The 72,089-nt window shown below is 41.3% G+C and overlaps 2 protein-coding genes and 1 long non-coding RNA gene across 3 annotated transcripts in view; 1 reads left to right on the forward strand and 2 right to left on the reverse strand.

Moving 5' to 3' along the window:
- The window catches only part of DHX36 (DEAH-box helicase 36), a 26,042-nt gene extending 19,911 nt beyond the window's left edge, over positions 1–6,131 (reverse strand). The window contains exons 1-6 of the mRNA XM_044432725.1: positions 5,854–6,131; positions 4,079–4,197; positions 2,482–2,701; positions 1,593–1,631; positions 498–668; positions 322–401 (exon numbers count right to left, since the gene is read on the reverse strand). Coding sequence (XP_044288660.1) covers positions 322–401; positions 498–668; positions 1,593–1,631; positions 2,482–2,701; positions 4,079–4,197; positions 5,854–6,066 — 842 coding nt within the window. The 5' untranslated portion in view covers positions 6,067–6,131. The remainder of the gene's footprint in view (positions 1–321; positions 402–497; positions 669–1,592; positions 1,632–2,481; positions 2,702–4,078; positions 4,198–5,853) is intronic.
- Positions 6,132–6,227: 96 nt separating this feature from the next.
- Positions 6,228–16,029, forward strand: LOC123024862. Its single transcript, XR_006414999.1, has 3 exons — positions 6,228–6,561; positions 12,429–12,608; positions 13,892–16,029. It is a non-coding gene; the product is annotated as an uncharacterized LOC123024862 (long non-coding RNA).
- Positions 16,030–19,371: 3,342 nt separating this feature from the next.
- GPR149 (G protein-coupled receptor 149) lies at positions 19,372–53,870 on the reverse strand. The gene is made up of 4 exons (XM_044432981.1): positions 52,908–53,870; positions 49,283–49,475; positions 43,427–43,881; positions 19,372–19,944 (listed from the first exon to the last, which is right to left on the reverse strand). The coding sequence occupies exons 1-4, from the start codon at positions 53,868–53,870 to the stop codon at positions 19,372–19,374; spliced, it is 2,184 nt and encodes a 727-aa protein (XP_044288916.1).
- Positions 53,871–72,089: the final 18,219 nt, after the last annotated feature.

Genomic DNA, 72,089 nt, shown 5'->3' on the forward strand with positions numbered 1-72,089 from the left:
ACAATTACCAGCAAATGGGGTAAAATAGTGTACTCCATTACAAAGTATCAGTGGAGCCACTGAAAACTTTTAAGCTACTTGTTCTTGGGCAACTCTGCCCTACTTTTCCCAAGTTAGCATAAGCTGTAGCATAAGTCACTGCCAAGTACAAGGGCAAACAAGATTCAATCTAGCCTCCCAAACATACATTTTAAAACATTAACATTTTTATGCCACTTTCCAGGCTTTTCTCAAAACAAGCATTTCCACTCTTGACTAGGAAATGTTTCAGACATGTTCTGCAATCTTTGAAAGTTTCCTTGATTATAAAGTTACTAATACCTTTCAAGACGAATTTGATATCCAGTGCTCTTTCCATTACCACAAACTTCAGCCCTTTCTGCTGCAACTCTCTCTGCTACCTTAACATTGAAGAAATTAGTACCTTGTTAAAATCTTTATATTTGTTTTTGAGCACAGCTACTAATTCACTTTAAATTGATTTAAGTGACACTTACAGATATAGCACTGATCCTCCTAGGCTGAGTACATACAATTCTGCAGGAAGAACCCTTCCCTCTTTCAATATAGTCATCCAAAATAAACTGAGTAACTTGGGTTGTTTTTCCGCAACCAGTCTCACCACTTATAACAGTTACACGACTTCTGTTTATGAGATTTACAAGCTCCTATTTCAAAAAGAAAAACATACACAATAACAGCTTTGGTGTGCAGCTATACTTTCATGCACACATTCCTCTATGAATGTTCAAAGTGCATTTAAAAACAAATTTAAATTAAGAAAGCAGTCTAATATTTCAAATATTGTTTATAATTTATCATGTTACCCAATGTTGTCAGCTATATAGAAGCAAACAGATATTTGCACATTTTGACTCCCACTGGAGTTCTATGCCTAGGAATGTCCATGTATATCTAGATTCCTCCTTCCATCACCAGGAAACACACACACTGGTTCTTAAGTCCTCTCATCCCCTCTATAGGTCCATAACAAAGGAGTACAGTCCTGCCTATTTTCCCTCCCACTGGAAACATTAGAAAGGGAGGAAATAAAAAGAACAAAAGGTAAGAAAACAGAAAATGTGAAGGAAAGGAACAATGTCCTCCATCTTTAGACCTGACTGTTATGGGCCCATCAGATTCTGCTGCAGATTCTCCCCATCCAACCTTATACCACTGCTTTGTATATTCAGGCTAGCATCAAGACACACATAGCCACTTTCACATCCATTACCAACACCTATCTAACTTGTTCATTAGGAGAGAATTGCAATCTTCTTGCTAAGGTAAAATTGCCATCTAAAGAAAATAATACTTTAAATGTAGGTTTAGGACCAGCTGAGGAGGAAGACCAGGGGACAACTCTTATATGAAGAACTGAACCACTTTAATCCAATGTCATACCACCAAGCTCTCATTCCTACATAGAAATTATCCTCTATCATATAACTTAATGCTTTATTTCTTACAGTTCCCATCCTGATCACCCCAAATCTTAGTGTCCATCTAGGTTAGAAGTTCTTATTAAGCCTACAAATTCCAATTGTCTTCAATAACAAAAGAAAGTACATCATTTCCAGCAGCCTATTTACCTTCCTCATTCCGTAAGAAGGCAGTTTCTCACGAAATCTCTGCAAAAGACAAACAGGTGTGAAGCTACAGTATTTTGTAAAATGTATAATTTAATTTATTAATTAATTTATATATTTAAAACTTTTGTACCCCGTTCTATCAGGAGAAGTTCAACAGCAAAGGTACAGAATAATATCTGATAAAGACCCAAGTAAAATAAAATTAAGTCTTAAAATAACGGGAAAATAAAAAGGGCTTGGCTTGGGGACAAAAAGAATGAAGTATTGGTGCCAGGCACTAGGCACAGGTGCATTAGTACGTTTAATGCAATTGTAACATATAGTTTACTGGGAAAGGATCTAGCACTGAATAAGCCTTTGGCTATTTTTCTCTCCAAGCAAACACTATACACAGAGGCAAGCTTTTAATATGTTGCTGTGCCTCTCATTGTACTGCACTAAGGGAAAAAAGGCAGGCAAAGAATATTTCTTTCCCACACTATAAGTGTGTGGCAACCACATAGTTCTTACCAGTGAGCAGAGAAGACTGGGCTGTCTGCCATAATACTTAGCTTAATGTAAGTCACAATTTATTGCATTGTATTCAGTTATTTTACCAGTATGTAACACTGGTATATAAATGTGGAATAAAACTCAGTTCTGATTTGTTTTTTAAAATATAAGTCTAACCAAACACACATCTTTTAAGAGGTATATACAATGAACATCCATGAAAAATGTGAACAGTTAAATTCTCTTACAGCGCAATCTTATACATGTATATTCAGAAGTCCCACTAGCACAAAAGCAGCCTCAAATATAACTGCCTTAAGAAACAGGTCTTTAATTCAAAGGATGGATTTGGGTGCCTTATAAAAGCTGCATTCTTCACTTCAGAAGCTCTCAGTACCTGCATATCAATGTATCTGGAATCAGATTTTTTCCTTTTCAATTCTTCTTTAAGCTGTTCATCTAAATCAGTATCTGGCTTACTTTCTTGTAAGAGATACTCTAAATCTTTATCTTGGAATGTTTTTTCCAGGATTGGTTTAGTTCTTTCTGGAGTCTTTTCCATAACAGGCTTCTCCACAACAACAGGCTTTGATTTTGCAGGAGCCTCTTTTGTATACCTGGGACAGATACAGTCATAAGTTTTCCAATGAAAAAAACCCCACTATTAACTACATTTGATATTTATAGATCTGATGCACAATGCCAGGTCTATCTATGACTAAGAAGCTACTAAAGTCAGTGGGTTCTGAAAGCAACTAAGATGACAATTGCTGTTTCTTCCCTCCTATACCATGCCATAGCAGCCTAGGAACAATGTTTTATCCTGTTACGGTTCTAAGTAAAAGTGAACAGAACATCACGACTGATAAATTCTCAGTTCTGCAGATCTCTTTTTTTCAATGGACTCTTGTCTCTGGTAAATTTAAAAAGAGAAATACAAGCACTAATTCAGTCACCAGAGAATTCTTAAATACTGTAATAACAGCACAAGCAGAAAGGCAGGGCAGGTTCAGTTTGGTGCTAAGCTGCTCACCTGGGGAAAACTGTTACTAATTCAGGATGAACTATCAATAATACATCTGGATTTCAGCTTGCACAGGTGCATACATGGCTAGCCATTACTTTTAGCCATTAACATCCTATTTCAAACAGCTTTATGATATAAGCTTTGGAAAAATACTATCAAAGCTGCCACCACATTCACTCACTCTTGTTCCTGAAATAATCAGCCTCAATAAATTTGACTAATCAGTTAAGCCAATATGATTTCCAGTGGCAAATATTTCCAACTTAGGTTGTGCTACTCTATAAGATTAGCAAACAGCGAATGGTACAGTGTGCAAATTACTGTCTAAAGTGAGAAAACAAAACAAATTGCACAGCATAATTACATAAAGCAAATTAAACTTCCCTTTATTTAGTTTATTATGAAACCCGTATTTGTTAGAGAGCAATCCAGAATGGGTACCTCTCTGAACTGAGGAGGACTGCAAGCATGCTAGGCAGAGTGGGAGATATACAGAAGCTATATTTCCCTGTACTTCTACTACTTCTGCAAAGCAGTTAGAAGGATTTATTTTGCCCATCTCATGGCAGTACTTTGGAGGGTGAAGGAAGCAGACTGAGGTGCCATCAGTCATATTCTGGCAGCACTGGTCTTCTCCCAGAATCACCCCAAATTCCTTCTCTGAGGTCACTTTTCTGACCATGAAGCAGCAGTTGAGAAAGCTTTTTCTGCACCAGCTACAAACAGTGAAGGGAAATCCATGGATGTCCAGGTTCATGGTCAGATCTCATTTTCCAACCTCAAAACTGGAGAGTCAAGAAAATCCTGTTTCCCCCTCAATGCTGTCTTCAGGCCATAAGATTGCTATATTACTATACTAAGAATAAGTTGAACTGAGATAATAATGTTGTAAGCCGCCCCGAGGCTTCAGCGAACGGGCGGCATGAAATGTTTTAATAAATAAATAAGGTTCTAATAGTCTTATTACCCTTCTTCATCAGACCACCAAGACATGGCTTCTTGTTCTTTCTCATTTTTGTTCTGGACAGTGTTCAGCAACTGTACAATCTGTTCTTCCCTGCGCTCATCCATGCGCACTACAGCTCTCTATGTGCAAAAAGAAAAAGAAGAAAATTACATTTGAACTCCACATTTAGAAGTGAAAGATACATCTTAATCCCAAGCAGCAAGTGTTTTCATGACAAAACTGTGAAAAAGGCTTCAATTAAAGTTTGAAGTTGTGAAACTGAATTCCTTTAATGTAATTGACTGAAGTCTTCTCATATTCCATCCAAACAATAACAGAACATATACAGATAGAGATTGTAAGAGTGGGCCCTTCAGAACACTGCAGATTCGGCAGAAGGCTATATTTGTGAGTGGGATGCCAAGCCATGCTATCCTTCGCCAACATGACAACCGCCAGAAATTTTGGAATTCAGTTCCCATCAGCTCCAGTTAACATGGCTAATGGTAAAGTATTATGGGAGGTACAGTCCCAAACAACTGGAGGGTACAAGGTCAGGGAAGGTTGTCCTATACATTCAATTAAAATGCTGATGAATATAGTGGCTGCAGGATTAGAAAAAGACTAAAACTGCAGAATCATAGAATGGCAGAGCTGGAAGGGGCCAGAGGGCCATCAGGACTCAAAGTTAAACCATGCCTCTTAGATGGCTGTCCAAGCCATCTTGAATACCTTTAGTGGACTTTAGAGACCCCACAACCTTCCTAGATAATTGGTTCTATTGTCATACTGCTCTAACAGTCAGGAAGTACTTCCTGATATTCAGACAGAACATGGCTTCCTGTAAATTGACCTTATTATTCCATATCCTGCCCTCTAAGATGATCAAGAAGAGACCCTAGCTTCCTCCTTTGTGACAACCTTTCAAGTACTTGAAAAGTGCTAGCATATATCCCCACAGTCTCTTCTCAAGGCTAACCTTGCCAATATTTTGAACTGTTTTTGTTTTCTTACTTTATTCCCTGGATTATCTTAGCCCCTGCATCATGATAGTATTTTATGAGTGGAGCCAGCTGGAGCCAAGTGTCAGACTAGATGGCCAGGAGGTCCCTTCTGACTCGCTATGTTTCTATATTGTCTTTGCAGGTTTATCAGTTTTATACTATTGATTTTATTGTGATTTTACTTGTATTTTTATCATTATTATTGCAAAATGCCTTTTTGAATTGATTTTATGAGAACTGCAATAACAAACAGTTTTTATAGGCATCAGTGGTAATGTAACTATCATAAAATGTAAAGAGTTGTTCTGAAGATAAAATGAGAGGGGGGAAGAATTAACTAGACAATGTACATGTCAAATAAACACAGCAGAGATGCAGTGTTATTAGTTATATTTAGATCCCGCCCTTTTCCTACAAGGAATCCAAGGCAGCTTACATAGTCTTCATCCTCTCCATTTTATCATTACAACAATCCTATGAGATAAGTTTGACTGTGAGTCCGTTTCTGGCCCAAAGTCACCCAGTGAGCGTCACAGTCAAGTGGGGACGGGAACCCAGGTTTCCTAAGTCTCAGACCAAAACTCTTTTAACTACACAAGAATACCGGCCGAAGGTACATTCATCAGAGAGCCAGGAGCAGCTGCGGGTGCTTGTCAAGTGTCGGAGACAAGCCACAGGATGCTCGGCAAGGCTCATTTGTGCACGGTTGGGGTGGGGGGAGGACCAAGGATGGTGGTCTGAGAACCCAGTTAAGGGGCAGGGAATGAGAGGCGATGCTCTCCCCTCACCCACCTGCTGCCTCTCGGTCTCTTTGCTCTTTTCGCCTTGCCTCCGCGCGTACCACAGTCCAATTTCACGGCCCTTCAGGTGAGGGGGCGGTCGGCCGCGACCGCCGCCTCTGCCACCTCCACGACAGGACGAGGCGGAGGAGGAGGACGACGACGACGACTGGGAAGTCCGGGACCCAGCCCCACGACTCCAGTCCCGGCGGTGCTCGTAGCTCATCCTAGCGCTGTCTCCAAAAGCTGAGAGATGGAGAAACTCCCGTGCCGGCGGAATCGAAGAGCGCCGGAAGCGGAACCAACAACCAACTCAACTTCCGCCCTGAAACGCAAGAAACTGGCGCGCAGGCGCGAACGTCAACCGTGAGGCTGCTTTTCTCCCCCCTTCCCCTTCCCCTTGCCCATGAGGGGGAGGGGGAGGCTACCGATGTGGCCCCTTATGGAGAAGGGAGGGCGTGAGGTGGCTGCCGTTCAGGGTAGCTCGCCAGCGTTCTAGGGACACTTCTGCCTGCGTGGGCTGGCAATTAGCGGGTCAGCCTTCCGAGGGCAAGCGGTGCGGGTTCGAGTCCTGCCGGCGGGGGATGCCCTGTGGCTTTTCCACGGGGACCGACCCCAGCGATGTTCTTTCTTGCGGCAGCATCAGAACGAATGCGCACGTCAGAGAAAAATAAAAACCTCTCGATAAGGAAAGGATAACCGTAGCCTCAGTGACGCATAGGTAGGGCGAGAGTGGGAGTTCTATAGAGCTACGAAAAGCGCGGCGCCTCACGGTGTTCCTTGCCGAAACCTGGGCGTGCGGTCGTGTGCTGCCCAGATATGGCTGAGCTGCGATTCCCATCATCCTTCACCTTTGCCGATGCTGGCAAGGGCAGATCGGAGTTGTCGCCCCAGCAACAGCTGAGGAGCCACAACCCTGCTCTGTAGCCAGCTGCTTGTTAATAACACGACATTCTTCGGATGAGGTCTATGAAAGCTCTGGCTGTGAGAAACCTGTTAGCCTTTGAAGGGCCCGGCAACTAATTAGCATGTTTTTAGAACGTATCTTTGCCTTACACTCTAGACTAAAATGTGCGTTCCAATTCCCACTCTGCCATAGAGCCAACTGGGTCACTTTGAGTCAGTCACAGACTCTCAGCCCAACCCCGTAAGGTTGTTGTGGGGATAAGACTGAAAGCAGCAGGAGGAGAACTATGTAAGCCTCTTTGAGTTTGCTATAAGAAAAAAGCAGGATATAAATCTAATAAGTCTAATAATAAATAAAAACTCTTCTGATGCACTTAGTGGTGCTGGAATAGGGCTGATGTTTATTAGGATTCTAGAAGAGGGAGTTTACCTCCATGCCATACTCCAAAAAGAAGTTGCTTGTATTGGAAAACTGCTGATTGTATTGGGAAGAAAGCTCTTTTAACATCATTAGGAACTTCTCCCAAGATAATGGAAATTTTGAAGCAGTTATTTCTGTCAGGATCTCAGCAAGAGTTTCCCACCTGTTGTGATGCAAATAGTTACATTCCATCTTCTATTTGCTGTTTCTATTTACGTATTTTTAAACGGTATGTTAAGTGGAAATACACTAAATATGTGCATCTCAGGTAGTTTTACCCTTTCACATTTGCAGGATTTGAATGTTAATGAGACTTGTTCCAAGAAGGAACATAGAATTATGTTCTATGTGTGTGTGTGGGTGTGGGGGGGTTATAGCTATTTCTTATTATTATTGATCTCCTTCAAGGATGGTTCCCGGAGCAGGGCCTCCGCCTCAGATATGAAGGGGCAGGAGGGCACATAGGGAAGAAGGCACTCCTTCAGGTACCTTGAACCCAAGCAGTTTAGGGCTTTGTAGGTCACCACCAGCACCTTAATGAATACAATTATTCATTGTGTTATGTATTATATTGTATTATGTATTGCATTATGTATTATTGTATTAAGGTTTGTTTTGATTTTGTATCACAGTTAAATATTGTATTGCTCTATTGTATTATTGTATTTTTATTGTGTGTGTATGTGTATTTGTTCTATTGTTAGCTGCCCAGAGAGCCCTATGGGCTATGGGGCAGTGTACAAATGTAATAAATGAAGTGAAATGAAATTCAGTTTATGTGTTTTTGAAAAATAGTTCTGTGTTCAGCACAGTTCTAACCAAGTTTGCTGTTATTGTTATGTTCTGTTCAGTTATCTCTGGCTTATGGTGACCCTATGAATGGAAGCCCTCCAAAGTGTTTATTTCTGCACGGTCCAAGAGCTGAACTTTTCTGGGCAGTTTGCAATGGTCCATGAAACAGATATTAAAATAAAATATAAAATGAGAAATACATTAAAAGTTTAAAACTGAACAATAACAGAGAGACTCAGTAAAACACTCGGGATGAGCAATCCCCTCAAGACCCTGGGTACCCAGACATGTCTATGAGGGCTGTCTTAACCTGGCTCCAGTCAAGTTCCCATCATCAAATAAGTGAAGTCAAAATGGTGAAGAATCTTGTGAGGCCTTGAAGATAAGCACATGGATTGTGGTAGAAAGTTTTCTGGATTGGAGCCCACTTGAAATGTTTTGTCTCAATGTGCATTACTTTATATTTGGTTGCACTCAACCTTATTTTCTATTGGTGAAAATCCAAGCAATCTGAACTAGTATCATATCCCTCTGAACTAGTTAAATAGGCAAAAAAGAAACGGTCTGCCCATGTCATAGCATTCCAAGATAAAATCAGTCCAAGTGGGCTCTCTGATCCCAACCCAGCTTTTCTTATGATATGTTCCACCTACAGTTTGAACAGATAGGGTGATAAAATACTCCCTTTTCAACTATTGCAAGCAAGAATAAATCAACATAACGACAGTTATTTTGGCTAAAATTATTTCTTTCCATGTAATGAATTTTCTCTTAAGCCTAAGAATCTGAATCTGTTTATAAACAGTGGATTGAATCTAATTACCAGTTTATTGTTGAATTGCAAATACTTTTAAACTTCTTGGTTAGCGGTAAAGTTCTTCCTTTTTTGTGCATGTCTTTTAAATTTGCATCGGTATTACTAAAACATGAATTCTGAAAGCGCTGTGTGAGATGCTGTTGCATATAGAGGCAGCTTTATTCATCCAGCTCTCTATGTATTAGTCTTGTTTGTTTTCTAAAATGGTTAGTGGAAATGGAAGGCTTCAATGGCTGTTAATGCTTCTTTTTTTCCCTTGGCTTTATGGTGTTCATAAGCGACTCTTGAGTCATATTTGCTACACAAGGTCCGTTGTTTTCTGTTCCACACTATTTATCTGCTCCAAATTTAATGAAATACATTTTCCTAATGTCTCACTACCTTGCCTCTATACCACTGACAGTTTTGATCTGCCCAAAAGAAATTGATGGTGGACAGGGGCATTAGAAAGAAAAGGACAGTCTCTGCTAATATCCTGTTGTCTGCAATCCTGCCTCCTTTATCTTCGTCAACTGAAACTGCCAGTATAAGTACCTTTATATTATTTTTAGAACCACAAAATCCCTTTTGCTGCTGCAGTTGCAAAAGAAACAGTAGGACTGCAGCACCAGTTTAGGACACCTTCTGAGAAAGACACACAGCTCTTTCTCCCAGAGTTCAAGCAAAAGCCACAACTGGCCGTTGTGTGAATACAGTCTGGTCCTTATGGGTGGAGCATCATTAAACAGTTTAGACACTAACAGTGCAATCCTATGCATGTTTAGACTGAGAACATCCACCATGCCACAGCCAGCGAAAGTGCCAGTAAAAAGTGTTCTGGGAATGGAATGCCGCCTTTGGAGACAGGTAGGGTGGTATAAGATAGACGGCAAAAGAAGGGGGCGGTATAAAGCTGCCATAATGTTCAGTCTGACTTTTACTGAAATATACCAGGTAGACTGGCTTTTGGAAGTAGGGTCCCGAATTTGTTATGCTGAAAGTAACTGCACCCAGTCAATTACCCCCTTCTTGGTTTCCTCCAAGTCTATTCTCCATGTACATTTAGTTGCTGAAGATCTTTGAGTTGCTCTTTTGCTGCTCAGGTAACCACCACATCCAGTGTAAGAGTTCTCATGGCATCCCTTCTGCTTCTGTAAATTGACATTCTCTGGACATGTTCATATAAGTTCTATGCCATCAGGGCATCTACAACTAATGGTGACCCTATGAATGAAAGCCTTCCAAATTGTCCTGTCCATGACAACCCTGCACAGCTCCTCTAAGGGCAGGGCTGTGGTGTCCATGCCTACAAATAGCTGTCAAAATTACAGGGTCTGTTTCTGTCGACAATTTTCATAAAGCCATTCCCTCTTTTCTTTCCAATCTATCACCAAAGGTTGGCATTAGGTTTAAATGTTGGATTTGGTTCATGATCATAGTGTGTGGTTTTAGGAACATAATTACATTTCCATGGTAATGTTGCTATTTCTTAATCTCTTAAATTGATTAACATTTGATGTGGCCTCTGATTATTCAGAAGAGGCAGTTAGTGAAAGTATTGCACTTAACAAATCTCCTTTTGAAAGTACAAGGACCCATTCACGTAATTAAACATCTAGTAGGATTGGCTGTCAAGTATTAAATGCACAAACCATGAAATTTAGTGACTGAATCTGAAATGTAATTGAATCTTAAACATTTTGTGAGCAAGTATGTATTATATGTGTCACTTGTATTCAGTACATCTGTCAAAAGCCCTGAAACTTTGGAGAGTGAAATGAGAATTATTACTTTGAGTAATAAGAAATTAACATGCATTCCATTTACCTCCACTTGGCTTATGGTTTTGGGAGTAAGTAATAGCGCAGTCCTATAGAGATGAGTTTAAGTCTCCAAACTGAGAGGCTCATATTCATCCATTTTTGTCCCCCCACCCATTCTTTCTATTCTGCATTTTTGTTAGATAGTTATGCAGACATCTAGCAACCGCATTTTGAGGAGTAAGAAAGGAAATGGGAGCAGCCTCAGGATCTCTTGTATCCCAGTTGCTCCTTGTATTGCCTCTCTCACTACCTCCAAAAATGCCACCCCCCCACAACCCTCTGCAAACTTGTTTCCCAACCTCAGACTGGAACCAGTGCGGTTTGCCATCTATGAAGAGGCAGGGTAGCTGTTGCTGATTGGAGCTGTTATTCCCAGCTGTGGGGGAGGAGCTTACTCCTCACCTCACAACTGACATTCCCGTTGATTCCTCTAACCCTCTGGCTGGTACATAGCACCACAAGTTCTGCAAGCTCTGGTACTCATATGTTGTTCCAGACGGTTACTTTCTGAAATAACAAAAATTGCCATTGGATTGAAGTCCATTCATTTTATTTTTTCTTAGAGACTAAGCATTTGTCCTATGCGGAAAGGAAATAGCTGGCAAATTATGGCACATATTGTATTGGAAGATAAGCAGGTGTATATGAATTCCTGGTGTTGTAGAGAATGTTAATAGGTCTTGTAACAGGGTTGCCAGAATAGGCATGGGGACAGCATTGGCATTTGTGTCTGCACAAGACCTGGTTCCCAAAGAACTCTGTGGTAAGAGTTCTTTCATTTCAGGTGAGCAGCAATGCTAGGCTAGGGAATCTGTCTGTAAGCAGGTACAGGTCTACCCATAAGGCCTGTGAGAAGGAAGTGGACTCTTGATACTCCAAAGTGTTTTAGCTGAGGACTGTAGGTGGCATTCCCTTTTGGGTTTGTGTTGCAGTAGATTATTCTTCTATTCAACCTGGTCCTGTTAAGCTGTTTCTTTCACTTGTAAAAATGAATTCTCTTCCAAGCTTCAATGGTTAAGTCTGGAAGACAGGAGACAAGGAGTAGTCATTTTTTCTTTGAAAAGAAAAACAAAATATGTTTTAAATGCCACATTATTACAAGGTTTGCACTGGGAATATATGTGCTGTATATGCTTATCCCTTGGATTTATTGGCCTGCTTTTGATGTGTAAACATTTTTAGAGCAAAGTCAACATTTTGAAGAGAACAGCAAAGTAATTTAAAGTTTTTGACTGATACTGGCTAAAGCTATTCAATTGACTGAACACAATCAGTTAAAAGGCCTGGAAAACATTTTGATCTGGAAAACTTGTGTGGCTTAGTAGTTAGAGCATTGGACTAGTGAAATCTGGATTCTAGATCCCTCTTGACCATGAAGTTCTGTGGGTGACTATGGGCCAATCACACTCTAAGCCTAACCCACCTCATAGTTTCATGTCAAGATAAAATGGAAAGAAAGGGGATCATGAATGCACCCTTGCATGTCTTTGCAAGTGGAGAAAAGGTGGTACATAAAATGAAAGATAGAACATGGTGTTAGCACCTTTCAGAAGCGCTCCCTTCTGAAAAAACAGTTCCTGTTGCTGTCTCTTGAACTGTGGTTTTTAGAAGAGAGCATTCAATATTAACAAATGCCTGATGAACATCCCTGGAAATAAGTATGTTCAGCTTCTCCTTTGCCTGGTCTGGCAACTGAATTCATATTACCCTCACTGGAGTTTGTTGCTTGCTGTGCTCTTCACCCCAGAGCTCAATTCCAAAAGGACAGAAAACTTCTGTGAATGCGCTGCCTCTCTGCTCCACCCCACCACCCAGTAACCTTCATCTCAGCCATTCTTTGCTGCCTTCAGGTATTTCTTCATGTGCAGCTCCACAGCAGCTACGGAAGAGATCGACCTGCAGTTTCCGGAGTGAAAGAGCATCTTGCGTCCATTGCAGGAGGAGCAAACATCACACTGCAGACCCAAATGAATGAGTGGTCAGGGGTGGACCAGTCACAGTGATATTCCGTCTGAATGCATCCTCATGGGGTAAGTGCTGGTGCTGGGCATTCAGAGCATATTGCCGTGTTCAGCATCTTTCAGTGAGCTGATAGTGCTCAGGCATGGTTCAGGTGCAAATGTGCAGTGCTTGATTACTTTTCCCATGATCACTAGCTGCATATGTATATCTGACATGAATAAACTTCTGTCTTTGATGGCTTATTAACATGTTGAGATGGCCACTTGAAGATTTTATGTCCCAGTGAACTGTTCTACTGTCATAAATCAGGCTGAGCATAAGAATATGCATTGTTATCTGTCTTGCAAAGCAGACATTGCATAATTACGACATTGTTTATGCGCTTTGGGAATTAATTGGTGGATCATTGCTTATGGGTTTGGGAAAAAGAATGAAAGATATGATTTATCCATTTATTCTTTGGCCCATGAGTGTTATCTTTGCAGCATGTAAGAAAGCAGAAAGCTCACAACCACTTATCACTCAACACAATCTTTTATTCATTATTCTGCTAAATGCTGGAACCCTACAAGGTGTTTATGGAAATCATCCATTAGCACAGCAAAACCTATTAGACAATTCTTGGGGATAAAGTTACCATTATGAATTAATGTCTGCTCTGGAAGACTGATGACAATATCGCTTCTTGAAAGTTTTTCAAAATGAACAATGCATGTCCCATAATGATGAGCCACAAACTACAGTTCAGCAGCCAGTTGGCATAGTTACTAATTGGTCCTGAACATCTTTACATGGAAGTAATTTTCCCAAGTTGATAACTATTGATGCCATCCATACTTCCTTGATTTGGAAAACGGCTGTAGCACACTGGTGGAGCACCTGCTTTGCAGATAGAAGGCTCTAGATTCAGTGCCCAGCATCTCCAAATAGGACTGGAAATACTTTTGTCTGAAACCTTGGAGAACTAATGCCTGTCATTACTGAATATCTGGGACAAAAGGGTTTGACTCTGAGGATGATGATGGCACTTCGATCCCACCTTTCTTTCCCTTGCAAGGAACCCAAAGTGGCTTACAAGGTTCTTCTCCTCTCCATTTTATCTTCACAACAACAACCCTGTGTGGTAGGTAAAGCTGAAAGGTAGGGAAAGACACTCAGTGGAATTTATGGCTGAGTGTAGACTAGAACTCGGAGCTCTCAGATTCCCACTCCAACACTCTAACCACTAGGATAAGTACGTGTTCCTCATTGTCTGGGCTAAAGAATTATGGAATGATTTTAACACAGTACTGACTTCCATAATACTGTTTATATTTGTAAGTTAACCTCTGGAACCTTTGTGATTGAACAGGTTGCAAAACAACTCATGAATAACAGCCTCCCCAGCCTCTGCAAGCAACCAAGTTGAGCTTTACCAAGGACGAGAGCACTCCAAATGCTCCAGGCAGCCTAAGCCCAGTGCTCGGCTAGGCTCTGCGGTCCAGCTCAACAGGAATTAGACTCAGGGTAGAGAAGAATCTAACGGAGAATGTCTGAATATTAAGCCTCCCCGTTTTTGGTGTGATATGAAATGCATTATTCAGTACTCAAAAGTAGGACTACTCCAGTAAGTGCAGGAGCCAGATGGGTCTCTGTCTGTTTTCTCAAGACTTTGCTTCCTGCACAAGGTTGGCTAGAACTCATCTCTTTGAAGTCACCTCCAGAAAGGTCATTTTAGCAACCATCCTTTTGCTCACAAATGTCAAGTCTGTGTTCCAACACAACACTAAAGGTCACAAATGGGGAGGGGGAATCAAAAGGGGAAAAGACAATCATTTCTCATTAGATATTTAAAAGATGTTTTAAAAATTTAAATCTGTCTGGGTTTCTAAAAACGATAAGCAATGTTCCAGTTTCAGCGTTCACTGATGCATGAACTGAGGGGGAAGGAAGAATCTCCTTTGAGCGAAGCACAAGCAGCTCTTGATTGACAAATAAGACTCTGTCAATCACACTCTGAATTTTTTACCAAGCATTTGGAAATGAAACACAAACCAGTTTAGACACTGAACAGAAGGCAGTTTATGGAATTGGCATAAAAGGAAATTTATCCACTTTCAGTAATGGAACAGTTGTACAGTACTTGACAATTAGGCTGAGATGAAGACCAATTTAATGTTATATTGTAATCTATCATCTAAAATCTAACCCAAGATAAACACAGCTACAGTATTAAAATATTATCTGTAAAATCATTTCCTACACAAAATGCTGGACTTTCTAAAAAACAAAACAGTTTGAACAGGACTTTAAAAGCAGAGATGGTTGAAATATTTCTGATGCCTTTGGACCAAAATACTCTTTCAGAGAATCATTGCCACTTCAAGAATAATGTTGCCCAAATGGCTACAGGGGGTTTAATTACATCGTGACACTGCTTCTATTGGCAAACCATGTGCACTTGAGAGGCTGCTGAAATTTTTCTGATGTGTCATTTTGAGGTTAATTTGAAAGTTTCTGTTTGAGAGAAACTTCTGAGGAATATTGAGCTAAATTTCTTGGTGATGTGGAGTTTCATTTCCCTCATTTCCACCAATTCTTACCTATACTTGTATTGCAACCTGAGTTTGGAAGGGGTTGTTCAAAATAAAGTTCTCAAGATAATTCAGTGGAGAAAAGCCCCACTTTTGATAAGACTGTAGATTCCCCTCACATGGAGCTGCATCATGGGATGTATGGGAATATCACAGGAATGGATTCCCAATTGTGCAATAGGATGTCCTATTCTTTGCACCCTTGTGCCTCCCAGATCAGTTCTGCAGGTACTTCCACCCTCTGGAGCATATCTGGAGTGTGTGTAGGAGCTGTATGGAGAGGAAGAATCCATGCTATCCGCGGATTCTGTTTGTTGGTAGGCAGACTTCATTAGATTCAGTCCTCTTAATTTGCAACCAGGTTTAACCTAAACCAACATTTTATAGAAAATGTGGACAAACATGGGGTAGGGAAGAATTCTAGTAGGTCTAGCAAAATTGCCTGGTGGAGTTCTATACTCCACCGTGAATCATATTCTGCACCCTATCGATTCAAGCTCACAAAATGTTATTCTTCATTTCTTTCCACTTCCATGGACTCATTCCTATGTTACATCATTTATCTCTTCTGGTGCATTAGTACCACTTGTAGTGGCCACAGCTATCCCATCTGTAAATTATCCACACATTTGTTCCTTGCAGAAGCTGCTATAAGCCACTTCTACAAACCAATATTGGGTCTGCACAGCTGTCCAGCTTTCAGATGCTGGAGTTAAGATAGGAACTGGATTTTTAGTAAGCATTTTGGAAGTCTTTTAAGGACCTCTACTAAAAGCAGGAAGGGAAAAAATAAGTGGGACGGTTAGGCCAGACTCAGTTATATCCATAGAAAAAGAAGGTTATGGTTCTGCTGGGATGACCACACTTGATCACTGATTCTACCCCATTAAGAAATTAATAGGGCACAAGCCCAGCACTGGAGCATAAATGGCAGCCCTAGTTGTAGGGAGAAGTTTGGAGGCCTGTAAGCACACGAGGATCCAGCACTTTAAAAAGCCCTGTCCTCACACCCAGCCCAAATGCTCTCTGTACTCACGGGTTTCAACATGCAGCAGTAACTGCAAAACTGAACAGGAGGCGTTCTGAATCAATAATCTAAAGGTTTAAGAAATGTCCTAAAGGAAAATCTTCTTTTATGTTAATGAAAATTGGGGAGAATGAAAGGTGAATTAATTGCCATGATTAACAGACCAGTCACTTCAACACAGATTGAAAATTGAGCACTAGTGATTCACAGCCAGCCACCCGCACCTTGTTCTTCTGCCGTCATAAGTGCATGACCAGATTAAGGAATAGCTGATTCAGGCAACTGGTATTTCCCAGTTGGTGATCACTTCTGCAGTCACTGCACTGTGGCATCTCTGTGGAAACAGCTTGCTTCAAGCAGTCTCAGCTTTCCGTAAGTTATTAAAAATACAAGCACCACTGGATCTGGTGAATTTCTAAACTTGCTATAGAAGCTATTCTCAAAGTGTAAATCTGAACCTAATATAAGGTTGTAGAAAGATTGTGCATGTGAATTCATGTTCCTCTCGGTTTGGGACTAAGGAAAGATCTTCCAGTGTAGCATTTTCCAAATGTGTTGGGACTACAGTTCTAAACTTCCCAGACAAGTGGTCATGTTGCCTAGGAATTATGGAAGCTGTAGTTCCAATACATTAAGGGGGCACTGGGTTTGGGAAGGCCGAACTGGACTGCCATGCAGTCTGAAAAAAACTGGACCACATTTCTGGAAATAATCCATTGCTGTCTCTGTCAATTCTGTCAGGCATAAATTCCGGTATCTCTTGTGGGTTTGAAGCTTCTCATGAAAACTCCTCTGCACACAGTTCATTCATTATTTTCAATGAAAAGTATAACCTGTACACTTGGTGCTACCCACTTCACTGATGTGAAGAGCTAGTCCATTCATACATACAGGAGCACAATATGACACATTGGATATGTAAGTACATTGAATTAGTTTTAATTCACACCATAAAGATCCTTCAATTAGCAACTTCAGCATTCAAGTGTCTGGTCCTTTGTTGATCATGAAGCAAGTTCTGTTGTTGCTATACTGACATTGTGTTGAATTTGTGATACATAAAAATATTATTACTTTCATATGCAGAGAGGCCAAACTGTCACTCAGGTAAATCACAGTATTTAGATCAGATAGTCTGTGCTAAAAGTTCTAACACAAGGCTTAAACTTTATTATACTTTATTAATGCAATACAAAGCTGTTACATCAAAATGCAAGTGGCCATATTTACAAGATGATGATGAATTAAATTTTGATTTTACCCAGACTTAATGAAAGTATGATGTCAGTTGTATCTGAGTGGCATTCATTAAAACGAGAAAATCAACATACTTGTTCTATTGTCTTAGAACTCTTTAAATAGAACATGTAATTTGCTTTCCTTGCATGCTGTGTAATGAATAAACTGGGTTTTGCAGAAGTACAGCAGAAGACCTAGCACAGAATACTTAGGATAGTATCAGTAATCCATCAGATTCTGATAAAGGTATTTTAATTCTGCTTATGTGGAATGTTATCTGAACTCATATTTTTTCTGAATGGAGGATTGATACGTATATTTATCTGCATTTCGATACACAATCTAGTGTGCATCCAATTTATTTCCTTGGTAGGGATGGTGGATATGTCAGTTTTGGTTTCTTGCAACTTCTTACGTTTTCACTTTTCAGTTACTTTTTCACTCTCTTCTTTCTGCCTCACTTTGCATTTTTAGAAGCAATCCTATGGCTAATGCTTGTGGGCAGGGGAGCAGGGTTCATAGCATCATCCAGATTTCCCCTTCCAAGATCAGACACAGCACTCTAACCTCAAAGCTGGGGAATGCAGCTCCAGCCCTTCCCCTGCCCCCTCACAATTGGTGCAGACAGAACTCTGCCAGCTGTCATCCAAGGCTGGCTATTCAGCCAGCAAATATGAGAGCACGATAGAATGTGAGGAAGAAAGGGGAGTGTCCAGGATTCAAGGGTTCCTCATGGCACTCCAGCCTCCTTCCCTCCTGCTCCAAATCACCCCAGTTAAATAGATGAAAACAGATATCTTGTGAAAATGTAGAGTGAGAGGAGTGAGGCAGTAAAGATTGCATCCACCATGTTTTCTTCACTGACAAGGCTGCTTACAACACACTATGTTCAGAAGCATATGGCCACCTCAGTTGGATTGCATCCTTAGAGAAGTTTGCTCACAAATAAGCATGAATTTTCATTCAGATTATTCCCAATTATGTATTTTATGCACATTTTGCATTGTATGTATTTTTTCAGCATATTTCCCTCATAGAATGGGATTTTGTACATTTTTCTTTACTAAAGTATGTCCTTTTGTACACATTTTTGAATCAGAGGATTGCATCACAAAATTCAGAGGAATGAACATCAAGGAATAATTGTTTTAGTCCATGTACTGGTTCAGGAAGTGAACACAACATTCTCCCCTATCCTTAATATTTAGTTCCCGAAAACAAGGATATCTGGGAGCTCAGGCTGTATCTGTAGATATCCGAAGTGCTAGAGCAGCAAAGCAGAAAATGTGTACTGAAGTAAAGGGTCAGGGTTTGTGTATCTCTAGAATAATTTTTAAAATTTTATTCTTAAAGATGCTAATAATGAAAAATTAGGAATATGAAACACTGGAATGGGGATTTGTTGGGCCACCTGCACTTGCATGTTTCTATAGGTAGCTACTCCATCATATGTGGGCCCTGCAGACTGACAGCAGCCAAAGTGAGACATAATGTGGGATAATTTAATTGTTGTTTCTTTTACTCCTTCTCCCCCAGCAAGGAAATGTGCTATGCCCTGGCTGGCAGAACGTGGGGCCTGTTTCTGAGACATGTCAGGGAAAAGACAGAGCTTAGAGTCTGTGACCTCCTCCAGCACAGCCCTAAAATGCCCCATTCCTGTCCCCACCACTGACAGTATGGCAATGGCAGTGGAGCTTTCTGCCAGCACATCTGGGAGATTTCCAGTAGCGGATCTCCCTCCTCAAAGGTGGAGAGTGGAGATTTGGAGCCCCCTGTGACCCTTCAGCTGTCCTTCAAGAAACATACGATTGTTCCTTTAAGCACCTGCTGAACAATGTGCAGAATTGTGAGCTTTCTCACTTCGTATCTTAAACTGTACTGTAAAGGTTTTCCCCCCTTGAGTCCATATACTTAATACTGATCTAATGTCCATGCAAAACTGGATGTCCAAATACCTTCATTCTCAGTTACATTGCTTTTGCTTTGTCTTTTCTAATTGTTGACACCATCTTCTTCTCTCTTTCTGTATGCTTTGTTTAGCATCTGAATCTCTTCTTGATACCCTTCTTTCTCCATATGTTGCTTTTTGCTATTCTGCCTGTGAGCTTCCACAGTATCAGGGATGGATATGTTAATATCACTGTCAGGATTGTTTGATGGAATGAAGAGTGAATACGAAGCTGTTTCCCCTAAATCACATGAGACAAATCTGTTTTCTTTCCGAGAATAACGCAGGGATGGAGACCGGACTTGGGTAGATGACTGGCTGATGTTACTAATGATGGACACAGTGTCCATGGCTTCTTCATTGTCGCAAATTTCAAGCACCTCTAAATGAATCTTCACACTGGTGTCGGCAAATGTAGTTGGAGAATCCTCTGGGTTTGGCTCGTGACCCACACTCTTGGAGCGATACACTTCAATTTTCTTCGAAGTGGGAGTAATTTTCTGTCCTTCCGTGCTTACCTCATATGTAGATAAAGAGAGAGTTTTTCCTGTGGGCGCATGGAGAGACACAGTCCCTTGAAATGCACACAAAGGAATAGCTAAGGCTCCACCTGAACGCTGGAAAGAAAGAAAATTGCTGTTATTTCATGTTGTTTCCTCAAGTCAAGAATCCGTTGTCAAGAAACCCAATTATGCCGCATTATTTTCATTGCTGTACACTAAGTACGCTCTCCACTCCTTTAGATGTCTCCAATTTAACCAACAGTATGAAAATACTTTTTTATTTCTGAATTATTGCAGTAACACATAGATGCAAGCATGTACACACTAGAGTAACTTTTATGGAAGACCTTGTAGAATGCATTTAGCCTGTCCCTTTCCTAACGCACCCTCTTATAAGACCTCTTAGCACCTCAGCTCCTGGATGCAGAAACTATGCATGACACAATAAATAAAGGCGAGGAAAGCAAAAGTGTTGAAGCGAATAAGAAAAGGAAAAGGGAAACCTTGTGCTCCACCAAACCTTGTGCTTTGTTTCATATAAGCAAAGTTTCAATGTAGCAGTTCATTGCCATTATTTAGAAATAATGTGAAACTGATACAGTATTAGTTGAATTAACCTTGCTGTCATCAGTCTCACACATGTCTTTCCTGTTTGATGCAGTCATGGAGAGAAAAGCTTCTGCTTCCATTTTAAATAAACAGTGGTTGTTTTCAGGTTCCAAGCACTGGGCAGCGGTCTCTCTCTCTCTCTATCTCAGAGCGAGTGTGTGTGTGTATGTGCGAGTGCATGTGTGGCGAGAGTGAAGGAGGGAGGGAACAAGCAAAGGAAGATAGATAATCATATTCCACAGATGAAGGGGAAAGCATAGGGATAGGAGAAGCAGCAATTCTTAAACTCATTAAGGTTCTCCAGTCTCCACCTCCACATTTGTTTTGCTCTACTCTCATCCTCAGATGTGTACCTTGAGTTTTGTTTCTGACTTGGGAAAAGGGTACACTTTTAATTGCAATAAAATAAAATAATTTAAAACATCACATTTTAAAAGTACTGAAATGTACAATTTGAAGAGTGAAAATGTGTCTTTTTAAAATCAACAATGTAGAGAATTCATTTGAACACAATCAAAAGCTCAAGAATGTGCAATATTTGCCCAATAAGTGTGTTTGTGGTTGGATTCAAGGTTGTTAAGAGGGCACATTCTGCTCTTCTTCATGCTGAAACATTTTCTTGCCAAGGGGCAAGCCCTGTTGCGAAGAGGGAGAAAAAGGGAACAATATCTGCTTGCAGATAGTTATAGCAAGTTATTTATCTGAGTCTGTCCAGACTTCCTAAGATGTTTTGGTCCAGATCGGAAAAAATGTTAGAGTGAAACAAGTAACAGTTTCCCTAGCAAATTGCTGTTTAGAGTTTGTATTTGCACTATTAAAACAATGATATGTGGTATACAAAACAAAAGCCTCAAATGGACATTTAATACTAATATACCATCAAGAATAAATTGTATAATTCATATAGCAGTCTAAAAGGCAATCAAATATAGAAGGGTGAAACACCTAGTGAAAATGACTGGGCAAACAAAGTCTTTAATCAGGTGCTTAAAAAAATGACAAAACTGACAGCCAATCAAATTTTTTAGGGAAAGACTCAAGTCACCACAAGGAGGTCACAACAAAGGATGATAACATGTGGAAGGTCCTTTGAGGAAAGCCTTCTCAGCAGATCTTAAGTCATAATCTGGCTTGTATAGGGAGAGGTGTTCCTTCAGGTAATTGGGTCCTATTGATTTGGGCCTCATACCAAAGAAGCGATCAGTGTTGCTCCTTCAGATGCACTGCAGTGAGCTTCTACCTGCCTGCATCTGTTCACAGCCTAGAAGACATATTGTACATTAGCTGAAACTGCCAGACTGTCTTCCAGAACAGCCCCACATATAACATATTAGAAGAATCGAATGCAGAGGTTACCAAAGCATGGACCACCACAGCCAGGCTAGTTTTGTAGTTGGTGGATACAGCTGGTGACTTGCTGAATCTGGCAAAAGGCCTCAAAGCCATATCTTTCTGGAAGGGTGGGCAATTCAAGTAAGAACAGGCTGTACACCCAGTTCCTAGATATGGCAACCAGCTAGTCACAGGACCTCCATCTTTTGGGATTCATCCAAATCCTATTTCTAATTCCGGAGAAAGGATCAGCACCTGAACAGCCTCATCTGAGTCAGATGACAAGGAGCAATAGACTTGCGTATTGTCAGCATGCTGGTGATACTGGCTCCAAATTCCCTGATGATTTCACCCAGTGCCTCACAGAAATGATACACAGCACAGCTAAGGTTCTATGCCTTGCTTTGCTCCTGCCCTCTCTTGCATTATTTATTTTATTTTATTTATTTATTAAAACATTTCTATGCCACCCCTTGCCGAAGCCTCGGGGCGGCTCACAACATACAATAAAATGCACAATAAATTTAAACAATAACAATTAAAATATATATATTAGAATATTATTGACCTCAGTGGGAAGGATAGGCCAGATCTAGCTGGTGGCCTGGATGCTAAGTAAGTGGCAGGTCTTGAACAATGAGTGTTCCTTTAAGCAAGGGTTATGACAGGCAGTAGCAGCTTTAAGGTGGCCTTTTCTTTCCACAAAAATCCACTGAGCAGGAACCACAGCACAATGTCTTTTGACTGGTAGCACCAGAAGCTCCTCAGCCTTTGCATGTCTCTGTTTCTATTAATGTATATCACCTCCAGCTTCAGTCTGAAAATCCACTTAGTGTATGTGAAGTGTGTAGAAAAATTAGATTAATGAGGATGGATTGCATGGAGATGGAGTCCATGGTAAGATGGTGGCTTTACATTCCTGTAAGACAACTCTGTCTCACAGGTCAAGCAAGAATTCTGAGGATTCTTCAATGAACAGAATGGAAAACTGTAATCTCGAGGGATCCAGTTGCTTCTTGCACATTGCTACCATTTCTAATGAAGGGGTAAGGCCATTCATGCTAGACCATTCTTCAAACAGGCATAGTGAAAGATTGTTCTCCAGATGCTGGATTGCAACTTCATCATCACTCAAGATTGGTTAAGCTGGTGGACATGGCATCCTTCCAGTCCTCTCTAGGCTACATGGACCAGTGATCGAATGGTATTTATTAATGAATATCCCATCCTCCCTTCTAAGTATCCAAGCAGCATATTGCTCCCATCCCCACCCAGCCACCTTTTTTCCTCACAAATAGGCTAGTCTGAAAAGAGATTTAGGCTGGTCTGGTCCAAAATAATCTACCGCAGTCTATGGCTGGAGGAGAATTGAACTTGGAACTCTTTGGTTCAGCAATGTAACTGCTACACTACAGTGGCTTTTTATTTAAGACAATGTTACCATGTGGCACAGAAGAGCAGAAAATGATTGTGGGCACAGAGATCAAGATCTGGGGCCTGCCTCCAACTGCCACTTGCAAGGTAGGCTCCAGTGATGGCAACAGGAATAAGGGCCTTTTCAGTGGTGACCCCAGTGAGGCCCACCTGGCACCTACCTTAATATCTTTGCAGCACCAGGTTAAGACTGTCTTCTACTGCAGGGCATTTAATTAGTTTACTGGGGCTTTATTCGTTGCTTAATCAGGTCCCAGGATTTACCTTGTTTCAGTTATTGGAATTTTTACAGGCTTTTAAAATTTGGTTTTACATTTTGTGTGGCAACCTTCTTATGAGATTTTATAATGTGGCATATTTTATACTGAACTGTCAATGTGTTGTTGTAAACTGGCCAGAAAACTTTGGTTATTGGGCTGTATGGAGGTTAAATAAATAAATAAATGTGGACAGAGAGCCCGACCTTTTCCTCCATGAGCAGCCTAGCAACAGGACTCAGCCACTCTCCCTTCCTCCCACTGCTGCGCCTTCCTTCTCAGCTATCCTACTTCTCATGCTGCTGTGAACAGTGATTGCAGCTCAACAGCTGAGAAGAGCTGAAGAGAAGGCAGTAGAACTGACAGGGAGGACCTGCAGGCTGCATCTGGCTGACAGGTTGCAGGCTGTTGACCTGCTGGATATGTAAAACTGCTAGCTCACCATTTTCTGAATCTAGCTGTCTGGGTCTAAGTCAACACAGCACCTCAGTTAGAGCTGAAAAGCCTGCTGTCACTCAAGGAATTAGGTCTCCAATGATAGGTAAACAGATTTACACTATTGGCTAAGGAAAATCTTAGAACCTTCACGATGACAGTTCAAGACCAATGGATGAGAAGAGAAAGAAGGACTGACTGGGGTGAGACAGCATGATAGTCCCCTGGTTGAGCATGAGTTGTCATTGAAGCATGGTTGTTGAAAAATGTATTATATCTCAACCCAGCCAAGATGACAAACCATGGTGAACAATTTGCTGTTTATAACCCAAGAATGGATCAAGAGTTCTCTTCATGGGTTATTAATGGCTAGTGCAGTTGGGTTCCAAAAATACAACCATGTTTCAGCAACAGCCTACCATTCAATTACAGCCCACACTCAATCTATATTCAACCCTTGAGTGTTGGTAATTACCTGAGATCAAACCGTCAGTCTTAGAGGAGATCAATCCTGACTGCTCTTTAGAAGGCCAGATCCTGAAGATGAAATTCAAATACTTTGGCTGCCTAATGAGAAAGGAGGACTCACTGGAGAAGACTCTAATGCTGGGAACAATTGATGGCTAAAGAAGACAGGGATGGCAGAGAATGAGGTGGCTGGATGGAATCACTGAAGCAGTCAGTGTGACTCAGGGGGATGGTGGAGGATTGGAAAGCCTTGAGGAATGTTGTCCATGGGGTCATGATGGGTCGGACACGACTTTGCAAATAACATAATTGTCTGAACCAAGTCACTATCTTTTATCAGATATTTGAGTGACTTCTTCAGTTTGGAGCCTGAAGAACAAGATTAATTTCATGAAGATGCATGTGGTACTATTGTGCAGATGAATCATTTGAGAACATTTGTGGTGTTGTTCTTGTGGCATTTTCTGCCTCACCTGACCCCACCTTCACCTCAGTACCAGCTAACAAAGCACCTATGGATGGCAAGGGCTCCTGATAAATGAAGCCTTGAAGCAAGGACTGAGCGTGACAACCTTCTGCAGCAGAAAGCACTGCAGTAGTGCCCCCTTCTGGCCAGGGCCCCAGCAAGCATCATCGACAGGATGATGGTTGCTTTTTTCAGGGCTGCAATCAGCAGATTCATGTTTAAGAGATGCTTTGAGAGAACTATAAAAATGGGAAGCATGCAGTGGCCATTAAGTGTATGCTTTCAGACAACCTGGCACCAGACAACATAAATATACTGCCCACCTGTTTTCACATCAGCCTTATTCCAGGCTTAGTCACTGGATTCAGAATGACTCTACTGATGCTCTAGAACAGTCTTCTACAACTTACTGCTCTCCAGATGCTTTGGATTACCATTCCTCATATCTCTTACCTGTGTTGGGGGATTCTGGGAGTTACAGTCCAGAACATCTAGACATAGGTGTAAAGCTTCTTCTACGAGGATATGAACCTTGCTCAATCAGGGAGCCCTACATATGTATACCCATATGCATGCAAGCCCCCTTCAGATGGATGCCGTTTCTACATTGCCAGTGTTCACATTGGCATATACAGGAGGGCTAAATGGCCTGTTTGGAAGCCCCTTCCATGTTCAGTACACACAGCTTCCAAACACCTGAACAAGGCTTCATTTTATTACCAATATCAAATTATACTCTTGATTCTAAGGAGGATATTGTTAAATTTGAAAAGAAAATACCTAAAGGTAGGAAAGACAGTAGCTTCTTCTCTTTGGGAAAAAGGAAAAATGAACCTTCACATCACGTCTCAGTTTGAAAATTCTGGAAAAACATTTCCCCCCTTTAGCAGGTTCTACTCTTTGTATATTATACTGAAAAACATATTAGTAAGATTAGTACAAGAAGTATTAAGACCTAATAAACCAATTACAAACATTTTTCTTCTTTTACATTTATTTATTTATTTTTTGATTTATATCCTGCCTTTTTCCTACAAAGGGCTCAAGGCAGCTTACATTTCCTCCTCCATCTTATTCCCACAACAACAACCCTGTGAGGTAGGTTGGGCTGAGAGTCTGTGTCTGGCCCAAAGTCACCCAGTTGGCTCCATGGCTGAGCGGGGACTAGAACCCAGATAGTCTGAGGCCCAGTCCCATGCTCTTAACCACTGCACCACACTGGAAATATATCACATTTATTTCTTTAAAAGCATGAATAGAAAGATTCTTTAAAAATAAGGGAGGAACAAAGAAAGTAATACAGAATCTGCTTATTTAGCTTTTAACTAGAGAAGAATACTTTAGATTAAATGCATGCCTTCTAATGAATCAAAGAAATGCTTCTTTTGCACAGGGGAAAAGGAAGCAATTTTCTAAATGGGAAATCCTTTTCTAATGAAAGGTCTTGTTTTATTCACTGATTTTGGGCAGTCTAGCACCATCCTAGTTTAATATATTACACCAGCCTCATCTGCCAGTGTTTGAATTCTATTTTGCAGTGCATAAATTGGATACAGTTATTATATCCATCATTAGTCATGCTGGTCTAGAATCTAAAAGTCAGCAGCGGTTCTTAAAATATCATTGCAATCCTGGCCGGCAGTGATTCCTCTGAGCTTGGTTGGATCTAGAATCCTCCAAAGGCAGCTTGTGGTCTGCCATAGTCCTGCACGTATTTAAGCCTTGTTCACAAGTTATCTGGAATGCAAGAGGTCTCACAGTAGAGATGGAGCCATGGATGCTGACTGCACCCCCGAGGTCCTTGTGTATTCCAGGCACTCCTCTTCATTCCCCTGCTTCCACCTACCACAGATTATCGTATACAAGCACTAAACTGATGTTGGTGGGAGAGAAACTAGGCTTCACGTGACCTGTCCAGATGCTGCTGCCTGGACAACAGCAGCCCTAGGGGCAGGGAATAATATGTGCTTCCTAACAGTCTGTATTTGAGCCAAGAGACCATTGAATTCAGCAGTGATACCCCTTAAGGTCACAGCCATTCTTCACTTACTTGCAGTATTAATCATACCCCCTGGAAGAGGATCTATTGATATCATTTATCTTCCAGGGGATGCTCTGCAATTGTGGTCCATTCTTTGGGAATGGGGCATAGAATTGGGAACCTGCCTTGAGAGCAGAAATAGGTAAAGCAATTGAATGCTCACCTTAAGAAAAATGCTTCAAGACGTGTCTGTGTGTGTGTGTGGGCAGGGTGGGAGGTGTGAGAAGTGCTGCATGTGGCAGGTGAAGTTCTGCTGCGTGGAGCTTGAGTGTGTACAAGCTGTGGACATGCAGGTTCTTTCCATGCGGATGGGAAACCTCCAGAGGACAGAATCCCTGACTGCACACACGATTGTATGTGCACAGACTCTGTTCAGACCTTAGGCTGAACATGTGAAAACTGGCAGCAGGTATCACTGGCATCATCCTGCTCCCTCCCTCTTCGTGTTCACTGAAGAAGGGGATGTCATGGGAGCAAAACTGTTCGGGTAGGAATGAGAGAAGCAACTAAAGAGGATTAACATGATTGTAATGCATACATGCATATATTCGTATAAAATCAATATTTGTGTGTGTATAGAAAACATATGCAAAAGATTTTAAAAAATATCTTAGCTTAGTCATCATTTCAAAGGGAGATTGCAAGACATTAGATCCAAGAAATTAGAAGAAGGCTGAGACTTAGAAGGGCAGCAATGTAGGAACTGGGAGAGATCGTCCAGTTTAAGAACATTTCACTACAGACCAAGGCCAAGGTTGTCCATATTACTGTATTTCTGATCACTATGTATGGGTGTGAAAGTGAGACGGGAAGAAAACTGATTTTATTGATTCATAGAATAGTAGAGTTGGAAGGGGCCAAGAAGGCCATTCGGTCCAACCCCTGCTGTTGCAGGACACCATGTTATACCATCCCACTCAGATGGCTGTCCAGTTTCTTTCTGAACGCTTCTAGTGTGGGAGAGACCATGACTTCTCTAGGCAGCTGGTTGCACTGTTGTATTGGTCTGACAGTGAGGAAACTTTTCCTTATATCTAGCTTGAATCTGGGTTGTCACAACTTGGATTGATTATTCCTCGTCGTACACTCTGTCATCAGTGAGAAGACATCTTGACCTTCCTCTTTGTGACAGCCTTTGAGGTAGAGGGATATCATGTCTCCCCTCATCTTTCTCTTCTCAAGGCTGAACATGCCCAGTTTTCTCAGTCTCTCCTCATAGGGCAGTGTTTCCAAACTCTGGTTCATTTTGTTGCCCTCTTTTCTAGTTTACCTGCATATTTCTTAAATCTTGGTGTCCAGAACTAAACACAGTATTCTAGATAGGTTTTGACTAGTGAAAGGTATAGGGAAAATATTACTTCTTGTGATTTGGAAGTAATGCTTCTGTTTATGCATCCCAAAATCCCATTTGCCTTTTTTGGTGGCTTTATCACATTATTTGCCTCATATTTAGCCTGTTGTCTGCAATAACTCCAAGGTCTTTTTCCTTTTCAGCTCTGTTATTCAGATCATGGTACTGGAAGAGAGCTTTGTGAATATCCTGGACTAGCAGAAAGACAAACAAGTGGGTCTTAGATCAAATCAACCAGAAATCTCCCTGGCAGCAAAAATGATGAAACTAAGGCTGTCATCCTAAGGCTGTCATCCTTTGGGCACATCATGAGAAAACAAGATTCCCTGGGGAAGGCAATAATGCCAGGGAAAATCAAAGGCAGAGGAAGAAAACAAAATCAAATATGAGTATATATTGAGTTCATAAAGAATGTGTTGAGTTTACAAGAGTGAAGCAAGGCTGTCAAGGGGTGGGAGATTTTGGAGGGGATTCATTCATAGGATCTCCCTAAATCAGAGACTCCTTGATGGAGTGTAGCAACACATATGCAGGAGTTGGTTACCCATTAATAGAGTAAAATGTACTCACAAAGAAACTTACTCACAAATGTAAATACATTGGAGATAATAGGACAAAGCCAGTAATAAACTACATCAGCCTTCTCCAAACCAGTAACCTTCAGATGTGTTAAACTACAAATCCTATTATCCCCAGCTAGCATGGCCATTGAGCATCCTGGAGAGAGACTGTGGGAGCTGTACTCCAGCCTATATGGGAAACACTGAGCTACATGATTTTGACCTCCCAATAATGTCAAAAGAATGTAAAATATCACTTTATTTTTAGAATGCATGTAAAATGTTTCCTGTTTCCTGCCTTCTCTTTTACAATAAAGAGATATAATTCTAAATTATGAAAAAGCAAACTTGCAAACAAAGTATAAACCATCTTCTCTGAACAGCTTGCAATAAATCCAGGGCTGCTTGAGGACTGACGGGAATAGAAGAGACCACCCAAAATGGTCAGGAAAGTTGTGACCCAGTTGAACAATGGCTAGCTGTCCATATTTATATCTGAAAGCAAATTCACATGAAAAAGAAAATCGGAGGCATTCCAGCAAACAAACTTAAAAGCTAAATTTACTCCCCGTGACATTTGCCTGAGTTTGTCTGCTATACAAATGAATGCTTTGCTTTGAGAGTTTCTAGTCTATCTTGTCCTTAAACTGCTTCTAATCATGAGTCCAATGTTAAAGGCCTGCAAAGAAAATTTTAAAAAATCCTGGAAGATTAACCCTCCAAGCATTTTTACAAACAAATGCAAGCATTTTTAGGGTGGAATAAATTGGTTTATTATGGGAGAAGCTGCTTGGGATGGAATTTTTCAATACATCTCTTTGGTACAACAGTTGCCTCAAGATCCTGACCTCTTGGGAAATACAGAACAGATCGGAAGAGACAAGTTCTGCATTAGAAGCATATTCACAGCAAATGCTGTGTTGATGCAACAAATGAATATCACCCACAGATATAGTGTGAGAAGTGAGCTACTTCACCATCCAGGTCTATACATCAGCTGAACAAGTGTAATTTTCTGACATCTTTATTGACAATCTAGTGAGCTGTGCTGTGGCTTATTTATCCCAAGCTATATTTATTGCCATGACTCCCTAGCAGTGAAGATCACTGAAGGAGATAAATCGTTCAGTCCATCTTGTTTCCTTCAATTTGTTGTGGGCTTAAAGGAGTTCTGTGTGCATAACAGAACCTTTTAAAATAAGTTGGCATGTAGCAGTCAGCAGATGGGATTGTAAATCAGAGAAAAATTGGCACCTCTTTTTACAGCAATGCATGGAATTCTCAGTGGTCCTAACAGAGCAGGGGAGGTTCGACCGAGTTTAAAATGTATTTAGAAATATCTTACTGTGTGCAGCAAAAGCATCTGTTGAGAAGTAAGTATCCTCTCTTTGAGTTCTGGAACATTCCTCTTATGCAAAATGTGACAAAACATTGTTTTCCTTCAAGAAACACAATTCTTAAAAATTCAGCATATTGAACGGCTGCTTCTTACACCTGTTTGCATGTCTTTCTGTTGATTTGGGCCTTCACTTCAAGAAACAAATGCTTGTTGATCAACTGAAAATGGTTAATTCTGTTTCCCAAACTGGATTCATTCTTCAGGCAAGGAGAAACATCGGCAAGCCTTCCAGGCCTGGCCTGCATCACTCCTCAATCTCTTCATTGAATAGCAGTTCTGTGTTGCTCCTCCAAGGCCAGGACATCTGGACATTGTTACAAGGGCAGTTTTTGGCAATGCATGCAATCAGCAAACCAAGGTTTTTAGCAAATGAATTAACTGCATTACTCATTACCTGTTTTTTTAAATCTAAGCACCACCAACTTTTGCATACCTTTCCATAGGTTGTCCAGGTGTCCTACTTTACAGAGATCAGCCATCCATTTGGAGAACTGGGAGAAGATAGTCCTCTATTCAATTTATATGCACATATGCATGGACATGTACGAACACACAAACACAAACATGTATGTATAGCCCCATCCCCCACCCCTGCCACTGCCTGTTTAAGACTAGAATTAAAGCTATCGCATGCTGGCTTAAATTCCACAAAGCCAGGGAATTGGAAACTAAGATGGATGCCATAACCTACATGCCCTGTGATGGGTGATTTTGCACAATGTCACAAATTGTACTTGCCTACAATTTAGCTTCCATCAACCCCTACTTTTCCAGAACTGAGGTCCCAGAAATCTGAAGCTTTACTTTCTTCCCACCCCAAGTTAAACCAAGGGAATAATATAGATTGCTTGGTTCACGCATGCAAGCTCCTCCCATGGAGAGAGGCTTCATCGCTTAATAGTCATGTGCATGAACAATCCTGAGCTGGGTGTTCCTGTCAACACCCACGTGTGCAAAAGCCCCGCCCATGCAGTAAACGGCATGGACAATGAGTGCCCAATTCATCCAAGTTTGCTGATGAAATTGGTCTCAGGAGTGGAGGCAAATCTCAAGATTCTCAAGAGTGAAGTGGCTACCTGCACCAGCTGAGGTCAGAAAGCAGGAGCAAAGTGTTGGAGAAGAGAGTTGGGATGCCTGCCCTGCCTTCCCAAAGTTGCCTGATACCCTCTGATGTAGAGAAGGATGCTTTCATGTCACCAGTGAGAAGCAAGATTTAGCTGCCAGTCCAGCTGACTTTTGTACATGTAATGGGAGGAGTCGGTGGTTTGGATTTGTCACTGTTGTTTTTTAAGCATCCCATCTTCTTTCCTTTCAAGGAAGTCAAGGCAACTTACATCATTCCCCCTCCTCTCATTCATACCTCACAACAAGAACCCGGTGGGGTAAGCTGGGCTGAGAGTCTGTCATTGGCCCAAAGTCACCCAGTTATCTCCATGGCTGAGTGGGGACTAGAACCCAGATTTCCCAAGGCACAGGAACTGAGGGGATGGGTGGGAGCCACCATCTATGTACCACTCAGAGGGCAGGGCGGTCCCTGCTCCCGCCCACTCCATGGCGATCAGCTCTGGAAGTTTCCACCGGATGAGGCCTACACTGCGTGTCAAGCCCCATTGGTGTGTGAATGCATGGGTGACCACTCAAAGAACGACAGTCACTGGTAAGCAACCTGCCTTTTCCCAAGGCACAGCACATCACTCCTGACCACTACACCACGCTGGCTCTGTTTCGTTTCAGAAAGCAAAATGATTCAGGCTGGCCACTGAAGAATGTGTAAGAATTGGTTCTTAAAGTGACTTACATTTGTTTAAATGAAGAGAATAATTAAAATATTTGCATTCTTCAACACATCATTTGTTGGAATTAACAAATCTCTCAATTTTGCTTTCTCCCACATTCAAATGTTAGTTTTTTCCATGCAATTCACTACAATACTTCTGAATGTTGGTAAGTTCTTATCAATAAACAAACTGAACAAAACCAAACAGGTAGAGCTATTCCCATCTTGAAGAGGTCTATTAAAAAAACCCACCCACACCTTAGCTAATTGAAGAAGATTCCTCTCACCTTACACCAGACGTTATTTCTCTCTTGCTCAGACAACTGAATGTTCATTTCAGAGAAAAATCATTTCTGTGCCTTACATGCTTTGCACTGATGTCCCCATCAAAGTTTGGCTGTTTTCTTTTTCATGCCAATCAGAGTAAACCTGTGTGTTTTTGCAGAAGTGGAACAAATCACTGATTCTCACCATGAACTCATTAAGGCTTTGGAAACTGAGACAGAAAGTCTCATTAATTCTCCAGGATTCACAGATGGAGAGCTCTGTATCATTGTAAGAAGAAATCCCAGAGTGAAAAGGTATTCTAAGTCCTTGTTTTCATACCTGTAATCTGTACACTGTGGGCAGCCTTTATCAGCAGGGCCAGAGCTAGGAATCAAAACATGCCTCTTTTTTCCCAGACTGACTGCTCATTCTCTTGGATCTCCCAGCATTTGATAACATTGACCATAGTATTCTTCTAGGATACTTCACCAGGAAAGCTTCTAATTGTTTCTGGAAGTGAGACCCCAGAAAGTGATGCTGATAGACTACTATTGCAACTGCATAGCCAATGACTTACAGAATAATCCGAGGATATGCATTGTCTCCTTTATTGTTTTTCAGTGCTTTTGTGCTACAGTCCTACCCATCTGTTGTGTTTTTCTATTGCTTATGTTCTTATTAATACTGTTTACTGTATATTGTTCTACTATATATATTAAACATTTAAATAATGATTAATTATTTTTGTTTTTAATGCTTTTTATATCACGTCTTGGAATTTCCAGTATCTGAGTTTAAGTACTGTAAAATAAGCAACCATGTATAAATAAGATCATTTCCTTTTCTTTACACAAGAAACAGTGAGTAAAATGCCACAGGGCAGCAAGTATGCCATTTTAAAGCTAGGTGTAAACAAGATAGCTTACAAGCACAGATGAAATGTATCCAATTATGTGTATAGTTTTATTCTCCAGGATGACTACCTGTGGCAACTATATTGGTATTCATCACTGGTATAATGTAATGTATGTTTCCTAAGGCCAGAACAACAATGACAACAACAATAACAAGGAAAGGGCTGTGTATGGTTCTTGACAACTCTTAACCAATCTAGGTACACCATGATTAAATAGGAATATATGTTCAATGTTGTGACAATAAGCACAAAAGGGTAAAAGATTCCAGAAATGGTGAAAGGCAGGCTCACTGCTCTCTCCCTGACAGCAGTAAATAGCTGCTTCTCAGCAACAGCTCTTTCTTTGTGCTTCCATATCACTAATGAAATGAAGAAAGCGAATCACCATGGACGAAAGCTACTGTATTGGAACTGAGAACAAGGCTCAGTCAAATTTCTTCAGACTAATGCATATTTACCGAATGAGTTTTCCCCTTCAGAGAAAATGCTGCTGAATGATCTCAGTGAGCATCAGTAACATGTAACAGTGCCAGTTCTGCTGGCTCAAGAGGGAGCTGGAAACACAGACTCTTTGGCACCATATATTCAAGTCCGTATCTAGTGTTGACAACTGGATGCTCAGAGTGGGACCCCACTCTGGATGTATGGATGCTGAATGACAGCACCAGGGTTGGATGCCCTGAGACTGGAAGAGGAGTGAGAGCAAACAGAAGATTCTTACTCTCTGACCTTTGGTGGGTCACAAAACTGCAAACAAGGGTGGCCAGATGGTCTGCTTTGCAGAGGAGAGCTGACAGAAGGCAATCCATTTTTCAGACATCACTGTTTGATGGCTGTCTGGTCCAACCCTGAACTAAAATCCATATGAATGGCAGAGGAGGAGGGGGCCTTGACATTGTCCATCCACCATGAACAGCCCATGCAGGCACATGGGTCAGCTAGCCAGGGATGTCTGTTATATTTCTATGACAATTATAGACCCTTTTTCTGAATTTGTACATGTCCCTGTCCAAACTGGGGTCATATAAGAACATAAGAAGAACCATGCTGGTTCAGACCAAAGGTCCGTGTAGCCCAGCATTCTGCGCACATGGTGGCAACCAGCTGCCCACAGGATCCCTCAAGCAGGATGGGTGCTGGGCCTCTGCCTGCCCATGTGGATAAGCGGCCATGCTGCCAAGAATGGTGGCAGGTCATGGGCTGCATGACTGTGCAGGGGGTCCAGCAAGAGCTTCACCTTGCCAGCTTCTGGAGCTGGTCCTGTTCAAGGTCTAGTGGCACCAGCATTGTGCATAGCAACCTTTTGCATCTGCAGTCCCTTGTCCAGCAGATGACCTGCACATCACACCCTTTGGGTCATAACCATGAAAACAGAACCAGAACCATGCTACTAGGGCTATTTCTTTCCTTCCCCAGGGAGAAAATCAGAGATTTTGCCCAATTTCTCATCACACAGGGATAATATAAAATGGAACAGAGAGAAGGAAACAATGACATCCTTTTCAATCACAATCTCTCTCTGTTTTGTCAAAAAAAGGATGAGTTGACGTTAATAGGAGACAAGTGGGAATCCCTCCCTGTATGTATCACTGTAGCAACATGCCTTGCATGTAGTGACATGTGTCTTATCTGTGCCTGATAGGATTACCCCCCCACACACACACACACGAGTTAGCATCAAAGATGGGAGTCTCTGCTCTAATCTGAATTGTACTGCAGTAGATCTCTTGCGAGTTCTTACACTGAAGGTCTACCAGTCCTGGAAGGCTGTAGCCTAAAGACTGAATTTCAGTTTGGAGAAGTTCTTAGGAACTTCCTTCCAGAGGTATGTAGGTAGGGCCAAAAACTTTCTCTACTACAAGGAGCTATGGAGAAACTAGAACAGGGGTGTGTACCCTTGTCAGCCCTGAGGACCATATGTGATGCACACATGCGTGAAACACCTGACCCTGCCTCATCACGGAAGCTAAGCAGCGTTGGACCTGGTTGGAATCTGAATCGATGAGTTAAAGGTTGTGAATTGTCCAGAAAGCTTCAGCCATGAACGGTATAGAAATGTAATGTAGAAATACAGAAACAGAGTGAGTCAGAAGGGGTGTCCTGGGCCATCTAGTCTGAGCCCCAGCTCCAGCCAGCTCTGCTCATGACGTGCCTACCATATGCATGTAATAATAATAATACATGCATTGGCATGCACATATCCCAATCATTCTGATGTAGGTTGCTGTTTTGTTGCTATTAACATCTCAGAAAGTGCTACCTCAAGGCTGCGGTAGCACTCCCCTAAATTACAGGGAAGCATCGGCATGCTTGGGATACACCATATCTTGAAGAAGTACAAAACAAGCAAACAAACAAAAAGAAACCCAAGAATGAAATCCTAGGTAGGACTCCACCCATAGCAGTTGAATGGGGACTGCCCATGCTCATTGGGCACTGGGAGCCATGCTGAGTTGCCACTTGTCAAAGAGCAATGGAAACTGAGTAGAAGGTTATTTGCATTCTGGGGGCTTATTTGAACTTCTAATTGCTTAGACAAACCATATACAGATGTGCAAACCAGCAAAACTCCAGCAAGTTCTCCAAACTCCATTTTGAAGCCTGATGTGATTTGAGTCTATATCAGATTCTGAGCTGTGTTTCTTTTCACAGGAAAATCCATGTGTATTTTTCCATGGGCAGTTGTGCCCATGTGTACAACTGCACTTGCAATGGTAATGTACTCATTCTTCTCCCATTGATTTATAGTGCATTTGTATGCATGTTTCAAAGGTACACACCTTTTCGGACACATTTTTTTCAAATGTATGGATGCTGCTGAATGCAATTTTTAGGGTCCACAATCTTACTGCAAGCTCAGGCATGGACTTCAGGTACAACTTCCTTCTCAGTCCATGTTCAGTCTGGAAGAGGCGAAATCAGTAAATCCTGATCAAAATGAACTGAGGGAAATCTCTTATATATCCCCATTTGGCTCAGCATCTTTCAAACTGTAGAAATATGAAAGTATCCTGGAGGAAGTCACAACGGACTGGCTGGAACTTGGAACAGGAGCACTCCTGCTGTGGTGTGAGGCTCTGTGGCATGGTGTGGTGCAGGACTCGCTTGTGGACGATGCTAACACTGACCTGTGGCAAACTTGTAAAAATACCTCAGTGCCTAGCCACATGCAGTGCATGCTGAACCCTTGCAAAATAAAGATGAAGACAATAGTGATGATGGGCTCTGCGTGGATGGCCATGGGATATTTTCTGAAGGTCAGAAAATCACAATGATGTTGTAGCTATGGATCTGCAGTTAGCTCCCCCTTCCCTGCACGCAGCTGGCACAGCAAGACCCTTGTTGGCTGCATCTCTGCAGTTAGAAGAGCAACTACAGAGAGGGGCACTGGGGGGCATTCTAGGGAAAGGGAGAGGAGGAGACTGGCACTGCCGAGATATGCTGTATCCTGGCAGTGTCTCAGCCTCCTTTCTCCCACCCTGAAGCATCACATTTAATCTGCTGAAATCTGCCATCCAAGTGCTCTGTAGAGTGAGGAAAATAAGAATTCTCTGAGTTTGGAGGATTCTGGTCATCCCCACAGGATCGTGCCTGGAAATAGTGAATGGCTCTCGTTTACATGCAGACTATCAAAATAAAAATTCTTTGGACACTCGTGTGTTCTTAATTTTTCTGTTGCTTTGGAAATGCCATTTAAATATCTCTAAAGCTTGCTATCAGTGTTTTTTGTTTGTGTGTTTGTTTGAGTGGTATTTTAGAAGCAGCAAAAACTACAAAAACAAGAACAGGAAAGCATGTGTTATTGCAAATAACTAAAAACCAAGTCCCACACTTTGTTTTACAACGTGTGTCACTAACAAGCACTTACTCAGAAATGGAAAATAGAGAACTGCTAGATGCTGGCAATGACCTGCTTCAAACATCACCTGCTTTAGAATTTAGTGAAACACTAAAACAGTGATTAACAGCCTTGAAGGACTTAGTCCATCCATCTCGCAAGAACCCGCGGGTACAGCAGTCAGACCTGCTTTTGGCACTCGTGCACTTTTTTATTTTTTTGCTTCTTTCCTTACCATCCCCAAGTTTGTTCAAAAGAACAAATGTCAGATTTGTGGCAGGCTGGCAGCTACTGTGGGATTCAGGAAGCAAATGGACCTTGTGGACAGAAGCTTTGAACTTTAGATCCAGCAGAGCATGAGGGCATGACAACATTGCCCTGAGCTACAATTTGGGAAATGTCAGAGTATTTTTTAAATACCAAAATGAAATGATAGAAGGCAAGGTAGAGGCAAGCTCAGGTACTGTCAGCTAGGTAGGGAAAAAGTTTGGCTAGATGACAACCTCCTCTACTTTCATTGCCTCCACAATACTTAGCAAAAGTTCAATGGCTTCTTCACATACATATGTGCTCTTCTCCCATACAGCTGTAGCAACCTGGAAGCCATTTTTCTATGGCAGTCTGGGTATGTATGAGAATTGTATGATCTGTTTAAAACCACAACCATAACTGGATCAGACCAAATAACTATCTAATCCAGGATTCTGTTCACCATTGCCAAGCAGCTGCCTACAGAAAATCCACAAGCAGGAAGTGAGTGCAGCAGAATCCTCCCATCCATGTTCCCCAGTGCAACTGGTGTATATACTGCCTCTGATTCTAATGGTAGGGTAGCCATCAGGACAGCTATCTTTTAAATCCATCCAAGACATCTTATGGAAGTGATTCCTACTGTTTAACTGTGTGAAGCATACATGTGAGCAGGAGCACATATTATCTGCACATGTTTACAAATTCCCAAACTATCATTCATGTTTGAAATGTGTATTTTGAAGAGGCAACACTTTAAAAAGGGGAAAGCAGTGCCTTATGGGGAAAAGTGCACGTTTGGATATGTTCTTTTTGATGATTTTTCCTGTTTGACTGCACATGCTTCCTGTTTGCATGAAATTACCAAAAGAAAAACAAAAAACAAGAGGGAAATGTGACTAGCTTCAAGGCAATGTTCAAATAATTACAGTAAGTTCCAAAATTACTCATGTAACCTACTGCAATCCTGCATGGGTGTATGAATGACACAAACACATAGGAAAGACTTGCATTTTCTTCCCTAACCAGGTGACTGAATCATACTTGGCCTAATACAAGAGCAGCTTCACAATCTGTGACTGTGTGTTAATCGATTCATTTAGTAGATCTTCCAGTGAGCAGAAAATGACTGGTGCTGTATTAAGTGTGTGTGTGCATGTTTTGTAGATGGGGTGCTTTGGCAGAGTTTGGCCTTTCTGCTTCTTTCCGCATGTTCCTTCCTTCTGAATGCTCAGCATTGCAAATTTCCCTCCTGTGAAATGGGTATTTTGCTGTTCCTCGTGGGGGGAACTATGTGCCTTGATGTTTGGCTCTCATATCTCATCTCTTCCTTGATTTCAGTTTCTTGGGCAAGTCATTTGTTCTTTGGGGTGAGGCAGGCTCTGCGGAAGCCTTCTGTGGTCATAGTATTTATAGTGCCTGTGTTCATGGCGTGTGCCTTCCTGGCTGACTCAGAGAAACCACCAAGCCCTCTGTGCCAGGCTCAAGAGTGTCAAACATATTGTGTGGCGTAACCTTGTGTAAGCCCTAGATGAATTCATTGAAGTAAACTCTGAAGTTGGCGAGTATGAGGACCAAGTGAAAAATGACATTCCTATTTTGGCACACCATTTGTGGTCGGTGGAATGGGGAATATTTAGGTTCAATGGAAGGGAGTGAATCAGGGATTGGTGAGGCAAGCCTATAGAGGCAGCTGTCCTTTTCAGCTGCCCCCTTCTCCTATGCCCTAGATGTAGTGGTTAACCTAACTGCGGAACATAAAATATTATTCCAAAAGGGATAAACAATATGGCTTGAATCAATATATTTATAAGCTTGCAAACAAAAAGGGTAAACAATATGCTGTGCTAAAATTCCTGTATTACAAGAACCAGTATGTGATACATGTTGACTAAACTTGCCTTCTTCAGGGGTCAAGTATATTAAAAAAAAATAAAGGCTTAGATGCTCACAGAAATAGCTAGGATACAAGCTTCTCACTTCCGAGATTGCTCTAGTGGGAAATGTATTGGATTTACTCCTTAAAGACTAAATCTCCAGTCAGCCTGAACAAAGAAACGGACTGCATGGTTATGTTTTAAAACAAACTGGTAACAACTGTGCTTCATATATTTATATACTGTATGGATGTTTGGCCAACGCCTGTGTGTAAATACACTATTGAAATTATAAATTAAAAATGATTAGGTGTAAATCAGTTCTCTTACACAACCTGCTGTTTTCTACCAGAGCAACCGTCGGTGTGTATTTCCAGTGCATTTTCTGCTTGTAAGGTTGCTACCTTGTAATCTATTTGCTTTTATATTAAATTGTTCTTAGAACTAGAACAGTGCTCTATCTATATTGGAGCACATGCATTTGGAGTGTAGCTTCAGCCATTTTCCATTTTTAGGATATTTAAGTTTGTGCTTTAAGTATCTTGGTCAGATGTGATCCACATTCTGATGTCTGATCTGGTAAGACTTTTGAAATTTCAATGTTTTATTACATGTTTCATTGTTTGGCTTTTACACTATTTCTTTTAACATTAATTTTTTTAAAATTACAGATGGTCATGCCATAGTTGCTTTTGAGTGACAGCATTCAATATAGCTATTTATGTATACATAAGCTTTTACACTTTAACATATGAGATTCTTGAAAAAGACCCATCTGGTCAAAATGCTTTGGTGCTGGTTGTTGAAACATAAGAATTCTAGTACAGAATACTGTTTTATCATCTTTGTTCACATATATTCATAATGCATTCATAAAAACAGTATTGTTCAGTCTTTTCTAAATAACAAGTTATGTTCACCAGATGGACGATCCCAATTCTGTTACTGGTTATTTGGTAGGGAAATGGTAACCTTCAGTTTTGACTCTCCCTAGATGTAGTGTCACTTGGACTGAGGGTGGGGAATTATCTGTTGTTCTTTCTGCTGGCATTTCAGATCAGGATGCCTCGGACACTGGATTATGGGCAAAGCAAAATAATATCTGCCAGCTCTGAAGAATATTGATTATGGGCTGAATACAGATCTAGACATACGCCAAACAGGACCATCAAAGTCAACAGTTCTTGAGTCCCATTGTTCGCAATGGGCCTAGTCTACATATGATTAGGGGTCGACCAAACCCTACATCATTTGTTATTCTGAACAGTTGTGACTTTGAGCATAACATATATGGAAAGACAGTGTGTAAATACAGAGGTAATCACAAAAAAGAAACTCTGATGCTGCAAAAGGTTCCAACATGCCTTCTCCACAAATAACAACAGTATTACACTTCCTAGACCTTTTGAATGATTCTGCACCCGCCTACGACACTCTGAATTTCAGCCTGTTTTGCATTCCACTTTCCATAATGCTACGAGTTCAATTTCATCTTGATATTTATAGACAATGGAAACAATGAGCTAAGAAATGGGAGCAATAACAGTTGGGAATCACATTTTTAACACAAAGCACAAAGTAGTGCAAGGCCAGGTCAAAGTCAGTGCGATCCTACTCCCCACGCAAGGCTACATGTGATAAAACAGAGACAATAGGATACCCGAAGAAGAGTCATTGGATTATATTGTGAGAAACCCTCTGCCAGAGACCACCCATTCATTGGGTGAGGATAAGGATTAAGAAAGTCAGAGTCTTATCACTATGGACAGCAAGGGGGAAAATGACGTCCCAACAGATTTCTTTCTATAGCTAAAAGACTGCCACAGTACATGAACTACTACGCAGACAAAATTAAACAGCACACCATTCACTCAAAACACAACTGCTTGTAAGTATACTATCCTGTAAATCAAACCAAGAACATTCTGAGCCCCAGAGCTGATCCAAGCCATGTTGCTGCCTGGAGGCAAAGGACAAGATGGTGCTTACCTTTCATTCCCATTTCACTATGTGGTATGTGCATCTTACTCTAATCCTGACAACAGAATGCTGTCCTCCATCACCCCTGAGGGAAGAAGGGCACTTGGGGTGCAGGACACACAGCTGTATTCATGCACACTTTACAATGACAGCTGCCTCCTAGCATCTGCTGAGGAAGCAGTGGCTTGCCTGGCCTAGTGGTAGTGCTGAGCTGTCACAATCTGGTTGTCTAAATGATGGGATAGTACTAGGCCATTTATATGGCAGTCTTTTCCATTGCTTCAGACTTGGTCTTCGGGCTGAAACAGGTTCAGCACACATGGTGCAGATGCTATACCTGTGATTGTTCCACAGAGGATTGGGCAGCTGGGGAGGGGGGCTGCATTTGTGGCTACTGATAAAAATGCTTTTGTACTTCCTCCCTCAGAATTCACCAGCTTAAATTTCAAAAGAAATGTGGAAGAAGGAATGTAATTTCACTACCACTCATTTCCTGTTGCTTCTCCCACAAAATCAACTGATATGCAAACAATGAGATGTACAAAGTACAGTACTTAAAAAAACAAGTAAACAAAGTGACTCCTGATAATACATTCGGTTTATCCTATTTTTATAGATTTAAAAATCCACAAGAGAGTTCATAGATCTAATTTTTAAACATTGAAAAGTACTTAAAATCTATAAAATGCTATCTATATGTTTTTAAAATATGAAACATTTCAATTTAAAGCTCCATCTTCAGTCACAAATAGTACTGTGTTAAAACTGAGCAAGAACCAAGAACAAGGCCAAACTTCAATGAAGGAATTAACAACGGATTAACAATCCGACCATGTATTCCACAGCCAATCAAACAGCACTGATAAACATCATGGCTTATTTCATTTTGTCTTTTATTTTTCCCACAAAATACAGGCCAAGCTTGCAAATATTTAGAAATTCACCCAGTGGAATTCTTTAAATACTGGTGAAGTAAGCTAATGTTCCCCTGATGGTTGAATTCTAAATAAGCTGAAGTTCAGCAAATAGAATAACTTCTAAGAAGCAATGTGTGTTCACCACCCTCCATTCCCTTGGCACAAAAATAGAGCTTGAGCTTTTAAATATTCAGAAGTCATAGAATGGAAAGGGTTTCTGATAGCTGAGAGAAAAATACAGCTCTCTTAAGAGAGGGGGGTATCGCATAGTATGTATATTTTACAAAAATAGGACCTGCAGTGAGACGATGTGGTGCCAAGTGCTCCTGCTTAGACTATGCCATTCCATCTCCTCCACTCCAATTGGCCCCTCACATTCTGTTGCCATCCTTCAAGAGTTAGTCACTATTCCACAGCCACAAGGCATATTTAGACTTCACTGGGCAGTTTTGGATGTTCCTCTGCAATGGGTTCAATTCCGTCATATTTGTTGTACTTCTGCCAAGCTTGGGAATTCCCTGAGCTGCTGATCCCTCCCACTTGTGCGTGGATGGTACTGTTTTGGCTACATGAAGATGGGCACTCAAAGAACTGTGACCACTATTGATGTATATGCTATCTGTTCATCCTTGAATGACCTGGAAGACACAGTGCAACCATGAAGAACTGTTGCAATTCAAAGATGGCCAAGAGAGATGATTCTATGAATCAGCATGAGGGACAGAAAGTGACTAATGGTGAATTGAACTAAAGAGAATCTTCCAGTCCTATGCACACTCAAGTACATAGCCCAAAACGTAATATGAATCTCCCAGGGCAACTCTGCTGCATTACGAAGTCCTGGGTAAAGCACCTTACTGTTCTTTGGTCATCTACCCATCCTCTTCTGCCAACAAACCAGAGATGGCACAAATGCCACCCTTTGCTTCACAACCCATGACAAGAAACAGATCAGACAAAACTCATACTCAAGAAAGGGAAAGGATGATAAGTTGTTGGTTAAGGGAGGCTGATTTTTGGCACCTTCTCTCACCTCCCATGACTGATGGTACTCTTGATAAGGAGAACATTTGCAAACAGATAATATTCTTTCTCTTCTTGTAGCTCCCCCATCACAGAGTAGAACTTATTTACTACCCTGTGCTATCTGCACTGCAGGTAAATCAAAGTATTGGGGTTTCACTTTATTGCCAATGCAATAATAAGAAAAGCTTTCCATTAACCTGAATCACTCTGGATTGACTAGGCTGTAGTTAAGGCCAAGGCTGTATTTCATATAAATCTTAGTAATAGAGATGGTTGGATTATTTCTAGTATGGACCTGAAGACCTTAAAAATAAGTTACAAGCCAACAAGACTGCATGCTATTTAATTCAATTTAAACAAACTTTTTGGAAGATTTCATAAATAAAGAAAACTCTACCTGCCGAGGAGTCCTTTCCGACTTACTTCTGCACCACTCCCAGTCTGAGAGTTCTGGCTTTCGGCTCTCCTCGTGAGAAAGCCTTCTTTCCTGTCCTTCAAAGTAAGTGCACTTCTCAATATTTCTGCCTTCTTCCTTTTTGTATGTGCCTATTTTATCAGAAAGCAAGCAGTCCATGAACTTTTCCTTGGCAAGGTCCTGTTTAGTGTCTGTGCCCACGGTTTTTTTGCACCTGGCAGTATCTTTGAGCATGGAGCTGTCCTCCAGCGAAATGGTGCTGAACTCAATTTTGCTGCTCTGTTTTTGAGTTTCTTTTGCATTCTCACTATCATAGATGAGCAAACTGTGGTATGAGATTGAGTTGCCATCATCACTATGGCGGTTGTCATGGGATATCTTGTAGATTCCATAACCTTGTTGAAATGACAGATTGAATTCAAAACCTCTTCTTTTGGCTGCAGGAAGAAAACAATGTTTCTGTTAAAAATAATTAGAAACAGGAAATAAAGTATAAATGGCATATTGAATATATCAGCACTGGATAATTAGGCTGGCTTAGTATACTTTATCACAAGATTTTTAAAAAATGTCCAAAAATATTCACAACCATTTTGAGATTAGGTGAAGGTAAATGAGAAATGAGTGCCTGAGAATAGGTAAAGGTGGACATGCTCTGCCTTAAGTAAATGGATTTATGACTCAGCTTAAATGTGGTAAAAGCAGTCTTGCACACAATTCTTCTGCACTCTGCCTTGGAGGAGTTTAGGTGGGTTTTCATGTACTTTCACCATACTTTCACACAGTTTCCTCATTTTTTTTTTCTTTTTTAGAAGGAGAACATAGTGACTTTCCAGATATTAGGGACAGTGCTGATGTAATTTTTTTTCAGAGAGCACAGTTTGTGAAAGTCTATAATATTCTACATGGCAAATAAACTTTTTGACCTCATCATGATAGGACTCAGAAGAAAGTGGCTGATACATGTTAATTTTGATTGGGTATAAGAAAAAGAACATTCTTCAAATGGGACAAACTAAGTCATGGCTTAACATAACTCCCACGGATTTCACTGGGAATAAATGTTTCAGTCCTGTGCATGTCCACTGAGAAGTAAGTCCAATTGAATTGTATCCCTGTGTAAGAGGGTTCAGACATGCAGCCTAAGCTAACAAGTGTTTTCCCTTGGCCTCAATGGGCAGTAGGTTCAAATAACTTACTTTGGATTCAGGCCTTAGGTTTGAACCGGGTGCTAGTGTGGCATGGCTGTTAAGAGCACAAACAGTGAAAACATCCTGATATATTCAAATTACATACCTAAGGTTGGATTCAGAACAAGTTCATTGTAACTTATGTTACACCGCTTTCAATGGGAACTGGCTGCAGCTAAAGTAGGCTTGTTCTAACCCAAGGTTTCCAATGTGTGCTTTATTTTGGCTGGTGCTCTTTTATGTGTGGCTGAAATGTGCAGATGGTTTTGGGGGTTAGCATCTGTTGGAAGTGCTTTAATCTAATTTTAATTGAATAGTGTATTTTTGTACAGTGGATTGATCTAGAAAGGGCAATGAACAGGTGGCAATATCTCTGCAGAATTAAGAGCACATGCACCAAACTGGAATGGCAGCAGATATGGCTTCCAGGGCTGGATCCAGCATGTTCCTGTGGGTTATTTTTGCCTGGTGTGGGATTGGAATGGTGAAATCGTTACTTGCAGGCACAGGCTTGGCTAGTGCTCATCATTTACTGGCTTACTTGCCCAATATAGTAAAAGGGAAACAAAAGGACTAATTTCGATTCCTTCAGCTAAGTGCTGTTTTGGGGCTGTCAGCAGCAGACACATTTTTCTGGTATACAGAAGTGCAAATATTGAATGGAGAGCTTCTTTGAGTTAAGGTTTGAACCAGGGGTGAAGAACCTTCTACAGTCTGAAAGCCGAATTTTACTTCAAGACCTACATTTCAGTGGTATGTTGGGCTGCAAGAAAAAGTGGGCTCAGTTTCATGTGCCATGTTGGTCCTGGCTGACCACCCATACTTTTAGTCATTTAATTCTGTATGGAACTGGAACTCAGAATAAATATTCGGTTTGAGAGATGGGAAGCAGAATAGCCTTTAGCATAAGCAAAGCAAAGGAAAGGGAGCAGGTTTAAATGACTGCATCATATTCACCTTGCCATCTGCCATATATTTCACTCTGTAAATATTGTATCAGAGCCAGAGCTACACAGTGTCTGCCGCAAATTATTTCTTGACACACAGCAAACACTGTGTTTGGGACAACAGGTTCCAAAGGACCGAGAAGCAGCATTCATTCAGAGAGAAAAGCCCCTCTCTGAGTAAGAGCATAGATCCATTTTGCTCTGGGTTGAATTGGAAGGATTTTCAGTAACAACCATGACTACTAAAACATGTTCTTTGTGGGGGCTGCCTGCGTGGGCTATTTGGAAACTTCAGCTTCTTTAGAATGCAGCCATCAGATGTTTATTGAATAACTGTTAACTAACACTAGCTCATTTCACCACTACCTAAAGACTTCCTCCGTCTGATTCTTAGGACTTAGTGAACTTATGAATATCTGCCAGCTTGAGCTGTATTTTGTGAAAGGGGAAAGGAGTGATGATGAAACTGCATTTCTCCCTCCACATTTTTGAACATGAGGTGGTGAATTCTGAGGTTGGAGATGCATGTCTTTTTTACTAGTGATGGAAGATACAGACAGCACCCCCAGGCCTGGCCACACAGTGCTGTTTGGAAGATGCATAGTTGTAGCATCTACACTGAGATGCTAAAGCTCTTTCAACCCAAGGGCTGAATTGCATTCTGGAGATGCTCTCTGCGGCCATGTCCCAGGGCTACACTGCTCTGAAGGCTATAGGGCTTAAAATAGCAGCACATTGTAACTCAAAGTTTTTACATATCAGTAGTGAAGACTTCAACCTTTTAGAAAAGAGGGAACTGCACTAAATCTGGGAAGTCCTCCCATCCCCTGAGATCAGCAACAGAAGCCCTCCTCCAGGAACCCTCTGTGAAAGATGTTAGGAGACAAAGTACCCAGAGGGGGGCCTTCTCTGTGGTGGCGTCCCAACTATGGAGTGTGCTCCCCAGAGAGGTCCGCCTGGCACCATTATTATATGTTTTTCAGTGCCAGGTTAAGACCTTTTTATTTAATCAATATTTTAATATGTTTTAATATTGAATTTTACTGTTGTATTTTTATTAACTTTCAGCCAGAGTGGGTTGTCAATTTATTTATGCTGTGAGCCATCCAGAGATGCAAGTAACTGAATGGCATACAAATTTTATAAATAAATAAATTTAAAAAAATCACCAAATAAGTAGGTTGGGGTAATGTGTATGAGGTTATGAGAAAAATTATGGCCTGCTGGACAACCCCCAAGGTCTAACTTTAGACCACAGGTTGAAGGTTCAGGACCCCTGATCAAGGCCATGAAGTAGCAGAACTCCCAGGAATTCCAGCAACACAGAGGAGCTAGAAAGAACAGAAAGTCCATTTCGATCCCCACATTCAAATTCTGATCCCATGCCTCCCAACAGTCCAAATTCTCCCATTTTTACAGACTGTGAATGAGGCCATGAAAGGGACGAAACATTTCTCTACTGTGTAACTTTCATTCTGAGCAGGAAGGGGCTGGTTTTGAGCTATACATCTAACCACTTCAGATGAGTGTATAACGCTGCTGTCTATTGCTGTTTTATTGCTTCTTATTGCTGTTTTAATTTCATGTTTTGAGACTTTTTGTTGCATTTTAGTATTGCTGATTGCCTTGTGTAGCATTTTCAGTTAAAAGGAGTTATGCATTTAATAAAATGAATTAATGAAGCCCTGCTTGCTCCCTTATCAACCTGGTCAGCTGCTGAGGAAGTAAAAGGAATAGCTACTTAGCATTGGCACATTTTAGTAGAGGTGCACAGCTATGGAATTTCTTTGTTTTCTCTATTAGTCTGACACTAAACGCAGAGGACTTAAAAAAATAAATAAGGTTGTTTTTTTTAATTTTACTGGCTTTTAGCATGACTGCTAATTTTAGCATTTCAACTGCCATGCTGCTTTTATGCTGCTCGTTTATTATATTGTAGTTACTTGTTTCTTTTTTCCCTGTGATATTGTCACTCACCTTGGAAACTGACAGTGAAATGGCTGAAAGGTGAAATGAAAATAATTTAGAATAAATCAATGTTAATGCGTGTTGGAATTGGGGACCTGATCCTAAGTCCAAAAAAGTAATCACATCAAAGAAAAATTTCTTATGGAGACCAAATCAAAAAGATATGATCAGCTGCATATTGATATAGAAGATAGTCCCATTAAAATCAGTGGAACATGCTTCTGAGTATGCATATGGAAATAGGCTTTGGAAATTGAGTCTAGGTACCTAGTCATAAATGGCTGCAAAAGTAGCCTGAAGTTTAGCAGGAAAGGGAAAACCACACACCGAGCTATGAAAATCTCTGCTCATTATTCACAATGTACTACAGTCATTAATCTAATCAGTTCTTGGGAGACAGCCAGTACAGCATATAAAGCAGCTTTTCCCATCCTAGACCCTCTAGAAGTGCTGGGCTACAATTCCCAGTATGCCAGCCTACATGGCCAGTGGCTATGACAGGAGCTGTAAGCCGCCACATTGTGCTCTTTCAGACCACAAGGGTTTGTTCCCTGTTCAGCCGTGAAGCTCACTGGGTGATGTTTTCATACAGACACCATCTCATGTTGGTGTGGGACATACAGGGTTGGTGTAAGACAAAAGATGAGGGACATTTGTGCTTTCCACAGTTTCTTAGAGGAAGAGCAGGCTGAGAATGAATAGGCACTTATTTTTGTTCCCTTTGGAAACAGTATCTGTATGTGTTTGCCCTCTTCTCTGTCATTGCCCTCTTCTCTGCCTCTATGAGAGTTTTCTGTTCATGTGAAAGGAGTAAAACAGGCCTGTCTAATCCATGTTCATGCCATACAGTATAGCTTCTGAAATACTTGCTGTCTTGTCTTCCTCACAGCCCCAGCCAGTCAGTAAAACCACTATTTATGAATAGTGAAGGTGCCTCCTTTGTGACTGACGGACTGAACCAATTTGGTTGGCCACAGAAATGAGAAATCCAGTCTGAACTTTGGCAGTTCCAGAACAGCCCTGAAATGTACCTGAAGAACCAGAGCTGTTGTTGTGGAAGTCATGCACTCTTGGCTTATGTTGTGGTGCTCATCTGAACACATCACTTACAGAAGTGGAGAAAGAGGGAGATGGGCACCTGTAGACCTCACTGGAGAAGACCATAAAATGCCGCCACATGAAAAAGCATTTTAAGGTTGGGTGATTGAGTGACCTCCCCAATCTAATGCCCTCCAGAGGTTTAAGAGTACAGGTCCCAACATTCCCAGCCACTGGCCATCTTGAGACTGATGGTAGTGAAAAACATGGGGAGGGGATCAGGCTGAGTAATGTTGGCCTATACCAGGGGTGAGTTACATTGCCTGCAGGACACAGCAATCCCCATTTCTCCTGCCATCCATTTGTGGCAAACTTAAAGGCTGTGTTAGCTTAAGGAATGATATATAAGACACACTTAAGTTTGACCTGCACAGCACTCTGTAGCCACCATGAAGAGCTCCATAGGTCCAAACTATACCTGGCTGATTTTGCACTCCATAGTGCTAACACAGCCATTGTTTTGAAGCAATGCACTTGGGCAGAACACAGAGTGCCTTTAATGGGGGTTCTGAAAATGGACCTTGGGGCTCCCAAGACTCCAAATCTGTGGTCTGCACAATCTGACCAGTGAGTGGTTCAAGGCCAATCAGCACTAGGATATTTGCCTCTTTCCTGACAATTTCTTCTGTACTTACTTTTGCTTGCTTCTGAGTCTACGTTGTAGATGTTCCTTCGACAGTTGATGATGCAGCCGCAAGGCAGGTGGCTCCAGTGTTCTGACAAGACAAACACTGGAGTGACAGTGACAGCAAGCAAAGTTAGCAGAAAGCTGAATATCTCAAAGGAAAGGCTTTGAAAACCAACAGTGTGTTGAACAACCATTTGTATCTGAAAAATGGAGACAATGTAAAAGAATTAAACAGCCAGTTATCTTGCATGCAGAAATAATAATAAATCTTGCTCAGAAAAAAATAATTACTTCCACAGTCTTCCCCTTCTCTGAACTTTGGCACCTTCACAAATAATGATCCAGTCGAAAATGCAATACAGTTCTATATGTATCTACTCAGAATTAAATCCTGTTGATTTCAATGTGCTTGATTCCCAGTTAAGCGGGTTAAAGACCATCACTTACTGTGCAGTTCTAGGCATAGACTGTGATCTAGTACACCATCTGAATAAGTCCTATAATATATGATTTTTGGTTTTCATCTAAAAAATATTGCATTGTCTAGACCAATTATCAGTGCTGTATCTGGAGTGCAAAGAGAATGGACATGCTGGTGTGAAAGGCAATGTGGCCTAGTAGTTACTTTGTTGGATTGGGAATTGGAAGCTCCAGGTTCTAGTCCCCACTTTGCTGGGAAGCCCACTGGGCAACCTGGGCCAGACACGTTCTCACAGGATTGTGAGGATAAAATGGAGAAGAGGACCAGATAAACCACCTGGGAATTCTTGGAAGGAAAAAGGTGGGATATAAATGTATTATTACTATTATCATCATCATTTCACTAGAGCACTTCTATCAGAAGTGTATCTCAAATGCTTCTCATTGGCTCTCCGTGTTCCCATGCTGAATGCCTTTTGCTGGCTATAGATCCTTTGACAGCATGGCTATTGAGAATTATTTCATATATTAAATGAAAAGAAACCTAGGTTTTTGCCACTGAATGTATATTCAACAATGTGTGGGTTTACAAGCCCACATATTGGCTGCACACTTTAAAATACACTCTTTTGACTATAGATACATTCTGAAAATATGATGTGCTAAATGGCCCTCTATTAAAATATTTTAAAAAGTTGAAAGGACAATGGAATTATGACACCAGAAAATAGAATTCATTAACACATTTGCTTGCATTTTCAAGGCTCAAATAAAGATATGATGGGCTAATCAATGATTTCTTTTTATATTCTCTTTTGTATAGGCCAGCATACTAAGCATGACTGAGCATAACCATAGCCTTTATTTACTACATGGATACAATATAGATATGTACATAAGTATATTTTATATCATGCATAGCACAAAAATAGTGACCTGGAAATGCATGTGTGTGCCTGTGTGCATAGGTACACACACACACACACACACACACACACATACTTAGGTTGCTTCCAACAAAAGCACATGCCATTGCAAGACACTTACTCTCTAATGTATTTGTGAACACCCCTGTTGTGGAATTGCCTCAGCTGAGCTTTGTGACTTTCAATTCTAACAGATGCTGAAAAGCAAATGTACTAATACAACTCCCATCTGTGTTTCTCAGAGCACTGGTTGCTTCAAGTGAAACAACGAACATTGATCCTCAGTGCTAAGCAGAGGAGTAGCTTTGATGCTGAGCTATTAATAAAAGTCCATTTGAGGTAATATTGAGAGATAGAAATGCACCCCTGAGATGCTGATAATGCTGACTGATGGGTTCTACACTGTCCTCACTGTACAGAGTTTCACAGATGAAGAAGTAACCTCCTGCCCTTTCCCAAGCTTGCAATCTAATTTCTCTAATGTGGCAATGGCAGAAGGAGGGGGAGGGAAGAGAGCACCTGGCAAGGGAATAACATGGAATGGCTCCAAAGCAGTGTTCATAAGAACATGAGAAGAGGCAGGTTGGATCAGATCAAGCGTTCATCTGGTGCAGCGTTCTCTCCACACAGTGGCCAACCAGCTGCTCTCAAGAGACCTGCAAGAAGAGCCGGAGTATGACAGCACTTTCCCTTCAGCAACTGGTGCACATCGGCATGCTGCATCTGACAGTGTATAGCCATCAGGACCAGTAGCTATGGATAGCCTTCTCCTCTATGAATTCGTCGAATTCTCCTGTAAGGCCATCCAAACTGGTGTCCACTATTACATCTTGTGGAAGTGAATTCCATAGCTAATGTGTTGTGTGAAGAAATATTTCCTTTTATCCTGAATGTCCTACCAATCAGTTTCATAGCATGATCCCAATTGTCTCCCTCTCTACTTTTTCTACACCATGTGTAATTATGAACTCTATCATTTCTCCCTTTACCTTTTTTTCCAAGCTGAACAATATCAGCTGTTGTATATGTTTTCACAGTGGAGTTATTCCAGCACCTTGGCCATTTTAGCTGTTCTTTTCTGCACTTTATCTAACTATACAGTAGCTGTTTTTAAGTGTGGTGACCAGAACTCTAATAGTATTCTAAATGTGGTCAGACAATAAATTTGTATAAGGAGTGTATGACAGACAGTTTTATGTTCAATTTCTTTCCTAATTATGCCCAGCACCAAAGTGTAGTTCTACTCCTGTATGTGATACACAGAAGTAAATCCTACTGTGTTTAATACGAAAGCATGCACAGGATTGCAGCCATAGTCACAGCCAGGGATAGGTTTTAAGGATTAATGCAAATGCTTCATAGAAAAGGGAGTCTGGGGATGGATATGAAGGGGAAAAAGGGCTCTCAAACTTAGTCCAAGGCAAGAGGGAGACTGGCTGAATGCAAGATGGGACATGTGCATATTCAAAGGTCTCATGCAGACTTTCTTTGAGCATGTTCACCAAGGCAGTTGTCAGTCAGCCTTATCTGCAAAATAAGAACAAACATGCTCCCTCACTTCTGTGATATATTTCAGTTTTGTAGCTACAAGCAACTCACTGGCCAAGGGTGTGCCTTGCAGCTAGGCTAGGGAAAAGGAATCCTTGGCAAATACTCTGAATAATCCCATGCAGTCAACCAGGTGCCTGTCCAGTTGCTTGGAACAGAAGCCCTTGACCCAACTTTCCAGCTAGTTTTATTCCTTGACTCATTTGGCAAAAGGACCTGTAGAATGTTTACATATGCTAGCAGCAAAGTAATTAACCAGAGCCTTGGATTATGCATGGCTATGTCAGTCAAGGACTATGAAACATACGTAGGAATACAAATCTGTTCACTCATATATGGATTATCCAAATCTGTAGTTTAAAGTCTAGCTACTTCCACAAGAACACACTGATATGGGATCTCATGAAAACAGTGAATCTGGGTAACTAAGAGTTCTTGATCAGTGGATTTGCCAGAGTAATAGAAACATAACTTTGACTGAAATTACAATAGCTTCTGCAATTATTCCTTGGTGGGGAATCCATTCAACTCTTAGTAGGCAATCTAACAGAATAAAAAGATAGAAGGCAAATGAGACAGTCACTTTTATGTGTTCTAACTTGGAGTTTAAATGCAGCATGCAAGTTCTCAAGTTACACAGGAAATACTGCCCTGTTTGCTCTGTGTATGATGGCCCTTATGCTAAATCTGACCAGACACTACCTAGCAGGCAGAGAAAGAAACTTGATTTATTATTACCATCATTGGGAGCCAAAGAATGACTTTTGTCAGAGCCAGTATCAGCGAGAAGCGCTTCTGAGCAAATTCCACAGTGAAGTTTCGGCTGTTGCATGGTACATCTTGTGTCCCGTAGCGGTCCATCCTGCAGCGATTCACTGGACTCTGCCTGACTATTGGGTCAGAGTTCTGGCAAGCATCATGGGAATGCTTCAAGGTTTTATTCACAGTGTCTTCTGGAGAGAGGGGTGATGTGTGACTACTAACTGGAGGTGACCCAGGAGAGAAATATCCTCGGGTGATTTGATGGTAATCTTCATAGAGATGATATTGCTCATCAGAACACAGCAGCTGATAAATGAGAGGAATGGACAGCACAGCAAGGAGGCAGAAACACAATGAGTAGATAATAAAGAGAAATAAGATGTAAGAACTGCTGCAGTCGGTAAGGCATCCCCAGGAGGTGGAGGCATAGGTGCCCCAGCCGCACAGAGGCAAGATGCAGATCAGCAAGCTGACAATCCAGATTGTGAGGACAGCCCAGATCATGCTCACCGGCCTCTTGCTGGCCCCTTGGCTGCTTCCCACTTTGCTGAGACTGTAGAAGTTGTAAGAAACCACAAGGGACCCCATCAGATTGCTTGAAAAGCCTTGAAATAAGTACAGTAGTGCTGAAGCAGTGCACAGGCTTGGGGAAAGCATCTCATTCGACCAGAGCTTGAGCATGAAGATCGTTGCCGGTGCCACACTGATAAGGTCGTCCACCGTCAATGAAGTCACAAGCATGGAAATTGTACTTTTGTTCTGCATTCTCAGCAGAGACACCAGCGAATAGATGCTGCCCAGGAGTGCTGTGAGCGTAATTATAAAAGTCAAACAAAAAAGGAAAAGGCTCAAAGATTTTTGATCTTTGGGTATATCCATAATTCCCTGGTTCAGGTGGCTTGTCCCATTTAATGATGCATTGCTATGGATGACCGGCATTGTTGTCAGGGTGGATATTACTGTGCCTTTTCTCTGCTTCTATGAGTTCTCATCTGACAAGAGAACTGTGAACTCCACAGCAGATTCCTGATCTTCCCCAAGTTTATTCTTAGGCTGCATTACATGATCCCTTACCACAAATCTACTTAAGAAGCCCTCAAGTATGCCCAGTAAAGCTTTCACCTGAAAAAAGCACACACTGCTAAAAGAAGCATGAATGTGAAGTATCAGAGAGAAAAAGATGCCTGCCCAGAAAATAAAGCAAATTATCCTGTTCTTGTTTGGTTTGCTTGTCCTGGTCCTTTATAATCCAAGGTGATCAAGTTTTTCTCTCCAAGTCCAATGCTTTCCGCAGATGCCAGGAAACGTGTGCCGGAGTAGAGATATCAGTCTCATGCTGGTGGCTGGAGATGAACTATAGCGGAGGGGTGAGTGGGGAGAAAAACCAGGAGCTCTTTGGTTCAGTCTGCTCTATTCAGAGCTGCAGGAGGGAGGAGTCAGATGGAAGCAGGATAGCAGAAGAGAGAGGGGGAGTGCGTGTCTCTCTCAACAGAGCTGCTCTCAGATCAGAAGCAAGTGCGAGTTCCCTTGCTAAGCCACACCTCTGATGCTGACTCTGAAATGGAGAGCAAACAGTGAGACCTGGTGCAAGCCACGAATATCCTCCCTTCTGAGCCCTGAGCCACCGCTTGGCTGCCTACAGCCAGCTTAAACATGCGCTTGCCCAGCACATTGACTGCAGCTCTGACCAGCGAGAGCAGAAAAGCCACATGAATCTTTGAACGAGAAAGGAGCCCTACAACTCCTAGTATGCCTTACTCTTCCTTAAATAATAGTGCAATCATGACTACAAGAATAAGATGGGGTTTGCCTCTGGTGCCCCGGATGCTAAAATTAGCAAGATGCACCTGTTTGTTGTATAAAAGGATAATATACATCTAAAATGAACGTGATAAAATGACCACTATGTACAAGCTTGGTGACTTGTACATAGTCACCCTGACTTTTAAATGTTATAACAAGTAAAAGAGGGCAGAAGTTGCTAGCACAAACAGCATCAGCCTGGCTGTGCCCATGTTAGCCCAGTTTTCCACTCTTTCCACCTACCGCTCTCTGCATAGTCCTTCGAGGAGCTCAGGCAGGAGGCCTTGGACTTTGGCCGCAAGGTCCAACCCAACCTGCACTAGTACAGGCACCCAGTGATCATAAGCGGCATTGTAAGTCTTCTCACACACCTGTCAGCTCCAACAGCACTCAGAATCTGATGGAGTTTTGTCATTCTCAGCTTTGCACACCAAAATGATGACTTTTAAATCAATCTCAGCTTTGTGTATCACATACACTTTGTCCACTACAGCTGAATGGCAGTTCTTGCAATTACAATATTCAGTCTCTAGATTTCCCAGCCTCATTTACTACTGGGAGCATTTCTTGAGGCTGATCATTTACCTCAACCTACAATCCTTATGTAGAAACACTAGTGAATAAAAATGGTACATAGCATTTAAAGGAGGAATGAAATAGGAAATTGGATTGTCCCATATTGTCTAGTCAATGGATCACCCATTTAGTATCTGTATCTAAGCTTCTGTGGATTTCAGGTTATACCTGATTCTGCTAAATGTCTTTTCTGTGTCCACTGGAAGGTCATATGTTGGCAATGCCCCATAGCTGCCTCTTTCAGGTAGGGGGTTGTTATAGTGTATTGAAACACTCTTTAAGTGTACTTATGCATATGTCCTCTTAAACCTGCCTGCCACCTGCAAGTTAATGCAAAGTTAGCAACTGTAGGGTGGGTTAGTAGAATTCTGTACAGCTGCTACCAATCAGTATTGGCTAGGTGCCCAGAGTTCCTTGCAAAGGGGGAAAAGGCAGGCTATAAATGTGATGATGATGATTGATAAATGATCTGACATAATATAAGGCAGCTTCTTATATTCCATGTGATAGTTAAAGATGAGCAACCAATCAGAAAGAAGAGATGACAAGCATAATGAAGCACTAACATGATTGAAAACACAGGGCTTTGAGACTTTTAAGAGCAAAGTGTTCAATGCTCTGTGTCTGAATGGATGAATATTTCAGTTGTGGTTTCTCCCACATTCATTTCTAAAGCAATTGCAAGATCTTTTTGCCCTGAGTATGAAGAAGTGGGTAAATTTTTGCTAAACCCTAACCCTAAACCAAACTGAAATGTAATTCTCATCCATGCCTACACTGCATGCAAGCTGGCAAGTAGGACAGCAGATAAGCGATCCAGCAGTGATCCAATTTTCTCTTTAGTCTACGCTTGCATCCTACTGTCACCTGATGAAGTGCAGTCATCTTGGCACAGAGTGTGTCTTTGGATGAGAATAAATGCTATATGCCTTGGTGATCAAAGGGATAAGCTGACAGCATATTCCAGAGGCAGGCATAAACTGAAGGCAGGTGCATAATGTAGTACATTCTTCTTCTCCGTACCACCAGCAATTCTGTGATAAGCTTTGGGCGCATGGCAGCAGGCTGCCTCCTCTCAAAGGCTTTCTGACTTCTTCAGTTCTACCTGACAAAGTGGATCAATGCCTCAGAAGGAATTTTGGCTTATTATAATCCACAGCATGGCTGAGCACATACTGAAGCACCAAGCTGAAGAGGATGCAAAGGGCATCATAAGCAGCACATGCCTCACAATAGCATCAGGGTCAGCGGTGGCCTCAAAGCAGCATCCTGCCTGCATGACGCGCCCCACCCTCCCCCACTTGCAGATCAATGGGATACAAGCCAGACAAATCGAGAGCAACTCTCTCATTCCTTATAGAATCTGGTGTCGGACAGTCACTTACACATTGCCAAACTAGAGGAAATGCATCACTCAGAAAAGAAGACAACCATTTACATTCAAGTCACATATGCTAACATATACTCATAGATGTAGATTGATATATAATGACTATACTTTAGGCAGAAACACGATATACCGTAGTGAAAAAAGCTCCCTTCTCCTGTCCAGGTGTTTCCCCTTGATCAGCTACTTCAAGCCCCCTGGTGCTCGCTCTCCTCCTGGTTCTTTGTCTTTAAGGCAGACTTGAACTCGGAAGTTCTTCAGATAGAATATTGCCCTCTGCCAGCTCTCCAAAACAGAACTTTTCCCTGTAAAGTAGGGCAACTGCCACCCTAAAATTCTGATAGACTAGCTGTCAAGGCAGAGTGAGAAAGCCATTTCAGGCAGTTGATTTTGGTGTTGGTGGGAGTTACCATGAAATGATTACTGTTGGAGCTATTATTATTGTGTTTTACTGACATGGAAGGAGAAAAGTGCTTTTGGGATGTTCTATCCCTGGTGCCAAGATAACCTGGCTAGTCTTGGGTACTTTGTACCTTGAGGGGAATGTTGGGGGAGGCACCATTTACTGCTTCACTTCAGGGAGCTAAATGTATTGGGCTGACCCTGCACTTCCCTGCGATCATGTGTTCTGCCTCTGGGGCTTTTAATCTTTGTTGGTTTTTATCAAAACCAGATAAGATCCAGGGGATGGTAACAACTCCTATGTCAGTGGTGCTTGTTACCCACTGTGCTTTTTCTTTTCAGCTTTATAGGAACTATCCATGGCAGTGGATGGATAGATCTCTTTCGAGCTTTATAGGAACAATTCTTCCTATTTTGGTGGTGAAGTTCAGCAGCACAGACATCTGCTTTAATGTTCCTATAAAGCTGAAAAGAAAGGCAATGGATGAGTAACCCAACTGGGAGGGGACTCACCAGGCTCCCCTGACCAGAGATGGGGCTGGCCTTGAGTTTAGTCAAGACCTGACATGCACACAATTTGGAACCTACAACATTTATATAATTTATTTGTTTTACACAAACACCAGCCAATAGCTGAGCACTGAAGCTATCCGGGCAGTTTACAAGAGGGGTCTCCCTGTGGCATACTATGTATGAAAACTTCCTTGCTGCCAAATGTAGTCAAACTATTTATTCCAGGGTTTCCTTCAGGGTCCCTGAACTCAGGGTTAGTGGCTGACACGCAGAACACTATCCAAATCAAACAGGTGTGCTCTTTCCTGATATAACACCATAGCAAGAAAGGTTACAACACTATTCATTTCTTTTGCAAGATGATTCAGAAAGCATTGGTCCTGTCTAAAGAAACCTGGTAACTTGATATAGGATGGCTACTTACATATTGCTGAAAATGGAGGGAGTGTAATCCCCAAAAAGGAAACAATAGAGGGCTTAGTTCTCCATAAAATGTACTGGGGCTGATATACATATCAGAGAGAGAGAGAGGATACATCTCACCATAGTGGAAAGACTGACCAGGTGATCCATCTGCCACTCATTCTGCTGACAGTGCTAACTGTTGATGGACAATCGCAAGACCTCTACACTCCCTTCTTATGTCCTTTGTCTTTAATCTGGGCACTGACTGGGCAATCCTTCAAATAATGGATGCCTTCAGGTAGAGGGCTGTCTTTGGATAGCTCTTAGCATACAGGACTGTTGTCTCTAAAGGAGTACACCCATCCTCCCAAATAAGACTGGGCATCAACCTTTTCCTTTTTTGGAATAACAGTAGAGACTGGCTTTCCTGTTTCATAATTTCTTGGGTTTATGATACCATCGTTCTAAATGTTAGCACAATGGTGAGATACTTGCTACATTTATGGCGGGGAGTTAACTTGCAGACATTTGGCTTAACTAGAGAGCATAATGCAAAGGACAAATCAAAAGTAGTTGAAAGAATGTTAGTATTTTATTGCTAAACAATGCAACTTAGGCTGCAGTCCTCTGCATATTTACACAGGAAAGAACTCCAGCAATGCCCAGCATTCCCCACTTGCACTTTCTTTGGTCTGAACAGGTGAGGACCATTAATTGAACGTGGGATTTTTTAACCGAATGTTCCTGCAAAAAGGGTGGGGGGAGAAATGCATTTAAGAGATCTTCTAGTACCTAAAACATTTTCAGACATTTTCAGAAGATGCATAGATAGGCTGCCTTTGAAGACATGATGATGCAAAATGGAGCAAAGCACAAGCATCTCAAGGGGAAAAGGTGAGTTGTGTTTTTAAATATTTCAGACAAGACTGTCAGGGCTAATCAAATTAAAGTACTCTCTGTGATGACAGTTCTAGCAAGAACTACCTAGTCAAATTCTTCTGAAGTAGGGGAGCTGGCAATATACTATCAAGAAATACAGATAGGAAAGGAGTCAAATATGGGAAAAACAGTTGCAGTCTGTTGGATGGGGACCCTTCAGCTCTTGTAAACTGAAATCAAGGTTGTACCACATTTGCTGGCTCTTGTTAGCTCACAGCTTTGTTGGCACATCCCTAGATTGAACAGTGATCTCTGTATAGCAGGTACAGAGGAATCGCTCAGCCAATTTGCATGTAGATATGGGGGGTGGGGGATTGTCTACATGAACTGAAGATTCAGTCTGATCCTTCCTGTACTGGCTTTCTCCTATAAAGAGTTTCACCTGGAGACATCTCCCAGTCTCTATTACCAAGTGATTAAAATTAAATATTAGCAACTTGTTTTCACAAGGAGTTTGTGCAAATTAATCATGCACAACACTCATACTATAGAAATATAACCCTCTTGGCCTGCAAAATAATGACTGGCAAGTAGTGAAGGGATTTCTACTAGAGAGAGTTCTTTTTTCCTTTGTAACTGTTGACTTTGTTTACTGTAGCACTGGGTTTCACAAAGAGAGGGACTCATATATAGCACTGGAATCCCTTTAAAGGCTTTCCCTTTATTAGTCTTGTTTTTATTAAAAATCCTTATGCTGCAACCTACTTTTTTGAAGTTTTATGCCTTTTGCCTAGAATAGCAAAGAGGCAGTGCCTACCACCTTGGAGAAGCAGGAAAGGAGCTATTTGCTTGTATGTAGGGCAGTCGACATTCCAGGCCTTCACCCTACGATTCTAATATGTGCTCCCTGCAGCCATTAAAGCTGTTGTCACTAGCATAGGATTTTTGCCAGGCAATCAGTGGCACATGGGCATATAATTTATGGCTTGTTTTCCATCCGCACTGCAGAAAACTGTCTCTTTAAGGAAGCCAGCTGCATTCTCCTGCCGTTTCACAGAAGGGTATCTGTCATGTGCAGCACTTGCCTCAATTTAAGTGTGTATGTGAAGAATCAGAATGTTCAGCAGCCATTAATTAATTGCAATCAATAAATGTGAGTTTATTGCTTCCATTCCTCCTATGTGTGTTTACTCAGAACAATGGGACTTACTTAAAAGTAAGCGTGTACAGATAGCAGCCTTTGGTTTTCATGGATTATCATCTATTTGTCTTATACATTTCTGCTCATCTGCTCTGCAGTGATAGCGGTTACTGTAATGTAGAAAGGTTGAAACCTTCCAGATTGCCTGAATCAGAGTTAAATGGCTTGACTCAGAAGCATTTGAGGCCTCATAAAATGAGCATTACTAGAAGCACCGGAGCAGTTTGTCACATTTCCATGAGGAGATGTCAACATAGTAGCCTGTACAATAAGGGCATAAGAAGATCCCTGTTGACCAGACTGATGGCCCATGTAGCAAAGCATTCTGCTTCCCATCATGGCCAATTAGATCTCTCTGAGGAGCCTGCAGCACAGCCTGGAGGCAATAGCTCTCTTGTACTATTTTCCCAACACCTCATATTTAGTGCCAATCCTTGCAACAGCATTGGTGTAGAAGCGGACCTCAGTCCTCTTTCCTCAAGTCCGTGCTGGATCATGCAGGGGCTAATGCACTATTTCCTTGAGAGTACAGAATTGTTGACCTTCATTATGATTAAACATACAGGATCCCTGTGAAAATACAATGTTAATACTGAAGAGTCAAAGGAAGTTTGTTGTTCTGTTCCCCATCCTATGTTTTTAAGCCTCATAGGAACAATAGATTAGATACTTCTATAGGAGACCCATTGATTACATGAGTCAGTCATGGCTAACTGAAGTCTCTTGTGTTTCAATGGGTCTGCTATAAGTATGACTAAATCTGAATCCAACCCAATGAAACTATGCATGGGCCATGCTAGAAAAACCAGAAGTTTAAGAGCATGTGTGCACATACTCTTAATATCTGGGTACACTAGATGCCAAATGTAGCTATGTGCCATCACAAGGAAATGACGTGGCACCCAGCATTACTGGAAGCCACAGAGCACCCTGACGCCCCCCACAAGGAAACATCAAGTGCGGTGAAGCTAGCAGTGCCGCAACAGCAGCAGCATGGCCTGTACTTGTGCAGGTCCAACACATTTTGCTGCTCAAGGTAAAAAAAAAGATGATGCTCCTTCCCAATCCATGTACAGACGCTGGTAGTTTAAGCTGTCTGTTATTTGGCAATGGGACCAGGGCCGTCTTCACGCATGGGCCTAATGGGCACTTGCCCATGGGCCCCATACTAATCTGGGTATGTTAACCCTTGGAAAATGGGAAAACTTCTAAAATTAACGGTAGTTGTAGTTGTCATAGGGGTCCCAGTGCACTGCTTTGCCCGGGGCCCATAATGCTGTTAAGACAGCCCTGAATGGGACACAAGTTCCTCTACAACCAGAGGAATCAGGGTATCTTAGGGGTGGGGGGCACAGAGCAGGCCCACAGTTGTCTTCTTCAACAACTTACCAGGACCACCTGTCATCTGCCATCCAAGGTTATTACCTCACTCTGCATTATGGTAGAGATGGCCCTGCTGCACAATATGGGAAGGTGCTGTGTGTGTGTGTGTGGAGGGGAACGGGGATGGGGACACTGTGGCATTCCATTGGCCCAGACAACTGCTTGCTCATAGGTTATAGCCAGTCTTATGCCCCCTCCATGGAGCTGGCCACAAAATTTTTTGCACCCCAAATTAACATTGTGCAGTAGATTAATGAGTGATTAATCCCAAGCTGAAATAGCAAAGACTACCTAATTTCTGTGATGTTTTTTCCTTACTTTCATCTCCCATCAGCCTCTGAAATCAAGCCATTGCTCATAGCATAGTAGAGATTTTTTAAAAAGTGGTGGTAACTATTCTCTCAGTTGATAAGAATGCCATTGCAGTCTTAGTAAAGAAAACTTTTCGGCCAGCAAATATCTTGAAAAAGTTGAAAGCAGATATATACCTATACAATGCAATGTTTAGGAAGCTGCTGAGCCTATCAAATCTAATTATTTTTCTCTGAAGATTTAAAATCAAGGGCAACTTCAATATACAAAGGCAGCCTCTATTAAATTTAATTACTTTCTTCTGTTGCTCACACAGCAATGCTGCATATAAAAAAGCTTGCTGCCAGGAAAGAATGATTACTAGTCAAGAATAGCACCTCAACCAACTCATAGAAATATCTACTTGTACTTGCATTTAAGCAAGCTGACAAAACCAAATGTAATCAACTCTCACCAGAGTTCCAGAAAGATAACATTTGTTTATGGCAGACTTCTGGTCTGACTACAGCCAACTGCTAACATGGGGCTGCTACCAAAAAATGACAACCCCATTATATTTTCCCTCAAGCTCTTTCATAACACAGGTTTGTCAAGTAGCATGGTTCCTAGGGTGAGGGAGACCCAGAAGAGCTGTTCTAGCTGCTTTCTTGTGGGCAAGTCAGAAAGGGGACAGAGGAGAGGAGAGGAGAGGAGAGGAGAGGCCAAGCTAGGTGGAATCCCATGACATCTCCAGCCCCAGTCATGTCCTCACCAGCATACCCAGATGTTCTGACAATGGGTTCCTAGCTCCTGGCTGCGGCGTGACTGTTCTTCCTGGCTTGACAACCTCCCCAATATATTCAGAAGCCAGTTGGTAGAAGATGTCCCCTGAGGTGCAGAAAGCCCAGCTAGAAGAAGAGTTGGTATCTGGTGTGATCCTTATCTACCTCCCTCTCTCCTGGAATTATTCAAGGCTCTTTATGGTAGAATGAGTAGAGAAGGGAAAATCTGGCTGGTGTAGATCCTGAGGCTTCTTCACTTGCCTCTCTCTCCTGTATTGATGAAAGTTCTCCTTTAGAGCTTGGGTTGTTGAGGATGATTTAATCATGTCTAGAGAATCCCCAGAAACCAGTATAGCTGCTTGAAAATTGGTGCCCTATGTTTCCTTGTGTTGGCACCCAACAGGTTACAGGAAGCAGCATTTTTTTTAACATGCGTAGTTTCTGGGCTGTCATCAAGGGAACCCCCATTTAGAGTACATACTGAAGAAATCAATCAGAAGCAGCTATGCCGGAGGCCAAGTCTGCATTCTTGAGAAAGGAGCACAAATGATCAAACAGATAGGAAGTTTCTCAAGCCATGACCTCTGTTTAAGAAGAGCAAAACATGAACATCTGTCTGCAGCCCTCTTATCTGCCAAAAGATTTGATGTGACCCTTGCAGCCAAAACGTTGTACACTCCTGATGTAGATGCCTGGAAGCAACACCTCTCAACGACCTGACAACAGGAAGATGACAGCTGGTAACTTTCTGTTGATAGGTTCCAATGTGATCTAGAATGGGCCAAATATACAGGTGAGCATCCATCTCACCTGACTCATCCTGACTACCCCTTACTTGACTATTATGGAAGTGGCTTTACCATTCCATTTCCCTAAAGGTTGTGCTAATTGAGTATTGGTGACAACAAGCACAGTAGCCTATGTTTCTGCATGTAACAGTCAGTGCTTGCTGGAAAGAGGCAGAGAGTTGAATCTGCTCTATTCAGGGAATCCTATGACATGTGGCTTCCCTTGCACATCTGAAACCTGTGAGTGTTCTGATGCAACCTGACACTATCTTCTGCACTACCATGTGCAAATGCACCTTTTATCACAGATATACCATAGAGTTTCCAGTAACCTCTAAGGAAAATAACTCCTGGGTAACCACTGAAACTTCGGAAAACTTTCTCCACTCAGAAGCGGAGTGCACACATATGATACTATGGGAACTAAATTGGGGCAGAAGAAGGAGGAGGGTGCCATTCTATCTATTCAAATATTATTTTCATTTCAGTATGCAAGCCAATTGCTTTTCCATAGACAGCTTTGTATGTGAGGAGATACTGAATTTGGAGAATGCTAGTGGGAGGGAGTTGACTGCTTTGTTGGACTGGCACCCTAGGAAATAATTATTTAAAACCCAAACCAAGAAAATCTGTTGCAGATTTAACATCATGGCATGGAACATCCTGAAATGGCAGGGGTTTTCATGCATTTATAAAGTATTTTATGGTGAAAATAGCTTTGTAGGAGAAACATAGCTAATTAATTCTGACTGGCAGGAAACGGGTAGATCAACTCTGCTGATGTAAAAAGATGGCTGGCCTTGAGACGAGGAGGCAGCAAAGAATAACTAAAGAATAATTGAATTTTCCCCCTGCCCTCTTCCATATGGGTAAAATTGAATTAAAATATTTTCATACATTTTTACATGCCAGTTGAATTAAGAATGGGTTTATACGTTGCCAATATCCTAATATTGGATTTATTATTCAAGCACAGGTCATCACTAGCCAAAACAGCGTAACTTGGGCACAAGATGGAAGGGAAAATTGAAAACTGGGACTGGAGAAGGGCATGGAATCACTGGAACACTCTCAATTGCCACATTTTATTACTGGTTGTGTGTGCGCATTCCTAGGGTGATTACATATGTGACTATATCTGCATTGCCCACAAAGTAGAAATGTATCACAAAGAAGAGTGGAAAAGGGGATACCCCATGGTGTATGTGAATACGATTTGGAGAATTTTAGTATGGATGCAAATCTAGAAATATGGAGATTATTTAAAAGGAAACACAAAACATTTCATCATAGTGACTAGACAACCCATCAAACAGAGGGCACTTCCAAATAGAGGACTGTCCTTTGTAAAGTAGAGCACTTGATGAATCTATTTACTATATCTAATACTTATTGTCCAATTCTTTGTAAAAGTTGCTACTATGTAACAAATATGTACCCCTTAATGATGGATCCCAGGGTACCTGCTTTGTGGGTACAATATATTTTATACTTTGGTACTGACTGCCTCTAAAACAGGGAAAGTAGTTATTCTCAAGCAACAATATGGCAGCCAAAATATGATCTCATTTTTAAGACAAGGACCATATTTCTGGCACTGAAGAATTGTCTTCCTGAGAGCAAATAAAGAAGGTGAACATAACTATTGGGTATTTCATCTATTAAAGTGTCAGAGAAATAAATAAGACATGGGAAAGTGATCCAATTGCTGGCACTCCTATATTGGCTTGTTTTCTTCTTGTACTAAAACCAAAATTAACACAGTTCTGATACATAGTTCAAAAAATAACTTAAAATTCAATAGTTGAAACACTAGGGAAATTAAGACTAGTTGTTTTACTTGCAATACAGACATTTATGATATGTCATTTTACCATGCAATTTTAGGCATGTTTACTTGGAAGTAACCCCCAATGTGTTTGATGGGAATTTGTGCCTGAAAAACGGCCTTTTAGGGATTTATTTATTATATCTATATTCTTCCTCACAGTGGACTTACATAAGGAACTCAGGCTGACTTAATTCTCCTCCTCCTCCTTTCAATCTTATCCTCACAACAACGACCCTGTGAGGTAGGTTGGGCTGAGAGTCTGACTGGCCCAAAGTTGCCCAGCAAGCTTCATAGCTGAGTACTACAACCTGGATCTCCTGGGTCCCCAGTCCAGCATTCTTAACCACTATACCACACTGGCTCTCTATACCACAGCCCTTCTCTGTTTACACAGACTGAACCTAAAGGTAGGTCTTTGATTGACCAGCCTAACCCTAATGTATAATATTAGAACCTGGGCTCATCTAATGATGCTCATTGGCAGGAGACTGAAAATACATGGAGCACACTGTGCACAAAAGAAACATCTCTCGTAGAATTCACTGCCACTAGTTCAGCTAGCTTTATAAAAAGGCTGGACAAATTCATGGAGGGCTATTCATGGCTAATAGCTGAGCTCTATTGTATTCAACGTGTTTAGAATTTCCCAAGTGGATACATGCAGCCCATTTTTTCCCACAGAACTCATAAGTTCAAGGATTTATCTGTTACAAAAATGTAAAATAATGGCCTTTGAATGAATGAGTTTTTGATTTCTGTTTTGCTTTTTAAAATTTTAGTTCAGAGTATTTGTATGGCAAATTATCTATTTCACTGACACAAATGAGATATAAAAAACAGGAAAACCTAGCAGTAGTTTATTTCATAAATCAATGAGATGAAAATTTGCCACCAGGTTTTCTGCATAATTCACCAGGAAATAACAAGCAGTGCCCAGTGGTTTGATTTTTAATGAAAGAACATCATTATTAACAGAAGCATCCTTCATAGCCAAGTCAATTGAGGGAAAGTCACACATTGAATTAGGTGCCTTGTGCTTATCCACCATCTCCCCAACTGTGATGGCGACATGGAAATATCCATCAGTTATGTTCCCCTAATCGCCAAGTAACATTAGTCATGGGTGGAACAGCTCTGTCTAATTGTCTGTAGGTGAGAGAATACTCTGGGGAATGTGATGCTTGAGCAGTTCTGTCTCTCATAGCCCTGAAAGCCCAATGACAGAAAGGTGCATACCTTACAGTGTGTCGACAGCAGTTCGCAACCCAAAAGAGTGTGCAGTGTGCTCGGCATGCTGGAGGCAGTGTTGGCATCTTTTCTTTTCCTTGTTGCACTTCTGTTTAAAGCAAGAACCCAAAGTCAGCCCAGTCTCTTGAAGAGCTCCATCAGGCAGTTTCACAGAAATCTCACTCCCCTCCTGCAGTGAGAAGTGATCTTGTAACTCCAATGGGGCTGCAATGGTTCAATTTATATTTCCTTTTACTGCATTTGCTTTTTACCCTTGTTGCTGCACACTGAGATGATCTTAGCCTACTACTGAGCTCCACTAAGGCAGAAATTTCTTTCCTAAATGGAGTTGAAGGGGATAGAAATGTTTTACTCGCTTGCATTCAAGTTATTATAAAAATTAAACCACCCAGAGAGCTCTGTCTATAGGGTGGTAAAGACATTGATGATGATGGAGATGATGATGATGTTGGAGATGATGATGATGGAGATAGAGGGGGCTGTTTGCTTGGCTCCCCACTAAGATGTAAGATGTAATATAATGACTTCAAAGGGCATGGAAAACCCACAGAGGGGCTTCATAGTAGGAAAACTTCTACTGGTATTAAATTATGGGAGCTTTTCCTATTAAAAAGTTTTGCAGTGACTTTTTGGCAGCACAGCAGCGAGGAAGGAAAGTGTAAATTTCCCCCTCTTCACCTCCTGTAATCCTTCATTGGTAGCTGCTATTTACATTTTTAAAAATGTGTACGTAACATACTGTCATGGATCAGCAATTCCCCGTTGTGTGAGTGTAAGCAAAACCAGACAAAATGGTGTACCTGCTCACAATTGTCCTTCCCTTCCTGTGGCCCTTTCTATTATAACCAAGTAGAAATCTTTCTTTCTCTGGCTGCTTCAAAACTTTCTAGGTTTTAGGGTTTGGCTGTCAGGCATGGGTTGACAACAAAGAGATCACAACATTTCAAACAACAGTGTTTAAATATTACTGAAGGAAACTGTCAGTAAGGAAATAGTCTTAAAATCTGAATAGATATACACAAAGTCTAGAGTTCTTGAAAATGTCCACAGTGAATGGGAGATGCTGTGCTGTGTTGAGCAAACAATGCCTGCTGCATAGCAGCTGGTTTCAGCAGAATGGGGACCTCCTTCAACAATCCTCGGGTCATTTCTTCAGAAGTGCATTATAATGATGATCCTTGATTACCCAGTGTAATCAGGCTGTGCTTTATTCTGTTTAATTCCATACAGGGTGCTATTGTATGTACTTTCTCAAGAAATATGGACATAATTAAAGCACTAAATACTTAGCTAGGATCCAAAGCCATGTGGTTTTATGATGTATGAAGAATAGTGCATTAAAAAATTACATTTGTACACTAAAAGGCAGTTCTTTCCCAAGTCTCTGAATAATGATGTCACCTCACCCAGTGTTGTCACTGGCTTGTCATTATTCTTCTGATCAGCAGAAGTAAACCTTCATAAGTTGATAACTCTGCTTTCTTTCCATTTTGTTCTTCTGGAAAAGCTCTTTGTTGCCTTCAAAGGAGACAGAAATGTTTTTAAGAAGCAGATGTTCTATCCCAGGTGAGAACAGAACTATTGTGTAGGTGGTGACATGTATGTTAATGAGCCAGGAATTGTTAATTGGTATGTAACCTTATGCAAAAGCCTTCAACCTCATGGCACTTACTTTAAGAGAAATCATCAGAACCTGCTGCAGTTTCTGTCAGAGTTTATGAAAAAGGTAGAAAACAAACCATACAAGAAGCCACCTTCATATTCAAATAGATTAATGAATTATTAACTATTGGCATATCCAGTCAGCCTGACTTCTACTATTCTAGTTTCCTACTGGTTCATTATAATGGGTGTTCTTTCTCCAGTTGTGATGTAGCAAGTGGGCCAAGAATGGGTTTACAGGTGGTTGACAGAAGCAGGTCCAGGCATCAGTGACCAGATGCCATTGGTATACAGTATAAGACCTATCTCCTTCCATCAGTCCTCCTCCTATCAGCCATTTAGCAGCAAGGAGTTGCTCTGAGATGGATGGTGGAGAGATATTTGGCTCAACATGAAGAGTCCGGCACAGTGAGGGTCAGGGAGAGCCAGTGGAGACAGGCTTCCGAGCAGAGGAAGAGCAATTTGGGCACAAGTGGCTCTGCTTCAGCCCCACTGCAGCTGCACTCCCCACCTGATGTATCTGCATGCTCCTGCTAAGGGGCGCTGTAGCAGAGCTTTCCACATCCTGGTACACTTCATGTCTTTGGGGCTACAACTCCCTGCAGTTCCTGATCATTGCCCATATTGACTAGGGCTAGTTGCTCCAAAACAACTGGAAAGCACCAGGTTGGGGTATGATGGCCTAGATGCCACACTGTTTGGATCGTGTAACAACCAATTAAACGATAGAGCAAGAGCAACCTGACTATGAAGCTATCCTTTGGCCCACGTCACGGAATGGACCAACAATGTATCATTTTTATCGGCACTTCATACCACTTTGATTTCTAACAGTATCTTCTTGATTTGATTAGACTAATGGGCACCACATTGGATGTCAATTATCGTACCACTTTTGCTTCCAATTTTCCCCGATTTGAATGAAAAGAAAATCAATTATCATGCACATAAACAGGAATTTGACGTTTTACTCAATTTCACATTGCTTTTATTCTTGAATTGGCTGCTTACTGCCACCTATTGTTATAACTAAAAATATTAGCATAACTCTGCAAATATTTCACCAGTGATTTTGCTCTGGTCATCCCTGCAAAACTATATGAACAGAAGAGGCAGTGTTTAAATCTTCTCTATTCCAAGAAGAATGAGCATTGGGAAAGAAACATGGAAATGTCACACATTGATCTTGAGACTATCAGCATGTGCTCTACCATAGAGTTACCTTCTTTCACAGTTCTACATGGTTTTTTCCCCTTTATTTTCAGCAGCAAAGGCGCATGGTATTCAATGGTATTCAATGGTATTCAAGGCTTCAGAAAGGACATTGGATTAGAAATGCAAGGATGTTCAAGAAAGTCATTCCAAAATGTTTGTTTATAAAGTATGTTGACCAGAAATGGCCATTAATGAAACAGTCATTTTCCAAAACAATTACACATTTTAACATTCCCAACAACTAATACAAAGCATTTCACCATCCAGTTTGTATTGAACTAGATCTAAGAAATGTGGACTATCTACACCGCAGTTCTCAAGCCATTTATCCACTTAATTCTTTTGAATTACTCTGGCTGGAGGTTGCCAGCCCCACTTACCTTATTTTAGCACAGTAATTATGACTTCCTCCTCCAGATTAGATTAGTAGAAACAATGCCAACATGGGAGCTACAATGATCTAATCAGTCTGTTCTACTGACAGACTTAACAAGCTTTTAATTGGTTGCCACGGTACTTCCTTACTATGTCAACCATTTTATCCATCCTACTAGAATACCAGACCTCCACCATATCAACATTATATCATTGCAGAATCTGCAGTGAAGTAAGGCTTAGGTATCCCCAGCCTCTACACTCCTGCCAAACAGGCAAACTGAGCAACAAGCTGAATCTCTTCCTTTTTATGCCATTGCAAAAATCACTGGCTCGAATCGAGCAATCCCATGTATGAATTGCAGACTCCATTCCTCATCGCAAATGAGGCATGTTGAGCTGCTACCTGAAGCACACAAACATGCAACAAAGCACGGCATTCATAGGCAATGTCCCTAACCATGTCACAACTGGCTTTCTAGAGCTTCAATTCTCTATACCAGATGTAGGTCACTGATGCCCTAAACCCAAGAGTGTCTCAACCCAGTTCCCTAACCTCAGTTCCATATACTCTTTCATCATGTGCACTCACCCTGTTTCAAGGGGTACAGAAGCACTGTCCTGTCCACATCCACTGGGTGGCACCAGTCACAATGATTAGGGTCTATACCCATTTTTCCGGGAATAGACTGCATTGAATTGAGTGGGATTTATTTTTGGGTAAACATGCTCGGGATTTTGCTGTAGCTTATCCATAATGTCCATTGCCTATTGGTGTTCTCCATTTCTTCTTCCATTACCTGTATCAACCCTGAAAACTGACACATTACTTTTCATGTTACCAGAATACAATGATAAGAAAAACTGCATCAGGGCAAATTTATTCTGTTAAATAGGGTACTGGAAAGATGACTAACAGCAGCTAGTAAATAAATCTGGGAATTTGATTTAAGCTTGAACTATGCTGAATATTCCCTGGTTTGGGGAAAATGTTTGGATAGAAACAGATGTTTTCTAGGTAGATATATATGTGTGTGTAAGAGAGAGAAATTCACTCTTGTCCCATCCCATTTTCATCATTGTTTTGCTCTTCTACTGATGTGTCAGTGACAGTCCTATCCACTCCTGATTTCTGTTTCTTTCTCGCTCCTGCCTTTAGGATATCTGCACCTGGCAGATATCACTTGGTAGACTATCAGAGCTGGCATCCTGATGCTTTCCCTCCAGCCATCGAGAGTGAGAGATTGCAGAGTTGTGCGTGCTGAAAAGTTGCGGAGTCATTTCTGCTCAGCTCACCAGCCCAAATGGAATAACTATTTCTAAATGCTAAGGAATGTTTCTATTCAGCTTTCATTAATGCTTGGAGAGCTTGCCTAAAGATGCTCCATCACACCAGTAGACATGGATAGGGTAAAGTGACTCAAATCTTAGCTTAAACAGGGTAGTCCAAAAGTTGCTGGATTGGTGAAATAAACTTACAAAGCACTATCCAGAGACACCTCCTTTTAAATATAGGATAGATGGTAGATAGATAAGCTCGTTAAGCACAAGTAGAATAGGTAGGTAGGCATGTATCCTCTTTTGCAGACGGCTAACCTTTATTGAAGGGCTGCTGGAGAACTATTCTCTATTTGAAGGTCTGTTCCATCCAAATCTGGTTTAAAGATAAGCATTGGAAGGAAGGTCAGGGGCCTTGAATTTACTCATCAACCGCACCTAGACAGCAGCTTAAGCAAGGTACACATGTTGCCTTGTCAGGGTTCCACAGTATGGTGAGATGTACTGCAGATTCTCTGCAAATCATAAAACTCATACCTACTTTTGCTTCTATACAGATATATTAGCATGCACAAGTCATATGCAAATCTGTTTGGATTTTTGCTGTATTTTTGGGAAATGCATGCCATCTTTTTTGGTGATTTGCATGTGACCACCCTGGCCTTAGACCTATATGACCTCTGTTTTGGATGTAGACTAGAGATCACATATATATGATGGTTGCAGAAATTTCTCCCTACAGAATTTTATTGCTTAGCTCTTTCTTATTCAAAACATACATCTCTTTCATTCCCAAATACTTATTTTTAGTCAATCACAACCTTGTTAAGTGGCCTTGGAAATTTTACTTGATAAATGTTCAATGCTCTCGCAGTCATACATCCCATTTCTCTCCCACTGCTTATTTGTGCATCACTGTTTTCATCTATGTCAGTTCCCAGATGAATTTCAGTTTCTTTTGAAGCTGCTTCACATCCATCCATCTCTCAGGGATTCTTAAAATTTTGCATCATCCACTTCATGTAAGCTGAGAAGTGAGCAGTCTATCTTCTTTTCTTTTTTTAATATAAAGGGAGACTAAAAACTTAGAGCTCTGCTTTTTTACATTTAGAGATGGACATAGGACAGAGATAGGCTGG

Source organism: Varanus komodoensis, unplaced genomic scaffold (assembly GCF_004798865.1).
Source record: "Varanus komodoensis strain SLA01 unplaced genomic scaffold, ASM479886v1 scaffold25, whole genome shotgun sequence".
NCBI classification, from domain to species: domain Eukaryota; kingdom Metazoa; phylum Chordata; class Lepidosauria; order Squamata; family Varanidae; genus Varanus; species Varanus komodoensis.

Bases quoted from the DNA above. Each gene is read 5' to 3' on its own strand.
- GPR149 (XM_044432981.1), bottom strand. From the start codon at position 53,870: ATGCCGGTCATCCATAGCAATGCATCATTAAATGGGACAAGCCACCTG. The intron at 49,476-52,907 runs GTAATAATAAAT...TCCATTTTTCAG, and splicing joins TTCTTTGGCTCCCAATGATG to ATACAAATGGTTGTTCAACA. The intron at 43,882-49,282 runs GTAAGTACAGAA...TTCTTCCTGCAG, and splicing joins AGACTCAGAAGCAAGCAAAA to CCAAAAGAAGAGGTTTTGAA.